Source organism: Tasmannia lanceolata, unplaced genomic scaffold (assembly GCF_043159265.1).
Source record: "Tasmannia lanceolata isolate RefF3 unplaced genomic scaffold, GAP_Taslan_0.1 ptg000011l, whole genome shotgun sequence".
Taxonomy (NCBI): domain Eukaryota; kingdom Viridiplantae; phylum Streptophyta; class Magnoliopsida; order Canellales; family Winteraceae; genus Tasmannia; species Tasmannia lanceolata.
Genome location: NW_027518688.1, coordinates 13,455,887 through 13,516,834, shown reverse-complemented (window position 1 = coordinate 13,516,834; position 60,948 = coordinate 13,455,887). Strand labels below are relative to the sequence as shown.

At 41.2% G+C, this 60,948-nt stretch overlaps 1 protein-coding gene across 1 annotated transcript; it reads right to left on the bottom strand.

Moving 5' to 3' along the window:
- Positions 1 to 499: 499 nt before the first annotated feature.
- On the bottom strand, positions 500 to 60,205 carry LOC143886448 (5'-methylthioadenosine/S-adenosylhomocysteine nucleosidase-like). Its single transcript, XM_077390415.1, has 8 exons — positions 59,977 to 60,205; positions 59,820 to 59,883; positions 54,043 to 54,134; positions 40,117 to 40,223; positions 39,856 to 39,930; positions 33,854 to 33,928; positions 22,358 to 22,450; positions 500 to 852 (listed from the first exon to the last, which is right to left on the bottom strand). The coding sequence occupies exons 1-8, from the start codon at positions 60,053 to 60,055 to the stop codon at positions 655 to 657; spliced, it is 783 nt and encodes a 260-aa protein (XP_077246530.1). The 5' UTR covers positions 60,056 to 60,205; the 3' UTR covers positions 500 to 654.
- Between the last annotated feature and the right edge of the window lie 743 nt (positions 60,206 to 60,948).

Below are 60,948 nucleotides of genomic sequence, written 5' to 3'. Positions count from 1 at the left end.
ACTTCAACCTTATGTCCACTTGGAGACATCGATTTATCATGGAAAAAAAAAATCATAGTCCAAGCCGACCCACCTAAAATCTTTACTGAACTATGACCGGCCATCATATTAGCAAATAAACGTATTCCTGAGCTTAATGCGCGAAAACAATGAGGGATTAGCTCAAGGAGTACTAAAAAAGGTGCTAACGGCAGTGGGACAATATACCCTAAATGTAAATGTAGAGGTACACCAAATCACTTATAATGTCTCTTCACATCATGACGGCTGATAAGAGAATGGTAGATCTCGCCCAACAAAAAATCAGATAGAGAGAGACTATCTAAGGACATATGGAAGTAAAAACTGAACAGCTTGAAGCTCTTAACAACACTATCAGAGAGGATTCTTGAGAAAAATGTTTTAGCTTGAAATCCATAGATGGCTTTTGCAAGGTAGTATTTGGTCCCCTCAAAAGCTTCAATTGGAAACACCCACAGATTTACTTATACACCCATAATAGCAAAAGCCATCATCATAGGATTGAAAAATAGACATTGACAAAGGGGCTCTTATCTTTCAAACAACAAGATATAATCTAATTCACACAGGGAAACCCAAAGTTTGGCTCCCTTCACTGAATAAGAGCAAAATAATACAGCAGACAGGAAATGCTCAAAGTTGAGAGAGGCACTTGCCATTGATGAAATCCACGACTTGGGTGACTGCCTGATCAAGTGCGGCAGTTACTGCCACCAAATTCTGTAAGAACTCCTCTGCGGTTGGCTTATCACCATCAACGATATCAGTCACGGCTTTGACAAAAATTGAAGGGACCGATAAAAGATCTGCCACATACGCCACAGCAGCTCCCTGATATGAACAACACAATGTTGGTTAGAATCTCGGACCGGTGGCATTTTTTTTTTTTTTTTTAATGGTGGAAATTTTCATTAAATAAAAGGAACAACGAGATGCTCCACTCCAATAAAAGAGAACAAGGAGAGAGAACAGTACAAAAGGAGAGAAAAAGAAAATATAATGAGAAAAGTAAGAAGTCTATGAAGGGGGCATAAAATTATTAAACATCTCTAGACCCAATCTTCTAACCCCTTCCCGCGTTAATCCGTCGGACCGGTGGCAAGTTGGCAAAAGTTGATTTGTTTTTTAATTGTAAAAAAAGGAACACGTGGACGTAAACAAAGTTTTACATTCACCTAGAGTCAGTAATGGCGATGTACAGATATGGTATGGGTAGGCTATTTTACTTTTTTTTAATAGGTTCATTGAAGAAGTTCTATTTTACTTATCGCTCCTACAACAACAGTGATGGCATGACAAGTGACAGTGAGGTAGATTAGCTTCCCAACTAGGCATTTGTTCCTCTTTGGATCTGCAAATTGAACACCATTACATAATACTTTCGGACTAGTTGAATATAGAGATCCATAATTCATCTCTATATTCGACGATTGTCAAGCTTATGCCATCTTTTTTTCTTGCAACTATTATGACTAGAAAATAACAAAGTTGTCCGAGGTTTTGAGTCTGAAAATGTTGCTTAAGATTCCTTTTCGCTCCATCTACCCCAACTTTGTCGCTGCTAGAGACGATAATATAATAAGCATATACAATTAGTACAATTATACCTGATGTTCTATGCTAAACAAAGGATAAATAATCGGCATGACTTCGGCAAAATACTAGGGATTCAACTATTGCTGAACTAATCAAACTAGGCCCTAGGAGATTGTTTAGGCCCATAAATAGTTTTCTGCAACTTACATGCCATATCACACTCTACCGAAATAGTTCCCCGCAATTTACATATCATACCACACTCCCCCTGGGCAAGAGACCCTATTTGTTGCTTCATGTATACTTCCTCGTTATGTTCCCCATACTAAAAGGCATTTTTGACCTCAAGTTGAAACAATGTCCAACCACAGTGGACAATAACAAAAAGGAGAACATGATTAAGCCTTGCCATTGGAGAGAGTTTCAAAATAATCCACATTGGATGTTTGAGTATAGCCCTTGGCCCTGTTCGTTTGGGATTGTGGCAGCCGATTGTCGTAGCCTATTGTGATTATTGGACTGAAAAATACATTAATTTTAAGTCCAATAATCACAATTGGCTGCCACAATCAGCTGCCACGATCTCAAACGAACAAGGCCCTTGGCAACCAGTCTAGCCTTCAGCCTTTCAATGCAGACATCAAGGTCGTATTTGATAGAAAACACCCTCTAACAACTAACTACATCCTTTCCATTGGGTAAAGTAGAACGTGTCCAAGTATTACAGAAAAAAGGCACACATTTTTTCATCCATAGCCGCCTTCTTCCACCACAGTTGAATGAGGGCTTCCTGAAATGTGTTAGGAATGGAAACAACAGAAGGGGATAATGCAAAGCAACGATAGAAAGGAGAGAGGCAGCCAAACGAAGCAAACTGACCAATATGATATTGAGTACATGATCTTTTACCTTCATGGATAGCTACGGGAACCTGTAAGGCTATGCAAGGATTCAAGGTGGAGATAGGGTCCATAGGAAAATCTGTTTGTGCTACTTGTTTGGTAAATCTTGTATAAACAAGGAAATATTTCGTACATGGAGGAGAATCACCCAATAAAAAAGAGCATGGAACATATGGAATACGAGAATTAGTAGCACACATTAGAATATTTGAATCTAAGGAAGATCCAATATTAGAAAAAAATATGGCCAAGTGGTTTGTGCTCGAAAATTGGCCAAGTGGTTAGAAAGTTATGCCAGTTTTAGGGGACTGTGTCTGTGGGTTCCCAAAACAGTCAAAGTTAGTGAGTTCTGTTGAGAATGATCGTGTGATACACCTCACATAAGATGGGTATTTCTATCTTTTTATATATTCATATATATATATATATATATATATATATATATATATATATATATATATATATATATATATATATATTTATGCGTGAGAGGGGGATATACATCTCTCTGAACGCATTCTCCATCCCTTTTCTCGCCTATTCTCTCTTCTACTTTGATCTCCATTTAATGCAACATGGTATCAGAGCATAAGGTTGAAGATCAAAAGCATCCACCTTGAAGATTACTCCTTCACCAACCCTAACCCTAACCCTAACCAAAACCCATATCCATTCAAATCTGTCCTAACCCTAACAGTACCCTAACCCTAACCAAAAACCATATCCTATCTTGCGCATCTCCCTCTCCCTGATCATATCCATTCCAATCAACCCTAACCCTAACAGTACTCTAACCCAAACCAAAACCCAAATCCTACCTTGAGCATATCCCTAACCCTAGCTGTTCACACTACGAAACCCAAAACCCATACCTTTTCCATCCTAGACCTAGCCGACACACCTAAACCCTAAATCGCACTCCATACAACAGTTGCACATCGTATTTTCCCTTGTACCTTTTAGGTTGATTCCTTTATGACCTACATCAAGACTATTACCTCTTCCTCTTGTGTTGATGGCCCGGATGAAGATTATCATGGGTTCCCTATTGTTGGAATGCAGTTTATTTGTCATTATGATCTCTCTTTTAATGGGCCTTCTGATGGTCTTCAAGAATATAGATGGTTGCTGATTTTAGGTCGTATGTTGCTGATTTGTTGAGTGTATTTATGTCATTTAATGGTTATTGATTAATCGATTTGATCATAGATGCTGGTAACCCACTGTTGGTTGTTAATGGTGTTAGGTTGAATCGATTTGATGTTGTTTCTGTTGGTGGTTCAGTTGATGTTGTTGGTTGAGGTTGGTGGATCAGTTGATGTGGTTGGTTGATGTTGGTGGATCCGCGTGAGATAATTTAAGTTATTGTGTTGATTAGGTGAGTCGTTGGTGGATCATTGGTGTGTATTTGTGCCATTACCACTTATTGCAGTTCCTTGGTGTCGTGATTTCGTGTAGGTATTCACAACAACAATGACTACTCCCTCCACTTCATTTACTGTTTCTGGCCCATTCCCTGTCACTTCTATGACTTCCATTAAGCTTGATGGATCAAATTACCCTGCATGGAGTCAATCTGTTAAACTTTATCTTCGTGGCCAGGGCAAGTTGAGTTACATAACTTCGGATCCACCATCACCTAAGGACTCCACCAATGACAAGTGGAGCCAGGAGGATGCTCTTCTTCAGTCCCTGTTATGCCAGAGTCTGGACCCCAAGATTGCTAGTCATATGTTGTTGCTGGGGTCTTCAAAAGCTGTTTGGTTACGTGCAGAGGGTAAGCGATCTGTTTCTGAGTTCTACTCAGGAACCAACAATCTCACGGAGATTTGTGATGTTTATTCTAACCTTCTCAAGTCGAAGCGGGGCGAGCGATCTGTTTCTGAGTTCTACTCTGAGTTCATTGGTTTATGTCAGCAGCTTGACTCTTACTTGCCACCCTCTACAGATCCTGTTGTGCTGGCCAAACAGAAAGAGGAGTTACGTGTTGTTCAGTTTCTGGATGGCCTAGGAAGAGAGTTTCTTCCTATTCGACAAATGATAGTTGGTGAGGGCAGCTTACCATCTCTTGATGTGGTTTTCTCTTATGTTCAGCGAGCACTTCGAGTTGATGTTCCTGATGATTCTGTTGGTGAGCGATCTGCTCTAGTTGTTCAGTCTAGTTATAGCCACGGTACCTGTGGTGGTCGTGGTCGTGGTCGCCGTGGATCTGGTCGAGGTTTTGGTCGTGACTCAGGGGTAGACCGTGGTACTGGTGGTCGTGGATTCCGTTATTGTACACACTGTGGCATGGAGGGTCACACTGCCGATTTCTGTTATGATTTGCATCCAAAGTTACGGCCTCCACGGGCTGCACATTATGTTTCTGGGACTCCCACAGTGAGTTCAACTGTTGTCTCTTCCACGCCTGGTTCTTCTGACACACTGGTTGTTTCCTGTACAGAGTACGAGTCTCTACTGCCCCTACAGGAGAAAGGGAAACAACCCACTGACACTCTCGCGACGGAAGGTAGCAACCCATCTTGTTCTCTCCGTTGCTCCAGTTCATGGCTCATTGACTCTGGAGCCTCACATCATATGACTGGTAACAGTAGTCTTCTTAGTCCCTTTAAGCCTACTTCCACTTCTACATCAGTCACTTTGGCTAATGGGGCTAAGTGCCGTATCTCTGGTGTAGCGGACACATCTCTTAGTTCTCATTTGTCTATCTCATCTGTTTTATGTGTTCCTAGTTTCCCTTGTAATCTACATTCTGTTACTCAAATTACTCGTTGCCTTAACTGTTGTGTGAACTTCTTTCCCTCTTATTGTTCTTTTCAGGATCTTGCGACTGGGAGGAGGATTGGAACGGGCCATGAGGTAGATGGACTCTACTACTTTGACGGTGATACTCCGCCCACTGCGTTGCGCACTTTGGTTGATTCGTTCATGTGGCATTGTCGTCGTGGTCATCCCCCTCGTTTGCAGTATTCTTCAGTTGTGTCTAGTCCTGTTAGTCAGTTTCATTGTGAGTCCTGTTAGTATGGAAAACACCATCGTGTTTCCTTTCAGTCATGTTCAGTTAGTCGTGTCTCGAGTCCATTTGAGTTGGTGCATTCTGATATTTGGGGTCCATGTAGAACTCCTTCTATATTTGGATATCGATATGTTATTGTATTTGTGGATGATTATTCAAGGATGTCATGGTTATATACTTATATAGTTATATGTAATAAAAGATCGCTCAGAAGTTTTTTCTGTCTATCGTTCTTTTTATGCTGAGATTACTAACCAGTACTCCTATTCTCTTAAATGCTTGCGTACTGACAATGCATGTGAATATTTCTCTGTTAATAATGGATTTCAAGAGTTTCTATCTAGTCGTGGCATCATTCATCAGTCATCCTGTGCTCATACCTCTCAGCAAAATGGTGTTGCAGAGATGAAACTTAGGTATCTTGTAGACATGGCTAGGACTCTCCTTTATCAGATGCGTGTCCCAAAGTCATATTGGGCTTATGCCATTCTCACATCGTGCTTCTTGGTCAATCGTCTTCCATCATCAGTTCTCCATAATCGTTCACCATTTTTAGTTTTACATCCATCAGGGAATCCCTTTCCATTACTTCCGAGAGTATTTGGTTGCACATGCTTTGTTGATGATCTTACTCCTGGACTCGATAAGTTGGATCCCCTTGCTATCAAATGTGTTTTCTTAGGCTATTCTCGTACTCAGAAGGGCTATAGATGTTATAGTCCTCAACTTCGTCATGTCTATGTGTCCGTCGATGTTTCGTTCTTTGAGGATACCCCTTATTTTACTGAGTCTGTTCCTATAGCAGTTCCTATTTCTCAGGTTTCGCTGCCATTGCCCATTCCAGTTCCGTCTTTGTCACATGTGGAACAATCGAAGCCACTGCAGGTTTATTCTCGACGTTGTCAGCAGTCTTTACTGCCTTCATGTCCAGACAACACCTCATGCCCTCCAGCTCCCCCACAGCTTGCAGGACTCCCCACTGCTCCAGAGGTAATTGTTTCTCCTGATGAGGCTCCTATTTCATCTCGTACACGTTCTCGTTCTACACATCATCCCATTTCTGAAGTGGTTTCTTATGCTCATCTGTCACCTTCTTATAGTTCATTTCTATCATCTGTGTCCTCTGTTTTTGTTCCTCATTCTGTGGTAGATGTTAAGGCTCATCCAAGTTGGCGAGCAGCAATGGATGCAGAGATAGGTGCTATGGAGGCAAATCATACATGGCAGTTGGTCCCTCTTCCTCCAGGGCCCAGGTAGTAGGCTGTGAGTGAGTGTTTACAGTAAAATACCTACCAGATGAGACAGTAGAAAGATTGAAGGCTCGATTAGTTGCAAAGGGAGTATACACAGACTTATGACATTGATTACACGGAAACTTTTTCACCTGTGGCAAAAATCCCTTCAGTACGTGTTTTGATATCCCTTGCAGTGAACATGTCATGGCCTCTCTATCAGCTAGATGTCAAGAATGCCTTCCTGCATGGTGATTTGCAGGAAGAGGTATATATGGAGCAACCTCCTGGATATGTTGTTTAGGGGGAGATGAAGCATGCACTCTGCAAGTTAGAGAAGGCAATATATGGTCTTAAGCAATCCCCTCGTGCCTGGTTGGAAGATTCAGTGAGGCAGTGATACGATTTGGAATGAAACAATGTGTCGAAGACCATTCAGTGTTCAGCTCTCAGGGTAAAGATGGTAGGATCTTCCTAATTGTGTATGTTGATGATATCATAATTACAGGGAGTGACAGTGCAGCTATACAGAGACTGAAGGATTTTCTTCAGAAAGGATTCTATACCAAAGACCTTAGTCATCTACGATACTTTCTAGAGATAGAGGTAGCACATTCACGTAGAGGACTATTTTTATCACAAAGAAAGTACGCATTGGATATATTGGAAGAGACTAGTCTTCTAGGAGCAAAGTCAGCTAAGACACCCATGGACCCAAATATTAAGCTTTCACCTGATCAGGGGGAGTCACTAGAGGATCCAGGCAAATATAAACGTTTAGTTGGGAAGTTGATTTACCTCACGGTCACACGTCCAGATATTTCTTATGCAGTTAGCGTGGTTAGTCAGTATATGAGTGCACCACAGACACCCCACTGGTCGGCAGTTATCTAGATAGTGAAATATCTGAAGACAACTCCTGGTAAAGGTCTCCTCTCCAGAAAACATAGTCACATGAGGATTGAGGGATATTCAGATGCAGATTGGGCAGGATCTCCTGCATATAGGAGGTCTACAAATGGCTATTGTACTTTTGTTGGAGGCAACTTGGTGTCTTGGAAAAGCAAGAAACAAGAGGTATCAAGGTCAAGTGCAGAGTCAGAGTATAGAGCCATGGCATATACAAGCTGTGAGTTGATCTAGTTGAGGTCATTTATGTCAGAGATTGGTTTGCCCTACTTGTCACCTGCTTCGCTCCACTATGACAACAAGTCCGCCATGAATCCAGTGTTTCATGAGAGGACAAAACACATAGAGGTGGATTGTCATTTTATTCGTCATAGGATTCAAAAAGGGGAGTGTTGAGAATGATCGTGTGATGCACCTCACATAGGAGGGGTATTTCTGTCTTTTTATATATTCATATATATAAATATATATTTATGCGTGAAAGGGGGATATACATCTCTCTGAATGCATTCTCCATCCCTTTTCTCACCTATTCTCTCTTCTACTTTGATCTCTATTTAATGCAACAAGTTCCAATGCAATTAATGTTATGTAAGTCCCTAAGTTAGCTAGTGGAGAAGGTTGAACGAATTCTCTTTGGTTTTCTTTTATTTAAAGGGTTGGAAACCATCTTTTGAGGGGATTTTGCATGTTGATAAACTTATGTAATTGATGGAATATCAATTGGGTTGAGCATTGCTCCCATTTTGGTTCTTCTTCTCTTATAGTGTTCTTGAGTTCTAATTTCTTCTTCTTTCCCTCTTAAGCGTCCGCATTAGAATGCAGGAAGTTTATTGTATGATACCAAAACAAAACAATGAGATATCCTTTTGCATGTACATTATTTGATAGTACAGTACAAATATTATTCCAATATATACCTTATTTCTTTATGTAAAGGTTTGAACGCATGGACAAATTCAATACGTTCATTACCTAAAAACACCCAAGTTATCCGTGAGAAATCAACCACGAATATAATAAAATACTAAATCCCAAACAAATTAGACACAAGACAAGGACCTCAAACATAAAAACGGACTAATGAGAAAAGTACTAGACTCATTTTCTCAACAAGAGGATGAAAAAGAGATTGGTGGTGCTTTCCATGTTGCACGACTCACTCAAGAACAGAAATGGGGCAGGGAGAAGGAACCATATGCTGCAATGTTACCAAGGATGGATGCCCAAGACGAGAGTGCCATAGTAGAGATGAAAGCAGAAGACTGGATGAGTGAAGCGACCCATCTAGTTAGCTCAATCAATTACATTCATGCCCTCCACCAATCTTCTTCTTTGATTGTAAATACTGAAAGATACAATGAGTTGGAAAGATGATTACAGAACACTTAAAAGAATGAGTTGACTAACTGAAAGGAAGTTAAGAGGAAATTTTGGAATATATAAAACGAAGGAAAGAGAAATTTTGACTCTTCCGCCATGATTTTTTTCCTTGTATTCTCTTGCTCCAGATGTACTTTGACCACCTCGGTCTTCATCTTTTTTTGTTTTAATTCCATTGGCTATCATTTTAAAAAAAAAAAAAAGGAAAGAGAAAGAGAAAGGGAGGTAGCAAGATGGATCACTCCTTACCCAAAGTCTCTAGAATGAACACATCAACTACTGTAATGCAAGTACTAGATGCCGAATTAAAAACAAAGAAGAGAAAATACTACACTCATCAATTATGTGTGAGGAAGTCCCAAAATCAATGACCCATGAAGAAGAGGGTTGAGAAACTGAAAATGCAAATGTGCCTGCGAGCAAGAGTGACAGCATGCGTAGTGGAAGAAGGAAGTTGGAGAATTTTCTCGTACTCTTCTCGTGAAAGAACAATACCACTGTCCTCAGAGGTAGGCTATGTTGCATTATCAGTGGATTCTGAGTAATCTCCAACCGGTATTGGTTCCTGGCTAGCCCGCTCTGGTTTTCCAACACTTATCCACAATAAGATTTATTCACCAACAATGAACACATCTTCGAATACCTCTCCCTCTACCGCGGCCTCCCCCTGAATCTCAGTCCTTGCCGCGACCAGCATAGTCACACCCATAGCAATAATTAGTAGATACCAAAGCTGAAGATTCACTTGTTGTGGCATAATCCAATGAGGAAGATTGGTAAGTCACTCCAATATCTTGTAGGCGTGAATACACACTATGCATAGATAGAATGGTGTCACTGGCCAGAAGTAGTCATTTTACTGAGCGATAATTAGAATTCAGCCTAGACAAGAATTTAGCTAATTGGAACTCTTCAAGTTGCTTCCTTATAGCTCCAAGTTGGTAGAAAGAGGCAGATATATGTTGAGCTCTTCCCATATGCCATTAAGAGTACTACAATACTCACTCAAGGATTTTTTACCATGTTTCAGCATAAGAATATCTTCGTATAGTTGATAGATCCTGAAAATATTTTTATCTTGAAAATATTGCTCTTCTAAAGCCTCCCACACATACTTAGCAGTGCTACAAATAATAACCATAAAACTAATGGACGGATCCATACTATCGAATAGTCATGTCATAGTCAGATTGTTATCCTTCATTCATTCATCATAGTCTTAGGCCGTAGGAGGAGGATCAGATGTTAAAAATTTTAGCTACCCTTACCACGAATACAGATCAGTAAAGATTGAGCCAACACCAAATGATTTTGTCTGGTCCATTTAATAGAAGAGATTTGTTGGCCTACCAAGTCACCAAACTATTTAACACCAGATTTGGTATCTGCAGCGCTACCCATAACTGAGTAACCAAGATGATCTGAATCCAGATGTGATTGTGATCCCAAGAAGAAATAGTAACAGGTCAGATCACACGAATAGATCTTATGCGCAGAACAACATCCAGATTGGATATATACAGAAGGCATTTCAAATCTCAGAGATGCAGTCAAACCAGGAAATAAACGACGAGAACACCTTCCAGGAATAACACCAGAACTGACCCACACAAACATGCCACGATCAGTAAAAGACAACCACCAGTATGGAGGTTGTTGTCTTCCAAAGAGAAAGTGCAACATTTAATTCCAAACGGAACAAGTACAACAACTGACCATTGTGGACGTTGCACAGTAAAAAAGAGGGAATTTTGGGGTGTGCTCAGATCAGATCTGAAAATGAAACAGATCAGATCTGGTTTGAAGGAGAGAATGGGAAAGGAGAGAAAATAAATAAATAATCAGATGAAGTTGAAGTGGGACTGGTGTAGGGACTGTTCTGAAATGAAAATGGAGTTGCACTATCAGGACGGCATGTTTAAAATTTAGGAATGTAGCAGTTCAATGAGGGTCTGTAATCAAAGAGTTTAATGGATCAAACAATTGGATTTATTAGGGACTGGTCTGGGTAATAGGAGCAGGAATAGAAGGGTTCTTCAATCAATAACAGTGCAAGAAAGGGTTTGGATCGAGGGGTTTGAGGTATTGATCAATGACTGTTCGCAATAAAAGAGAAAAATGGGACATGGCTGTCGGCAGGATGTAGAGGTAGAGGACTAACAGAAAAAAGTACAGGCTAATGGAAGATATGGAGAGACCTCAGAAATGACTTTATTAGGTAACAAAAAAGGGGGACAAGATGTCCCACTATTACAGATCAATTCCCACCACCAAAGGATCCACCGATAACATAAAAATAGAGAAGACCAAGATCAAGAGGGGGAGTCAGAAGGATAGGGATGAATAATCCGGGGTTCTACAAGCCGAGCTCCTTCCTTGGCCAATGCATCCGTGGCAGAATTAGCTGATCGAAGCCTATGAGCTAACTGGGTTTGCAAAACCCGAATCAGGTCTCTAATTGCATCAATTGTTTGGTATAGGCGCCATGGTCCACCACTGCGGCTTGCCGCCCACGCAATAATGTTGGTCGAATCTCCCTCAACCATCAGGAGACCCATGCTGTTCGACAAAGACCATCGCAACCCGAAGAGTAAACTCTTAGCTTCGGCCTTGTTCACGTCGCATATGCCAGCGGGACCCGCATATGACATAAATACATAATAATTCGACCCTCTGAGTCACAGATTACCCCTCCAAATCCCGCAATGCCGGGTTTCCCAAGGAACAACCATCAAAATTCAACTTGAGCAACCCGAAAGGCAGAGAACAACCATCATGACAAGATTCCAGTTTCGCAAATGGTTTCCATGGAATACAGTAAACCCTTTTTTGCCTGAGTCCATGTGATCAATAGAGTTTTTACCTTCAGGGTGATGTGCTGCCACGTCCTCGAGTGGTTTTCAAAGATTCGATTGTTGCACACAATCCAAGTCTTCCAAGCCAAACAAATGGAATCGCCGACCATAGAGGTTGTCCCAGACACCCCGAGTACGCCCCTTTCCAATCCAAAATGATAGTGGAAATTCTTCTCTGGAATACCCATGACATACCAAACGTTCTTATTATTGACATCCAGATATTATGAGCATATGGGCACTGGATAAAAAGGCGGTCAACGGTTTCCTCTGCCTTGTGGCATAAAACGCACCAACTCGCAAATTGAGAACCTCTCCGCTTGAGCTTATCACAAGTATTGATTCCATTCAAAGTGATAGTCCAAATGAGAGCCGCAATTCTAGACGAAGCCACGGAGTTCCATAACCGTGCCCTTCTAGAGGGAGGAAGGTTATCTTCATTCATCTTTTTAAAAAAGGAGCGGACGGAAAACCCCCCTTCCGCGTCGGGAGTCCAGATCCATTCGTCCTCATGATTAGGGGATAAATATATATTTGAGAGCATGGCCATCAACCTACTGAAAGAAGTAATTTCCTCGTCCTTCAAATCCCTCCGCATTCGAATGTCCCAGATCAGATTTGCAAATCCATTCCCACAGAGAGTATACTCCACGATTGACGCCTCGGGGTTCGACGCGACCCTTAATAGCTTGGGGTAATCTTCCACGAGTGCGCGATCACCGCACTATAAATCTTTCCAAAATCTTACCGTGTTGCCAACTCTCACCTTAAATCTAATGGACTCCAAAAAGTTATCCTTTGCAGACCAAATCGATCTCCAAACTCTAGAACCCTTCCCCGCCGGCGAGCCGTTGCAATCCCAATCCCCCCAGTTACACCCGTATGTAGCCTTTATTAACTGTTGCCATAAGGCCTGCTTTTCCACACCAAACCTCCATAACCATTTGCCCAACAATGCTCTATTTCTCAATCGGATTTTGCCGATACCCAGGCCCCCCAACCTTCGAGCTTTGCATACCTTTTCCCACTTCAATAGATGTCTCAACCTCTTACCTTGATCCTTACCTTCTCACAAGAAGTCCCGTTGGATTTTTTCGATTCTCTGTGCAACTTTCGCCGGGATTTTGAATAGAGACATGAAATATACCAGCAAATTACTTAGGGACGTCTGTATGAGGGTAATCCTACCACCAAACGATAGATATTGTTTTTTCCAAGAGCCCAGTTTCCACTCAATCCGTTCGACGACAGAGTCCCACAACGATGCCTTCGGTACACCAAACCCCAACGGTAAGCCAAAATATTTGATTGGTAGTTGTACACTCATGCATCCCATGACCCTTGCGTACCCCGATATACGACTATATTCACAATTGATGCCCGCCACCACACTTTTGGAGAAGTTGATCTTCAATCCGGATATTAATTCAAACCACCAGAATATGCGCATGCAGTTATGGATCGGATCCGAACTATCCTCCAATAAAAAATAATATCATCCGTAAATTTTATTTTATTTTTTTAAATTGACAGATATATATTAAATTCATACGAAGATTACATAGTGGAGGGACAAGGAGTCCCTTAGTAAATACATCGTATGATGACCTAAGAGATAATTCCAGATCCCTGGAAGAACAAAAATCCAAAAACTTTTCCCATTCACGGGTGCCGCCGCTTCCAATTTCCGTTTTCAATGATAAGGTAAAAACTTCACTTCAAGCCCTTTCCCATCCAAATGTCGCTTCAAGCAGCTATGCTTTGTTAAAAAAACGCCTTTTCCCACTAATTCCACCTCTTACAGTAAGGAGACCCTCCTAAACCCAATAATCCTTTCAACTTAGCACTAATAATAATACTAAGATAGTCAGAGAAACTATTAACGCTCCCAAACCCCGAGAAGCAGCCTTACACCCAGCTTCCATCGGGCCAGAAGCAAGGGGGTTTCAAAAGCACCGAATCACCCCAGGGCGACACATGCCCTGGAGATAGATTGGGAAGTATTCAGATTATTAGGATCAAGGAAACAACTCCCAATATAGCTCTCTGAACCTCCAAGACCGGCTCTCTGCTACCACAAAGAGCAGGAAACAAAATCTCGAGACTTGAGAATCATGCTAGAAGGGCGCGCTCCGGTGACCCCTTTTTTGAGAATGCCCAGGGTCTTCTTTGGCTTTGGTTTCTGACCATCAGGACCTTTAGATTTAAATTGTCTAATTCGCTTTGATTCTTGATCAGAAAAAATCTCATCTGCCCGCACGCCCCATTTGGTGCTAATCAGATCCCGCTAATACAGATCCCAAGAGATTATCATCAATCCTTGAGGAATCCATAACCTTTGGAGCCTTGGGACCACCGCCCTTTTTCTTTGACGGGGATTTGAAATTTGAATTTGAATGGTAGGATCCCAAGGACCCAACGGTCTTCCTGCAGAGATTCCTCCACTCAGTCGATAACCCATTTCCCACCGTTGGGATCACCGGCGGCCTTCTACCATGAGATTGGCCCACAAGTGGGTCAGCCACTAGAGCCAGAATCGGCGGTATCAACGGACTCATCGGGTTCGAACTTGTCACTTTATGGGAGGCAGTGTTATACGAAACCGATTGGGGCTCATTCCTTTCTAAGGATTGGGGTATTTCAATTCCAATGGTGAAACAATCACCCAGTATCTGAATCTGTACAGAAGGGTGAGATAACTTCCATCTAGGGGTCAGGAATTTAGCCGACACAAAGCTCATACAATGATCAAGACTTCCTTTCATCCTTACTTCCAAAACCTGGCCAAAACTTTTTCCTAAAGCTTCCACCGTAGAAGTAGCCCAAGCATGTAACGGAATTCCGAAAAAATTAACCCAAATTTCTTCCACTCCCTGCGCAAAGTTCTTATGCCAAGCAGAAAGAGATAGCAGTTAACTTCCAAAATGCCTCAAGGCCTTTTGCCAAAACCCTGGCAACCAAATCCGTGGAATCAAACATGAAAAGAACTTCATCCTTTGCTAGAACACAGGGTTTGGTGAGAGAAGGGATGTTCTAAAAGCTTTTAGCCTATTTCCAAAGTTCATCCAAGGTCCCATTGCTGTCCCTTCTCCTACCAATCAGACGCACCTTTAAAATGTCAATTCGCATTCCATCTCCTTCCCTGAAATGGATAAAGTCGAGGTCCCTTCCTCAACAGATGTCAGGATCTCCCCGGAATCAGGTCACCACTTACTCTCATCCTCAACAGTAGTCGAAGGCTTCTGTGGCCGGTAGACAGGAGTCAATACTTAAAGATGAGCAATTATTTGTTTGCTTTGGTGGCGCCACTGGCATTGATTCCGCCATCTAAAGTTAAGGTCGTCACAGGTTGAGCAAAGCCAATCCCCAGGCCACCCCTCCGATGTTGCCCATTTAGCTGTCTTCCCCATTCTCAAAGAATTGTAGTTTGACATTTTATTTCCCTTTGCCTTCTCATAGACTGGCATCTTCCTTGCAGTTGAGACCTAAGAGAGCTGCCCCAGAAATTTGGTACCAGAGCACGGATGCAAGCGCTAAATTTTCTTCTCCGATTGAGATCTATATGGTGCCTCTCCGATACAAGCCCTAAATTACCTCAATCTTGTTCTCCAACAAGGGAATCTTCCACATGCTCCTCTCCTTCTTGTTGCAATATGAAAGCATACTTTAAGAAGATGTGATATCGAATCTGCATTACGGCACCGTTTCAATCCCTTGATATAGCCTCTCTGCTCGGCTCTAGATATAAGAAGGCTTAAAGCCTCAACTACCAAGCTAAAGAGATATGGGGACAGGGGATCCCCCTGTCTCAATCTGCGGGAAATCTGGAAGAATCCTGCAGGGGATCCATTAATCAGGATGGAGAAAGATGCCAAGGACACACACCCTCTCATCCATCTGCGCCAACGATCTCCGAATCCCATCCGCAATAGGACATAATCGAGAAAGTCCCACTCGACATGATCATAGGCCTTCTCCAAGTCCACCCGAACAATTACGCCACCTTTTCCCGCCCTTTTAATTGAGTCCAATACTTCATTTGCATTGAGTACCCCATCGAGGATCTGTCGGTTATTGACGAAAGCCCCCTGAAACTTCGATACAATTTCCCCCATGACAGTGGATAATCACCTAGCCAACACCTTTGCCAGTAGCTTGTACATACCGTGGATTAGACTGATTGGTCTAAAATCCTTAATTTCTACCACCCCTTCAGATTTCGGAATTAAGGTGATGAAAGTGGTATTTGCATCCTTGTTGATGATCGCTCTCTCGTGGAATTCTTTGATGAAGGCCACCACCTCAGGTTTATCGTTTCCCAGTGCTGACTGTAGAAAGCAATTGGAAATCCGTCAGGCCTGGTGCTTTCTCCTTTTGAAGAGACTTAAGGGCCTCTTCGATTTCGTCGATTGAGATATCACGTTCCATCCAGTCCCTTCTATCCGCAGATAGTGATTTGAAATGTAAACCGCTGATTTTAGGCCTCCAATACCGCGATTTCATGTAAAGTCTCTGATAATGTTCAACAGTAACCTCCTTTAATGCGATTCAGATCCTCCACCTGAAGGCAATTTGTCTAATTAATTCTCCTCTTTGCCCTTGCCATCCAGTGGAAGAATTTGGTGTTATTCTCCACTTCTTCAAGCCACACAACCCGAGACTTCAGCCTCCAGCTGACCTCCTCTCCGTACAATTTCCACAAATTCAGTTTTCAACTCTACCCTTTTTTGTTGCTCCTCATTCAGCACATGCTCCTCTTCCCTTCTTTCCAATTCGTCCAGCATGGACAGAATCTCCACCTTTTTACGCTCCTTATTTTCTCTGTCCACTCTACCCCATTCTCGAATTCTTTCTTTCAACAATTTTAATTTTCTGCTTAGAATAAATCCCTTCCACCCTGTAATATGATTTTCATTCCACCATGTAGCAATCTTTGAGTTGAAGTTGGGTCTTCACAACATGCCATGTCAAATTTGAACAGTTTTGGTCCACCAGAGAAATCCGATAACTACAACATAATCGGATTATGATCCGATATTGGTCTCGGCAAGGCCCACTGTGAGATCAGAGGAAATATTTCATCCCATTCCCTTGAAATTAAAACTCGATCCAACTTACTCATTATCAGCCGGTCCTAATTGTTGACCCAGGTAAATTTTGCGCCTTCAAGTGGAAGATCTATCAATTTATTCTCCAATATAAAGTTTGAGAGATTACGCATACTCGTCGTAATTCTCCCAGGTGGGTTCTTCTCCTCCGGAAATCAAATAGTATTAAAGTCTCCGCCAACAATCCATGGCCCGTTCCAGCGATCACAAATCCCCTGAAGTTCCGGCCATAGTGATCTTCTTTCTCTTGTTCTAGCCGACCTGTACACAACCGTCAGCATCCCTCCAGAGTTCTTCGCTCTATGAATCAAGCAAACGGATACCGTATGCTCCCCCACGATAGTTTCCACCAATTCGAAAGAGCTTTCTCTCCAAATAATTATAATGCCACCGGCGGACCCCCCACTGCTTTCGCCACTCACTGCCTATTGGATCTACCCCACACACAGTTGATGAGTGCCTCAGATACCCCCATTATCTTGGATTCCACGATCGCCATTACATCTGGATGTCTAGTCCTGCCAAAATCTTTCAACGCCAAACGTTTCTGTTCAAACCCCACCCCCCTAATGTTCCAGAATATTAACTTCATCGGAAACAATTGGATTGTTCACCCCCTTGATTGCTCTTCTCAACGCAGCTGCATCAGCTCCCGCCCCCCTTTGCCCGTCCCTTTTCGAGATGTGGGGTTGTGGATTCCCCTTCAACAATCTCCTCGACCAATTTTCTAGTTCTGGGTGCAACTTCCTCATAATCTACCCCCAGATCCTTTCCCATCTTCTCCATAATGATTACTTCCTCTTCGTTGTTTGTTTCACATTTGTATTCATCTGTCACCGGCAGATGATCTTCAGAGCATGTCTCTCTTCTTTCCATACAAGCATTTATATTTTCCTGAAGGTCCCTTTCGAGAGAGTCTTCCGCCGAAGAGGTCATAGATTTGCCATCCTTCTCCCCAGAGTTATTGATGATCTCGATCCCGCGCATAGCCCTTTCATCTACACCACAAGTATCTTCCGCCTCCGGTATTGTAGGATTACCGTCCTTCTCCCCAGGGTTGCATTTGTTCTCGATCTCCTGATTAGCCCCCCACATCTTCACGATCATGCTGTCCCGGCAAGAACGGGGAATTCTCCCCCGAAACATCACAATCTCCCAAGTTCCCTGTTTCCCCATCGATCACCAACCCACCCCCCCCCCCCCCCCCCCCCCCCCTCCTCTCTCCTCTCCCCAGACTTTCCTTCTCCACCAGTTTCACCCAATTTGACATCCCCGATTTCCATGATTCCATCTTCGGATTCATGGCTGCATCCTCATCTATCCCCAGTTTTGGACGGACCTTTTTCCATTTCAGCTCGAGATACTCCCGCTGGATCTCCTCTCTACCAAGATCAAGATCATCATCCGACCGCACCGTCTCTTTACCCATGGGATCGTTATTTGAGGCAGCAATCATCGCCCTTTTGACCAGTTGATTGATCTCCAATTTGAGATATCGGAGTAACCCAGGATTGATTCCCTCCGAGGCCCTTCGTCATCTTTTAGCCGGACTCGGGAAACGAACGGTTCTCCGGTTTAGATAGAAATTTTTCTTCGATTTCACAGCATTCAATTTGGTATTTTTTTCACCCATTTTCCCAAAACCATTCGATACGTGTCTCTTTGCATGACAGACTGGGTCTCCAATATCGGCCTCACCTTCTCCAAATGGCAGTCTCTTACCGAGATGTGACTGGCACCATGGCTACCTTCAGCCACGTTCAAATCACCCTTTTCCCACTCTCTACAGCTGTAGCCCGGCATGACACCCTTAATTTTCGATTGTATTTCTGCCATGTGTCCTTTAGCAGCCTTATCAACTGCTGAGATTTGTCTTCCAACCCTATCCCCTCCTTCCGAGATGAGGACACCAGTCCCCCTTTGCATGTACGAGTGAGGCCACCTGTGCTTCTTATCTATCCCCCAGCAACCTGTGGTTAAGGTCCGGTTAGCCTCCTGTTCCTTGTCTTCTTGAGCATGCTCCACGCGGCAGAGATTATCCAACTTGCAAGTGATCCTATCCCCATCCTTTCCAGTTTTATTTTTAACAAAACATACAACTTCCCGCCCATGGGTCCAATTTGAATGGATGGTCCTGATTTCGTCACATTCAGATTCCATCTCACCGTTGATCACCCCCTTACCTTTACGTGCTTTTTCGGCTATCCAATGAGCATCGACCACTCCCTTGAGATTTTCGTGCGGAAAGACCTTTTTGTCCCTATCTTCTCCAATCGAATTTTTGACACCGATACTCGGTTTTCCGGCATCACACCATTTGCCATTTTCACCCCAGTTTCAGTAGCTTCCACGCCTCCATTGAACGGATACGTCTCTCTTAAACCGGTGAACTCGTCGGCAACAATCTTCAAGTCATCCCCAAGCTCCCCAGCTACTTCAATCGAAAAAAGTCTATTCTCAACCTTCAATCTTACCACCAATCGGAAGAAGGCCCACTCGCACATGAACACCTTGGCTCTTGCATATTCGAGGCTTTGGGGATTTACCACCATCCAGTCTAATTTCCATGACCGTGCCAAAAACCCCATCCAAGGCATTTATAATAGCAAATGTCCAGGCATGCAACGGGACCCCGCAGAATCGAATTCAGATTGCCTTGCCCCTGTTTTATGTGACGGATGCCATGGGCTTAATGATAATAGATGTTCACCAAAGACATTGGCTCCCCTCGCTAATATCGCATTAGCCTGCTTCTCCTGCTGAAAACCAAACAGGACTTCATTTTTGCTGATGATATGCAGTTCAGGTAATTGTGGTATTCCGCAGAACCTTCTCGTCCATTCCCATAATGTTGCTAGCTCCCAATTCGGTTTTTTAACACGCCCAATAAGACAACTTCTGAGCAATTTCGTTCGGTGCAAAACCTAGGCCTGGAGATGTGAACAGTAACCGGATTTCCTTCTCCCATGGTCCATATGTGGGCAGCCTCCGGTATCGACTTCGCTAATTTGGTTCCCTTGTCCGTAAGAGCGCCATTATTCACCTCCGGTCTTGATGGCGTCTTCTCTTAAAGTTATGGTATCCACATCTTTTACATATCCAATCCCCCGGGAGAAACTCGATACTGCTGGCTCTTCCCCCATTTGCGTTGGTATTCTCCTTCTTCAACTCTCGCCTTCCCCCTATACGGGTATCAGTATTCCTTCCACTCTTTCCCCCCATCTCAGTCCGAGTGATGATTCTCCTACAACATCCTCTGTTGATTTCCAGAGAATCCAAAGCCTCCTTACTAGTATATCCTCCATATCTCAAATCCGAGTAAATACCTTTTAATCTGCCTATCTTATACCCCCAGTCACAAACATCTTCATCTACTTCTTCCCCCAGACATAGCACATCTCCAGAGTCATCTTTCTCTACTTTCGCTTTCTCTGTGTCCAAAACTTCTGTTACAACAGCCGCCGGTGTTTGCTCTCTCTCGCTATGTTGACGCCAACGATCCCCCACTTTTCTACGATACTCAGAGCAAAGGATCTTGAAGGGCTTGGGCCCTTTATGCCGAATAATAAGAAGAGGAAACTAGAAGGCTTGGACCCTTGATGCCGAATAATAAGAAGAGGAAACTAGAAGGGCTTGGGCCCTCGAAACCAGGAAAGAACTAACTGGCCGGAGAGCTTATCTCGCCGGAGAGCTTATCTCTTATAGTAGTTATTAGCATGGAAACCAGTACCTTTCTTGATCTGATCTGGAAAGTAGCAACCTGTTTCAGAGTTTCTCTTGACTGATGCTCAGATGGAAGTGTCTTTGTTTCATACCTGCTCTAAATGGATGATGGGATGGAAGGCCCTTTGTTTACCATGTCATATCAGACCTAGCACAGAGGTTCAACGAAAAAGATGGAGAGACAGAGAGGTCGACATTGCGAGAGAGAGAGAGAGAGAGAGAGAGAGAGAGAGAGAGAGAGAGAGAGAGAGAGAGGCAACTTAGTCGACCCAATTAGGAAGACACACATACACACAAATATAATGACTAAAACGCACGCACGAACGCACACGCACACTCATATATATTCTTACTATGTTTGTAAAAGACTAAAATACCCTCTTGGGTACTTAACCCGATACAATACATCACACTTTGACAAGCATTTTTTGGGTGTTTTTCATTGTGTGAAGCTAGAAAATTAACATGAATGGGCCATCAAACCTAGGATCTCGCATATAAGAAAGAGAGATGAGAGGGAGAGAGAAGGGGACCTTTCTTATATGATACCCAAATACTTGTGTAAGCCCAACATATCGTATTTGACACAACACAATACATTACTGATACTCGCACCAGATCCTTCATTGATACTTATGTTGGTTGAAATAACTACTATGTTTCAAACATATGCACCTCTTTGAATTAACTATGATGCTTATAGCCTGTTAGTGCCACATTTTGCAATTGTTATATTAAATTTAGGGAAATGATATCAGCGCTCAAATGTTTGATAAACATGCGCTCCCATGTTTATTGTTTAGTGTTTAAAGGGCTTGTAAGAGCTTTTTGAGAACCGTAATATTCCTCTGACAGCTCTTTAAAGACTACACGACAAACATGGGAGCGCATGTTTCTCAAAACATTGGAGCGCTGAAATCATTTCCTTAAATTTATAAATAATTTCATATTCTATGTAAAATCTAGTTAAGTTCTTTGGGATTTAATTTATACATGTCTTGTATCTCATCTCAAGCTATAGAACACCCGAATCCATAGCCTTATCCTAAACTTTGGAAAATGTCAGGTAGGAAATCCAATCCAGGATATCTATGTCAATATCCATATCGGTATCAGGTATCATAGGGTTTCTTTGCTATTGTCTCTTCCCTACTGAGACTTAGGATTTACCCGATTTCCCTTCGTCTACAACTTTATCTTTATCTTTATCTTGGATCCATTGTTTTGCTGTATTGTTTCTTCTTCTTTTGGTAGTACTTTGCATAAATTAAGAACAAGTCCATCCCTAAATGAAAGTTCAAGAACAGATCAGGCATAGGTTTTCACATTCATATAGAGAACTATGTTTTGGTGAATCCAGGGTTTGTTTATCTCTTTCTAAAACCAAATATTTGAGCCTTTTTCTTATTAGTGAATTTATGATCCAGCAAATAAAAACAACCCAAGGCATTGTAGTCTCTATGGGCAGGGTAACTAGATGAGGCATGTAGGTTTCCTACAACAACAGTAGAGGCCGCATTTCAACAAATAGAAACCAAAAACATGCCCATTTGTTTCCATGAGTAAGGGGACAAGAGGGTTGCATTTTCTCTCCCTCAGCAGTTGTGGCAGCATTTTTCTTTATTTTGATATTTACACCATAATAAAGGTAAGAGAAATTAAAATATTTTACCTCCATATCTTTGATTGTAGCATCATTTGCCACAATTGATGCTTCATCATGTGGTGACATATCTAAAGAATCGCCAGTAGACAATTTGCCCACCTGTACCATGGATATAAATATTAAGAAAGATGCTCATCACTGAGAAAATTCTTGGAAGTAAACTAGCTAATTTACAAAAAGGTGGACATTGGTTCACCATAAAAAAAATGGTTCAACATAAAAAATAAAAAAAACACAATCATGAAGATGCAATTTGCTGAGGGAACTAGAACTTCATGGTAACAATTATACCATCATTTAAACCAGCCTATCCTCGTGAGGATTACTCCAAGTTCAAGATGAACGAAAATTGCTTCCTGTAATGAAAAGGCATTCCATATTTGTAATAGCTTTCACAAGCATCTTATTTTTTGCTAGATCTTTGAACGGATATTTTACACTGTACCAAATGAACTATTTGAAATTAAAGTCCTCCAATATAATCATTCATATGCAAGCTTGCAAACCAAACTTGAGAACATTTTTTTATGACATAGGGTATCCCTACCCATTTAGGTCAGGACCTAAGTTATAAATTCCGTTTCATTCGCCGTTTCGTTTTGGCGACCGGAACGGAACGTTTCGGTGTTTCGTACGTTTCGGTCTGCGTTTCATTCGAAACTTTTCGTTCTGCTACGATGAGGGAAATATTTTTTAATAGTTAAGAATACGAAAAAAATCCAAAAAATAGAAATTGTTAGAAAAATATAAGAAACAATTAAATGAACCAAATATGTAAAAAAGACATCTTTATTAATTAAAAAACAAAGTTTGAAGTGTGTCGTTGAAGCTTAGGGTGGAGAATAGTAAGTAGGAAAGTGTAGTAGTGGAAGTTGTAAGAGAAGGTGAAGGAGAAGTTGGTGGGGAAAAAATGGTTAGAGGAGTATATATAGAGGTGTAAGGGCTGTTGGATGCAAAAAGACGTAAAATACCCTTCCAACGGCTATAAACGGTCATAAAGGGTCATAAAATGAGGGCAAAAGGATTAAAAAGCAATCCCAACAGTTATAATGGCATTTCCGTAATTTTTTTGAAAAGTTTGCGCATTTTCAGTCAATTCCGGGCGAAACAGAGCATTCCGCCTCCGGAATTCCGGTCGGCACCCATTCCGGCCGGAACGGAATGAAATTGATAAGTTAGGTCAGGACTAATCAATACAGATGCACACAATCACCCATAAGCCACGTGCATCGTATAAGCCCGAGGGGATTCGAAACGCGCCTATGGGGAGCAAACCCACGACGCTATTCGACGTGCCAACCTTGTACGGGTTAACCAAAATTGTGAACATAACAGGATGATTACAATAACCATTCGCATGCATGCACACAAACCCTCGGGGACCATATGTATATGGAAGGACACACATATTATCTCTCTCTCTCTCTCTAAATATATATATAGAGAGAGAGAAAGAGAGAGAGGGGTGCTAATATCAACCTTGTGTAGGATTTTGTCCAAAAAAACAATGCTTCTAGTGAACTTTGTGATGAGGAACTAGAGACCCCTGTGATACCAGAGCTCCCAAAGGATTCAGAACGAAGAACGAAGCAGAAGTCGCAGCAGCCAGCAGGGACAGGACTTTAAGGCTACCAGTAAATCAAGAGGTCCCACCTCGAGCCGGGGAGGAGGATAGATGGGAAACAGTCCGTTCAAGAAGAGGAAGGAGGTCAGACAACATGGCGGGCAGCTGAGGCTTGGTGACTAGAAGTGTTCCAGGAGCGCTCCCGTGAACTTCAGAAGAAGGGTGAAGTGCTAGGACTAGGAGGGGTCAAAAGATCTTAGTAGCAGCACGAGATCCTTGGGAGAAGGCAACAGAAGAAACTTGTGAGTGGGAGGAAGAAAAACCCCAAGCCCGAAAGGGGCTGTCCCCGATGTAGCTCCAACAACGATGGAAACAGAGGTTGCGGAGTATGAAGTGAATGAACAGATTGTAGGAGACTGATCGATGCTATCCCTCTCCAGTCAATTCCGGATGCAAAAAGACTCATATGGGGCAAGGTAGCATCCATGGTTTGAAATTTCGGACGAAATTTGAGATTTCAGCCAGGGCCGACATCGAAAGTACATGAAGCCAAAATTTTCGTAAATTTTCCGAAATTTCCACCGAAATCCAAGATTTGCACCACAATTTTAATATTTCCACCGAAATTTCAGCCGAAATCTTGTAAAATGTTGAAATTGTTTTCTGAAATTTTACATGATTTTGGCTGAAACCAAAAAAATTTGTGGCCGAAGCCGACACCGAAACCGACATTTAAAACCTTGGTAGCAGCCAGATGGTTCAGAAAGATAAACCTATTCACTACTTGGTTAGGTAAACGTAGAAGTAGAACCAATGCTCTCTGCAGGGAAATACCCATCTACCAATTGGAGTATTCAAAGTGCTCATTATACCCTTGCTAGAAGAGAATGCAAAAGACCTGAAGAATTTCTGGACGTCGAAAATGGGTTCCCCATTTGATAAATGCATTTGTGGTATAAAAAGTTGTCGAACTTAACGGTTCCATCTTGGTGGGAGATAACCAGAGTCCCAACATGGTGTGAAGAAAACCTCAGAATAATTGGATGAAGAGTTGGGAAGGTATTAGCAACAGAACCATCATGCCAAGAGGGTCTAATCCTCTGCTCACGTCGGGGACGATTAGGTTTTCGGTAACTGTGGACAAGAATCTCCATTGGGTGAAAGTAAAAAAAGATAAACAACCCAATGAAAGGGATTAGGGAAGGAAGTAGAAGGGAAGAGGATTTAAGGGGATTGAGTTCTAATAATCTGTCACCCGAAAGCTCGCAAGGCGACCAGTGAAGGTTGCGGTCAGGAAGAGAAAGCTTCTCGGCTAAACCAAACTCTCAGGCGTCCATGGAAGCAGCAGCGCAGGTTAGCCGTCGAAGGTACCAGGAGATATTTGAATCCATCCCGCTATGGTGTTCCTCTGCACAATAAAACGTACAGAGCCACATGGAGGGAACACCTCCTTCTAGTTGCTGCTAGGGGAGATGGTGGTGGAACCAAGGTGGCAACTCCCTGCCCAAGAAAGCTCTGAAGAGGTGGATGATGGGAGCATGGTTTTAAATTTCGGCCGAAATCCGAAATTTCGGATTTCGGCTTGGGGACCGAAATTTAAAACCGAAACCGAAATTTTAATATTTATACTGAAACTGAAATTGCCACCAAAAACAAAATTTCGGTTGAGGCCGAAAGTGATACCAAAATTCAAACCTTGAATGGGAGCAGGTCACCGGCATTTGAGGGAGCCAGAAACGAGGTCCGGGTACCCAAGAGAGAGGGATTGAGAGGTGGCAAATGATGACTGGAGTCCAGATGAAACCGCATCGGTCAAAGCAGAGGTCGCATATTGTTTTGGAACCAGCCCTGTCCTAGTGGAGGATATGTGGAATGCATGGATAGGCAGTTCGGCGATAGACCGAAGCCTCTTTGGAATTGTTTTGGGCATGGAATCGATGGGCCCCGTGCTAGCAGGGACATGGCTAAATGGGTTATGCGCTGGGATCCAAAGTGGGTGGCTCATGGCTGAGTCAACTCCAATAAACTCACACCAAATCTGAGTCAACTCAGTCATCACAGATTAATTTCTTTCTCTCTAGATCGCGCTACAGACGTATCACAGCTAAGAAGCCAAATCATTCGGATGTCATCTGTATCTGACGTGTCCATCGGCATTCTGGACAGATTATTTTCAGCTTGGATAACAGAGGTCGAAGAAAATCTCTGCATCAATGGAATCCCCACCCAGTAGCGTGAGGGAGATCATTGAAGCGATTGTGCTACCCGAACTCGGCCCTGCAATTTTTTGGAGAATGATGAGCGCGTGGGTTGGTCAAATGTAAGAGGATGAGGCCATTCCGGCAACTTGGCAAATGTAAGACTGGGATCTGCAGGAGTTTCCTGTAAATCATATCATGGAGACTAGCAAGGTCCTGGGTGTAGCTTATGGAGGGCTATAAGAGAACTTAAGGAGATTGTTGCATTAGGCTGAGGAAAGGGAGCTACAGAAGAGACATTAGTCATAGGCATGGTTTTAAATTTCGACCGAAATCCGAATTTCGGATTTTGATGAGGACTGAAACGAAAAGGTACCGAAACTGAAATTCCCGAAATTTACAAAATTTCGGAAATTTCATTCGAGATTTCTATAATTTTGGGAATTTCATCGAAATTTCTATTAAAATAATAATTTTTTATTGCGTTAACTAATTTCAATCGAAATTTTGTCCATAAAATCCGGGATTTTGTGCGTCAATACCAAATTTCGCCCGAAATTTCGGGATTTTGGCTGAAATTTCGGTTTCGAATAACTCCGAAATTTTAGCCGAAACCGAAATTTAAAACCAGGGTCAGAGGTGCCGAGACTAGAGGCCTCGAGGAGAATAAAAGGGAGATGGTGCAGCTCCAATCATTTGTGAATTACAAAGGGACATCTAATAGCAAACCGAGAGGCATGAGCAGAGGTAGGATAGGAAAAATTCCAAAGTCCGAACAGGGGCCCTCACACCATGGTGTTGCTTCATGAAGATCCTCTCTTGGAACGTGAGAGGGCTGGGATCCCTCGAGGAAAAGGCCCAACAGAAGCAACTGGTGTTAAAATAAAAACTAGAGGCACTATGGATCCAGGAGACAAAAATGGAGTGCACAAATCGGGCGACAATTAAAGAGGGGCAAATCAAGCTGGGACTTTCTAACTATTGATGCAGTTGGACTAGCAGGTGGCGTACTCGCCACTTGAGAATCGACGTTATTTGAAATAATTGGCAATTTTACTGGGGGATTCACTATATCCATAGTGCTTAAGAGGTCACAAGACCAAACCGTACGGACTTCCATAGGCGTCTATGATCCAATTCAGAGAGAAGATCACAAACTACTAAGGGAAGAGCTAGATGTAGTCAGAAACTAATGGGCCAACCCGTGGTGCATTGGGAGGGGGGATTTTAATGAGATTAGATGGTTCAAACTTCAAAGAGAGGGCAGGCCACAAGAGAATTAATCGGGGGATGATGGCCTTCTCTGCTTTCATTGGAATCTACGAACTCATAGAACTCCCATTGAGTAGGGTGGGATTCACCTGGGCAAGGAGCTCAAGTAGAAACAAAATTTATCAATTCCTTATTTGCCATCAATGGCTAGATCACCTTCCTGATATATGCCAGTCAGTGCTAACTCATTGTATCTTATCATTGTCCACTCAACCCGAGACTGGAGTAGTGGGACCATATCCCTTTTAGGTTTGAATTTGCTTGGTTGGAAGAGCCCAAGATGGGGATAGAACGGACGGTAACAAGGACCAAAACAGTGAGGATCCTCATGCAAGAGGTGCTCTGGAGAAGGGGGTATAATAGTCTCCGCTGGGAGAACCCCCCAGTGGATAATTTATTGGGTAAGAATACTTGAAGTTGCGGCATCAATCTTGATCGACTGGCCGGATCATTCCTAGAAGCTGTGAGTGTGGGTATTCTGCCCAGGAGGCGTTTCATCGCTCAGATTATTTAACACTTGTTGTCAAAGGTCTTTGATCTTGCTGGGTCAAGGAATTAGCCATTTTGGATCTCATTGGTCTTCTTCCTATTCCCATTTTAGATCCCGGGGGAGTCTAGAGGACAGGATTGCTTCTTTGAGGAGATTTGAAGTTGGACCTAAAGCCAAACGGACTTTACAATCTAAAAATCCTGCCCCCTTGCACCTAAGCGATATCGTCAAGAGGTGTTCGTATTGTAGCTATAAAAGCTTCGGCAAGCGAACCTCATGCAAGAGGTGCTTTGGACTAAAGGAGAAAATTGCAGTGGCAAAGGTCTGGAATCCAAAGATTTGGAAACCCCATCGTCCGGAGAACAAAGATGATTTTCCGGTGATATTGATGCCATCGAATCTGGTGGAGGACCGCAAGAGGATTCTTAACTGTTGACTTGTTGTCATCTTGAAGAACAGCGCAAGACCACTGGAGGAGGTATGGAACTGGGCTAAGTATTGTTGGGCCCTTCTGCAGCTTAAGAAAAAGTTCTCCATCGACCCATCGGCCATTTTGTTTTGCTTCGAATCTGAATCTCAAGCTGCATCCATCTTGAATGGTGGAGGAGAAATCCTGGGTGAGTATCTTTTATCTCTTCATCCCTGGCACCCTGCTTTTAATGCGGGAGCCAGGGTTATTAGATTTAGATTCTATGATATCCCTCTACATGCCTGGTCTATTTCTACTGTGGACGCCCTAGGTCAGCAACTTAGTTAGGTTTTGGAAGTTCAGCTTTCGGGTAACCACGACCACTGTTTAGCTTTTGCATCTGCCAAGGTTCTTACATCACAGTGGAATTCCTTTCCCCCTTTTATCAACATCATGGTAGATTTATGCACATATCTCGTGGGAGTGAAGGCAGTAGACGAGTACAAAATTAGCAAAGAATGCCCAACGGTAAGAGAATTTAGGGCCAAAGAACATTGTGTCTCGCATGAGGGGTCAGTATGTCTTGATCCCGGTGAAAAGTCGCCGGAGGAAAACATTTCCCAGGAAAAAGGAGGAATTCCTAAGGAATCTCTCAGGGACAAAATGGTCAATGGCAGGGAGCCGTTAGAAGGGCCCCCAAAGTGTTTCGAATTTGAAAAGCTGTCCTGGAGTGCTCTGAGCAAAAAGATATCCTTGCGTGGAAAGTCGAGTTGGTGTGGAAAACTGGCAAATCAAGCATTAAAGTGCAAGGCGCTCGGCCCTAAGGGGAAGCCTTTTCCAAAAGAGAATGCTGACAACATTGATTCGCAGTCGGTGACAAGTCGGCGGAAGTCAGGACTCTCAGTTTAAAAAATATACTTAATAATGGGAAGAAAAAGAAAAAAGGAAAATTGAGGAATCTAAAGAGTTGGAGGGTACAAAACCGAGGAAATAGCTGTAATCTTCCTTGGCAGAACAAGCGTCCTTGTGATGGAAAGAGAGGTGACACGCATCTAGTCTCGCAGCTCGAGGCGAAAGTACTGGCCACTAGAGGCGGTCTCTCCTTTAAAAGAAAGCTCCAAGTTCTTTTCTGTAAAGAGGAAAGCCAGAGGAAAAAACCTGCATCTGAAATATACAACTCAAAGGAAGGCTGTGATATCCCATCTAGTCACGACATGTCAGAGGAAGGAGGATGCTCAAGTTCAAAATGGAAGGGTGAGGAAGATTTTCCATCCATAGAAGACGATCTAAAACTGCTGAAGGAACTAGAATATGATGAGAGATTGGCTTCTGAAGAATCTCCCACGCCAAGAGAAATCTCAATGAGATTCTGGAAAAGACAATGGAACCAATTTAAAAAGGACACGAGTGATAATGCAAAAGAGTTTTTCAGGATCACCGGAAAAAAAACTGTCAAGGAATTATTTTTTCCTCTCTATAAACTCTCCCATTTCAAGGAAGCTTTGGCTGAGGAAAGGCGGGTTCGCCGTCTCCGCTGGGAAGAGGAGAAAGTGGCAGGGATAAAGCAGTTGGTAGTGAGTTTGGATCAGGGCTCCATCAACTCTTTAGATTTGAAGGACCTAGAAAATAGCTGATTGATTGGAGAATTTTTGGTAAAGGGAGAAGAAAACAAAGGTAAAGCTGTGGAAGAGTTTTCAAGGGTAGCTACGGAAGAAGGGATCGTTTCTGAAGAGCCTGATGAATTGATGTCAATAGATGATGTTTTGGGGGTAGGGTTTGGGGATGGCAATGGGGCAAAGAATTTTTTGGTGGTGTTAGCTGAAAGAGACTTAAAGGAGAAAAGGGAGAAAGAGAAGGAAAAAGTAAAAGAGAAGCTTGAGGCCTTGCCTTCTGAAATCTAAAGGGTAGGTTGTTTTGGTGTAATTAGCTGTTGTGTAGGTTTTGGTGTTTGACCTTTCTTTTGGGTTTAGTCCTCCTTCTTAGTTGTTGCTTTAGTAGTGTATGCCCCTCCTTCGTGGAGATTTGGGTTTGAAAAAGTTTTTCGGTTTTTAGGAATCATCCTAGAAATCGAGTGTCGTCTTGGAAAGCTAGGCACTGGTAGAGTGCAATCACTATGGTTGTTATGGCTTTTAAAAGGTTCTTTTTTGTGATCTTCATCTTGTTGTGGTTTGCTATGTAGAGCATGGGTTTCTGGCAGTTAGACTCAACATGGTTTGCGATTGGTAGAATGCTAATGCTACATCCAAATGCCCAAGTATGCCTGAGGAACTTTGTTCTTCACTGCTTAGGGAGCTTTTCCCTGGATTCTTTCTCCTATGTTTGAGTCCGTAAAATCGAAAGGTGTGTAAAAGTCTCAATCTAGTTGCCTGATTAAATTCAGGTTTCTTTATCCTTTTCGCCGCATTTTTTAGGTAGTATTTGGGTTTGTGCTATCTTGGTTTAAGCTGGTGGGCAAGATTCCGTCATTTCTTGGTCAAATGTGGCCTAAAAGTATTTCAAGTGTTCGGTGACCGGTAGACTTCATTCTTGCTGAGAGGAACAACTTTGGGAGTCTTAAGGAATTATTTGGGCATTGGAGTGGTTACATTTTGCTGAAAGGAGAATCATTGTAATGCTTAAAGAAGATACTTCTTTCTGTAGTTCTTTTTTTACTGCCCCTTTGGGCTTATCCTGGTTTCTCTTGTCTTGTAATTGCAAGCTGGGACTTCTTGTCCCCAATGTAATTGTTTGATATGAATAGAATTGTCATCTTTCAAAACAAAACATAAAAAAAAGAGCCCAAGATGGAGGAGACACAGGGTGGATGTGGAATGAATCGTCTTTCTCGGTTCTGCTAGAATAAGCATAAATATACACTTATATACCATCACACAAGCAAGACAATCATCCACAATAGTTTAAAACCTCAAACACCAAGTGACATGCAGTGTCGCTCATGTCTGATAATTTAATATATACCAAATTTCAATTCATATAAATAGCGTTGGACTCAAAATTTTACAAAAGAGGCATAATAGTAAAACCCCTTATTAAAGTAAGAAGAGAGAGAAAAGGGTTGGTTACGCACCACGTTATTCCCTAAAGTAAAAGGATAAATATAAAGTTAAAGAAAAAGAAAAAGAAAACAAAAAAGGAACCCACGACTAAAGAAAAAGAAATCCCTAAATTATAGGGAATAAATAAACTCTCGCGAAGGAAAGAGTGAGTCGTCCACTTTTCAAAAGGAAGAAGTTACGTAACTCCCCACAAAAGGGGAAGTGGAGATTGTAAAGATAAGGGGTGAGGTGGCAATTGCCAACCACTTCAAGAGAATTCTATAAATAGAGGAAAGATCCTTTGCAAAGGGATCAGATCTTCGAGGAGGAAAAGCTACGCGAAAGGAGAAACAGAAGAAAAAGAAAAGAGAAAGGTGAGAAAAGATTCGGGCTAACAGTTTCTTTTTTTTTTCTTCTTTCTGTCTTTTGCAGATTTTCTCAGGGGAAGAAGACATTTCTCTTTCATGAGAAGGATGAAAAAAATTCCTTTAGAATCTCTTCCAGAGACTTTCTGAAGTTCCCTTTAGGATCTCTTCCCAGAGACTCCCTAAAGGGAGAAAACCTTTCTCTTCCGGAAGAAAGATGATAAAGACAGCTGTTTCCCCCAAAAGATAAAAATGGTGGTTTCCCCAAAAGAAAGATCTATCTCCTTCGGAGAAAAAAGGAAATCCCTTTAGAATCTCTTTCCAGAGACTTTCGGAAGTTCCCTTTCGGATCTCTTCCCAGAGACTCTCTAAAAGGAGAAGACCTTTCTCTTCCAGGAGAAAGATGATAAAGACGGCAATTTCCCCCTAAAAGATAAAGACGGCGATCCTTCGAGAAGAAGAAGAAAATCCCTTTAGAATCTCTGGAAAGAGATTCTCTAAAGGTCCCTTTAGATTCTCTTCCCAGAGACTCTCTAAAGGGAGAAGACCTTTCTCCACTAGGAGTAAGATGATGAAGATGACGGCTCCCCAAAGGGAAGATAGAAGAAAGTTTTGGAAGATGAAGAAAGTCCCCAGTACAAAGAAATTCCATCATAAAGAAACTGTTAACAAAAATCAGATCTTTCTGAAGTATAATTAATTAAAAGTTGTATTTAGATAGGGAACCTCTTGATGTATAATCATAGGTATTTTCTTTCTTCAAGAAATGTAATTAACGACCAATAAAGCCGGAAGTGTACGATCCCTGCCAAAATTAATAAAACCTCTTCTCGCAAGAGGGAAATTTGATCCCTATGTGTGTGATTCTCTTTTTCATGCTTGTGAAATTTGTTGTGAACAACAGGCACCACATGCAATTCATATAAATATAACTATATAATGCATATTGATATAGTATACCGCTATTACATTTACGATTTTGGCTTATGCATTTTGGTCGTTTTCCTCATGCACTTTATCCACCACCAAGTTTCCAACTCACAACCTGCTGAGCATAAGGAGATGAAAAAACCAGTGGTGCCCCTATGGGCCCTTGCCAAGTGTCTTCAATACCCCTTAACTTTCCAGTTCGCCCATGCCATGCTCCCATCCCCGGGCCTAGTGGCCCTCTACGCACCACAGCACACGCGTATGCCTATCATAGGAAGCCTACCGATTTCCCTGTGTCAGTATCCTGATTCTTCAATACAATGTCAAAGGTAAGCACGGAGTCATATTTTAGTTCGCCTAAATAAAAATCAAACAAAATGTCCTCAGGACTCTGAGTCACATGGCCTAAACTGTTCCAAAATAAATGTAAAGATGATGCTTGGAATTCTAAATCCTTGAGCTTTCTTCTCAGTTTTCCTCTTTCTTTTTTTCCCATCTCTTTTTTTTCCCCACATGTATCGACCATCTCAGTCCTTCTTAATGAAATTTTATATTGGCTACCCTTCAAAAAAAATGAGAATTCTAAATGATGCAAAAATCAATACTAAGTGCATCTTGAGTATGGCTTGCAAGTTACTCCTCTCACACATGATAAGAAATATAACAAAACTTTTTCATCCTCAACAAAGTAAAACAAATTTGCAGACACATTGAACATTCAGAGTATTACAAAATTTGCATGGAGTAGGCTTTGACCAGCTAATCTGGAGCAGGAATCCTCTTTCCTAAAAGACCACAGAAAGCATACAGCTTATGTTTTCCAGACTTCTCATGATTATCCTTCCAAACACGTATTTTCTTTGATAGAAGTGGCAGATTTCAGTATGTATACTATGTCAGATTCCAATCAGTAATCACCAGGATGCTCTTTGAGCAACGAAGAGGAGTTACTTTTTCTTTTTTTTTTGATTTTTTTTTTTGAAGATTAAGAGAACTAGAGGAGTTATTTAACTAACAATTTTGGTTCTACCAATTTTTTCAAAAACATAAGGAGATCATTTGAAATAGAACAAAGGATGACACAAATAAGAGAGCAAGTGCATTAGACATAACTGGGCAGAGTTTACCAACAGAGTGAGTTGTTATTCCAAAAATGTAAGCATCAAGAAAGATGGAAAAGAAGCACATATCTGAGATAAACTTTCAGCACAAGGTGGGGTAATTGATCTTAATAATGACCTTCAGGTTAAGTTCCTTCAAAAGATTTGGCGTAGAGAAGGTCTTCCGAGCTCCAATTCCATATTGATCAAAAACCTGAAGAAGATATAGGAAGCATATGAAGAAATATTGTAAACACAAAGAAATTTTCAAAATATTATATTCACTGAGAAATTTTCACACTTGTTGATTAACTCACCATAAAACATAAAGTTCATAAATCAGCATTCCTGTCTATAATAATTCCATAAGTGTCTAGAATAAATAAATCTTTTTATCCAATAGTCTTATCATGATGGAAAGATGAAGCTTTGAAACCTTTGCTCATATCAAGAAAAATGAGAACAGAAAATGAAAATATAGGGTAACCGTGTTACCCAGGGAGTTTTTATATTGACTGGCAGAGTTTATCCTTCCTACTTCCACATCAGCATTAGTGCTGTCTTGTGCACTCTCCTCCCCAAGGTTGGTGATGTGTGGAGGGAAGAGAAGATTTCATAATAAAAAATGGCTACTGATTTTGGCACTACCATGTTTTGATAATTGCACAAACTCAGCTTATCTTTTATTATTATTTTTTCGAATAGCCTTATCTTTATTATTTAAAAAGCTGTCAAAGGTTATTATTACAGTTCCCAAAAAGCTAAAAAGCTAATTCTGATTAAGGCTACGCCTTTCCATCTTATTCTACTTCTATTTTAGACCTTCTCGGTCTGCTTTTATAAATAAAATCTTTTCGCCATTCAAAAAAAAATATTTAAAATCTCATTTTTTTTCATCAGTATACTTATGCATACATGCGTGACTAAATAAGATTTCGATTTTATCAGTTTACATGTATGCGAATATGGGCCATCAGATAAATCTGAAATTTTTAGCCGGCATATATATATATATATATATAAAGTTGGAAATTCCATGCGTATACCTTAGAATAAGATTTAATTGCGAACTGGTGGAAACTTAGTTGGTGACTATTCACTTTCAGGCCAATTACCTCTCGCTTTCATTTAGAGGCCCCTTCATGCTTCTCTCATGTATCAGGTTTGAATTATGGTATGTGATAGCTTCCTGGACTTGTACTTGTAAATAATGTAGAGTTAGTTCACGTAATATCTGTTTTTTATTGAATATGAAGAATGATAGCACGAACAGGACTCGGGTACAGGCAATAAAATTTGTTGTGTCAGGGAAAGAACTACCAATGAGGATGATAATAGTAACCAAGGAAGAAGGATTCTTCCCTGGGAGTGGGGAACCGCGATTCCCCGGTTCGCGAATCCGAAACGGAAATCTTCTTGAATCCCCAAAAACTGGGAAACCCGGTTCGGATTCGCCGGAAACCCGATTCCCACTTTTGGGAATCACGGTTTATGATTCCCCGGAAACGTAATTCCCACTTTTGAGAACCGCTGTTTAATGTTATGTGAAACGCAATTTTCCAGCGATTCCCCAACGATTCCTCGGAGATTTCTTGGTGATTCCCAACTCCCCAACGATTTCCGGCGACTTCACGATTCCCGCTTCTGACCATTCCGGGAGCCTTCGATTTCCGCTCTGGCAACCTTGATAGTAACAAGAATCAATGCATATAAAGAGCAAAATTCTCTAAAAGCAACAACATAAGGAACCATAGCGAACATCAAAAAATGGCCAACTTAAGTTAATGAAAAATCCTAAGTCTCTGTTCACTTGTTTTCCAGGGAAAGGAAAAGAAAAGGATTCCCGAGAAACTGCTTGCCCATCTTTTTTCACTTGTTTTCGCGGGAAAGCAAATCTCATCAAAATGGTAGGAAATGGTTTCTCACACTTGTGAGAAAAGTAATGCAGATATTAGGATTTATTTCCACATTATTTAGTTTCTAGTATTTTTATTTCCATGTTATTAGTTTCTAGGATTTTATTTTCCATGTTATTTTTAAGAATTCTTATTTTAGTAGGTTTCTATCTTTTAGGATGTTTATTTGCCTATATATAGGCCTCTTTAGAGCTTATTTTGTAACTTTTGATGATTAATAAAGATTGATTGGCTTCTCCCGAAAGGTTTCTTCTCCTCCCTCTAATTTCGTCTCTTCTTTTCTCTCTTCGTCTATTCTCTTCTCTCAATAAATTCGTCTCTTCTTCGGGTTATTTTCATCTTCTTCCCCTATTCTTCTATTTCTCTCTCCTTTCGTCTATTTCTCTCCCCTTTCTTCTATTTCCCTTCGCGGTGCTGCATCAATTTGGCATCAAAGATCTAAGACTCAAAAACATTTGGCCTTCGAAGATCGAGCCTCAATCTCAGAAATTCAGGTTCGTTGTAAACCCTTTTTTTTATTATTATTTTCAGCCAAGATTCTCACCCAAAATCAGTCCCTACTAACCGATCCTAACCCATCCATGGTCTATCTCCTTACTCCCGTCCCTTCTCTGTTTTCACAAAACTACACCACTTCATCTTTCATTCATGAACCCCATCTAATCAGTCCCAAGAAAACCCAGAAATAACCAGTACCCGAGCCTCTGAAGATTGTGAGAAACAATAGACATTGTGTATCTTGCGGATTATTCTTCTGCTTGTTGGTGGATCGAGCCATCGCATAGTGGTTTCCACAAATATTGCAGCACCAATGTATTGGATTGGTACTGGATTGCATATCTGAAGATTTTAGGCTCTGGTAGAAGCCATAAAGCAGCCCAGTTACGTATTGAATTGGTATTCTTTTTTGAAGTGGGTGATATCACCAAAGCCTTAAACTGGTTAGGTAGCCTGCAGGCCATATGAGTCCATGGATGGTAGGGACCACCAGTTCACTTGTTGAAGTAGCCTTCATCAAACCATATATATCTGTTTGGAAGTGCAGTTACGTAAGAAAGGCAAAGGGTGAAATAACGTACACAGAAAGTTAGAAAGTTACTTTTTTCTTGCAGAAGATAAAGTAGCAGATATGGCAAAGTATGTATAAAGTTACTTTATCTTTTCCTTTTTATTTGGGTAAGTTAACAATACAGGGGAAGAGTTTCATTGTGTACGTGTGACTACAAAAAAAAGAAAGGGAGGCTTCCCATGTGGGTCCCAGCAATAAGTTACCATTCTTTATGAGAGAAGAATAGATAGGTTGCTCTACTTGTCATTTAGAAAGTGGGAGTACCAACAGTAACTTGCCTTGCAAGTTACCATCTCCACCACTAAAGAAGGAAAGTAAAAAGAGGCTATTTTCCAGCCCAAGTTTGTCACGTGAGTGAAAGTGAAAAAAAGAAACAGGGCCTATTATTACCACCCCTTCTTCCCCTAGGCACCCCACTTACAATATTTGTGCACTAATTAATTCCCCCCTGTTTTACCCGAGGCACCTCCCCCTCTCCAAAAAAAAAAAGGACAAAAAAAAAAACAGAAATAGATTGTACTTTTTTTCCTCTCTCATCTCTCTACAGTTCTCTCCCTACCCATCGCATTCTGTCCACACCCGAGCCATTTCTGCTCAAAATTGGCCCTCAACCTCAACACGAAAGTTGTTCGTGACAACTTTTAGAGCGCATCCAGCCTATTTTCAGCAGCGGACAGCAGTCTTCAACACAGTTTCAGGAGCCATCTCAGCCGTTGATCGAGCCTCTTCTTCCGATCATTAGCTTTCAGTCATCCGATTTGAGATCCGAGACAAGCGTTGTGTTCCTTTCGACATGCCAAACAAATCAGACGGTTGATTTCAATTTTCGAGGCCGATCCCAATGGCTCCGCCCTATATTCCATATTTTGATGGGTACGACGATCAATATTTCCAAGACCGCACTCCCTATAGTTATTATGAGACTGTATGTCTACGGTGGATCAATGCTTTGGATGGATATCATGAGTACTACGGCTATGATCACCAAGCGACCATTTACCGAGCCAGAGAAACTGTACGACGACAAGCCGAGAGGTTATGGATAAATCGAATCACAGACCGTCATTGCAGTTCTTATTTCCGTCGATGGAAGGATGTTCGTGATGAGTTTATGGGTATGTTCGCAATAAGGGCATATCGGTATGAAAAACCATTGATGCGTGAAGCAGCTGCTCGACGAGAAGAAGCTGCTCGACTTGCACAAGAAGCTGAATTTCAGGCAACCTTGGAAAGGATAGCGCGTAACTTGCATGAGAGTAAATTGTTATGCGAACAAGATGCTGAAGTCTTCGCTCGCTTTGAACGGAACATCGCAGCCCATCATACATGAGAGGCCGAAATTTGCTAACACTATTGGCAAGCCAGACATAGATGATGCTATTGGTCCGACAGATGATCTTGTGGATGAGACCATTATAGTTGTTAAGCCTATGATTATGTCAGATACTGAGTCAGAGATGTCAGATATAGAGCCAGAGAGTCCAGTGATTGTTGAGGCAGACATCGACGAACATGATAATTCGGATATTTCCCCAGCACCACTTGCCGACCATGATGATTCAAATATTTCCCCAGCACCAGTTGCCGAGCATCTGGAGAGACAGCTTACCACTTCAACAGTCGAGGCAGATATTGTGGCGCCTGATGTGATACCAGTAGATGATGACCTTCTTGAGGCTAGTTATGGATTGGTACTGCCCATTGATGTTATGCTGATCCCACCGATCCAGGAGGAGTTCGTTGCCATTTTTCCCACTACATTACTTGTCAGGAGAGGTTTGCGCATTTATGGTTCTACATGGGCGATCTCTTCCCTCTCACTCCGTCGGCATTTCAGACACTTCTCCCAGTTGTTACGAGCATTACACATCATAAGTGTTGTCGAAAGATTACGACTCATGCTGCTTGAGTGGGTCATCTACGTATTTGATACGGGCAGATTAGAACTCGAGGGCGAGTTCTTTTCAAGCGGGGGAGAATGATGCAGATATTAGGATTTATTTCCGCATTATTTAGTTTCTAGTCTTTTTATTTCCATGTTATTAGTTTCTAAGATTTTATTTTCCGTGTTATTTTTAGGAATTCTTATTTTAGTAGGCTTTCTATCTTTTAGGTTGTTTATTTGCCTATATATAGGCCTCTTTAGAGCTTATTTTGTAACTTTTGATGATTAATAAAGATTAATTGGCTTCTCCCAAAAGGTTTCTTCTCCTCCCTCTAATTTGGTCTCTTCTTCTCTCTTCGTCTATTCTCTTCTCTCCCTAAATTCGTCTCTTCTTCGGGTTATTTCCGTCTCTTTTTCCCCTATTCTTCTATTTCTCTCTCCTTTCGTCTATTTCTCTCCCCTTTCTTCTATTTCCCTTCACGGCGCTGCATCAAAAAGACTTTTCCACGTCATTTGTGGGATTTTCCATCTCATTTTTTACATTTTCCACCTAATCCTGTTAGTTTCTCAGGAAAACAAGTGAACACCACTATTTTAGCTTTCTTGGGAAAAAATAGGTGTTTTCCCGAGATTTGATTTCCCGAGAACGCAAGTGAACTGAGCCTAAGGGAATTGTTCGCAACAAATTGCACATGCATGAAAAGACTCAAAAGCATAAAATCGTTCACACGAGTTTCATTTTCACTACATGCCGAGTGATAAGCACATAGTTTAAAATTTCCACTGAAATAGAAACTAAATGACCTAAATGTTTCTATTTCCATCGCTACTAAAACACATACCGAAAATGAAACACATAGCGAAACCAAAACCGTAAGTATATGAATACTTGGGTAATTTTTTTTTTTAATTCAGTTATGATTTTTAACATATATTTGCATAAAAGATCAAATCAAACTTACAGACTAGAACCCACAAACTTCATTTACTAGGGATTGGGCATGCCACAAAAAGTAATAATTGAAATATTTTACATGATGTACAATAATTTTAGTAAGAATAGCGTAAGAAGCAAATTTTCATTAGAGAACATATTTTCATCTAGCGACAACAGATCAAATCAAGATAAATTCCAAGCTGAGATATGTTCTTCTCAGAAATCATCAATTTGTTGCCATAATTAGTTGCCTAAAAGCACTATTGCTGCATCAACATAGTTGGAGTACCAATAACTGACATATGTTGGGCCATTGAGATTTAGGAAAACTCACAGGTATAGGTATCCTTCTATCATGAAAAGCAACATCAGAAGCCAGGAACACATCCCCAATACAAGCTCCTTTCGCCTGAAAAAAGAAAACAAGAATCGAATCATTGGTCTGCATCACAAAATGTTTTTGCTTGCATTAAATAAACTATTAAGGGAAAAAGTTATTATTGATTGAGCAAACAAAACAAACAGCTCTGATACTAAGATTCTACAAACAAATGAAAAAAATAGTTCAGGAAGTACCTGAGAAACATAAACATACCTTAAAGCCACCAGCAGTGCCTGCATTTATAATAAGGTCTGGCTTTAATGCTTGGATAGAGGCATAGGTCACAAGAGATGCCGAAATTGTGCCTACACTATCAACTCCTGGGGAAAAGCAATATTCCAATAGTGGATAAGTGAAATAGAATCTTTATAAAAATAAAAAACTTGAATGGGGAAGAATCTTTACAAATTAGTAAGATGATTGTTAAGAGATTTTGTTCATATGAAAAAAAGGAGCATATGCTTACTGCTGGAGGGAATCAATAAAGACACACCTATTAAATATGGTCAGAGAACTAATTGCCGCAAATTATAGGGAAGATGTGTTAAATAGGTCAGTTCATGCTATTACTTATAAGCAATGGCATGAAAATAATGGTACCTGAGTCCTTTATACTCTGATTCTTTATACTCATTCGTGCCATAATGAACATAGGGACTGGTGTAGTTTCGGAACCAAGGACATCTAGCAATTGATCTTTGACCGATCCAAGTAATTTCCATCTTACACAATCCAAAAATAGATAGTTTGAAGGAACAAGAAAATGAAGCCTATGCAAGGCACAAGGTGAAAGGAAGCTTGCATTCGACAAGATGAAAATAGAAGTAATGAAAAAGAACAATGCTGAAAAGTTATGCAATTCAATACCCTTCTAGAGAAACAAGAACAACACAGGAAGAAGAAACGTCCGCTCCAAGCCCAGCTCCAAGATTGATATTCATTGACTACCCAAGCAATGGGGAAGACGGGCTTTATATATTAGCCCTTAAAACTGTCCAGATTATTTTCAACAGACAAACAGAACTAATTGTACATGATATCTTCTAACCAAGGAAGCAGGAAACGCCCCTTAGAAATTGGAATTGTGTTTCTTCGAGACACGTTTCCGAAGCGGGAATTGGCTCGATTCCCCAATCTTTGGGAAACGCGTATCGGATTCGTGGGAAGCGCGTTTCATGAAAATGGGAATCACATTTTGAAATTACCGGGAATCGCGTTCTACGATATTGGGAAGCGCATGTCTTGTCGGTTTTCTTCTCTTCCTCTTCTTAGTACTTAAATGTCTTTACTACTTTTATTGTCCACTTACTTAAGATTTACGCGTAAATAAGGGAATGATCCCCATTTGAATCTATTAAAAATAGTTTCAAGACCCAAATCTAAAAGGATAAAAAGTCAAATTTTCCAGTTGTAGTAAAAATTCGAAAAAAAAATGGGTCGGGTCAAAATCTTAACAAACGATGGAGTATTTTTTCAATTTTAAAAATTCATAAATTCTATCATGTCCAAACATTACTAAATCCCAAAGTCAGGTAAAAAAATTCTCATAATTTGGTCTAAAAATTTTTCATCTTGTCAGGCACGGATCAAGGCATTGGTCAACACGCTGGTCAACACGGGTATTTGAGCTTATAGTGATTTTCCTTTAAGTAAATGTTGGATCTTTTAATAAAGTTTTTTTTTTAATATTTGGTTCATATAGTTATTTCTTATATTTTTTTAGTAATTTTTTTTTTTTAAATAAATTTTTAACTATTAAAAAAATTCTCCGACCCTTCACGCTTCCCACTTCCCACCATCCTCGAGAGCCTTCGCTTCCCCCGTGGCAACCTTGCTTCTAACAGACCCTTAAAACTGCCAATATACTTTATAACAGAGTATAACAGAAATAACTGTCCAAGATACCTTCTAACGGATCCTTACAACTGTGTAAGATATTTTCTAACAGTTTATAACAGAAGTAACTGTCCAAGATCATCAACTTTCTTCAAAGAGCAACCATTTAACAGAACAAATTCAACAAGATTCCCAGCATTCTTCAAAGAGCAACAATTTACACCTATAAACAGATTTGTAAGAGTTTATCACAATCTTCTGCATTACCGGTAAATGAATGGGCAAACCCAGCAGTAAACCATTCCGTATTTTTGAAAAAAAAAATGTTGTAGAAATCTTCAGCAGAAGCATGCATGTGCAGAAACATAGGTAGTTTTACAGCCTCTGCTAATTCAAACTGCTTCTAAAAATACTCACTCTGAATCCCAAATGGGCAAAAGTGAAGCCTATTATAGTCTAATCCACATTCATCAATCCGAGCCTCCGTGATCTCCTCAAGGCCTTCGAATGGTACCTCTTCCTTTGGTATTCGTCTGCGAGTTCCTCAAATCTCAATGATGTCAGATGCTCCTTGCATCATCATCCCCTCATTGAATAAAACTTGACCATTAGTTCTCTTCATTTTCAGCATGAAAAGGGTAAAAGTGCCAAACATTAAACACGTGTCCAACTGTCCAGCCTTCAGGCAACACTACCCTGTATGCATTGTCATATCTTCTTTCCAGCCTTCAGGCAATCAGCTGGTGCAAGTTTTCGTTGATTTTAGCAGTTTGTTTTTCCTGCCTTATCATGGCAGCGATGGTGGCCTCTATCAATTTGTTCACTACTTATTACAATATTGTAGAATCCGACATGAATAGATTCTCTTAATTGCGCCAAACCTTCCGCAGAGGTGGCTTGGGCATCATTGGTGGGTGGGGTGTGCACCCCATAGTTTAATGATTCCTTGTGGAGTTGGTGATGAACGGTCACCTCCCTCGGCCAGTGGTGTGTGTGCACAGTTGTGCCAGAATTGATCGCAGTTCAAATGACGAAGAAAATACTTGGGGTACCTTAACCGTTGGGTAACAACGAAAGTAAATAGACTGGTGCAAGGAAATATAAATGACCGAAAATGTAAATGCCAGGAAATGTATATCCTCGAGGTTGCCGAGAGGTACATGGAAAGGTAAAAAGATATAATAAAGTGATTGTCATATCAAGTGTTGATCGGAGGATCAAAGCCTTTGAGTGCCCTGGTATTTTTAAACTTTCCTAGGAAACACATCATGCCCCATAACTCCGCCTCTTCGTACTCCGTGGAGTAGTTTATAAGTAGTGGCATCGTGCATCGTGCGACAGAAGGGGCGCAGTCATTGCCAGCAACCTTCGGCTTATGTGCCAGCCCATCATTCAGAAGCTTCGCGTATCTATCCTTGTCGTTAACTGCACACGTCTCCTCCACGCGGCACTTCCCTCCAAACAACTACTGAAAGGTCATTTTGGGTCAGACGACTAGGACTAAAATGTGTCCATCTCCAATCACCACTATACACGCCATTCAGAACTTCCATCTGAGTAGCATTGATGGACCACAATCAAGAAATCCAAAATGGTTCTACCTGCTCAATAATTGATTTTTTGCACGTCTTGTGAACCTTTAACCATTTCTGATTTTAGCATTCAGTTTGAAGGCCCCCAATAGAAATCCAATGTTGTCATATCGGTGTATATTTTGATGGATGGGCTGAATAATGAACCATACAATCTGAGTAGCTGAATAATGGGTCATGTGTACACTTGTGATGGAAATCGAACCCATCTCAATCTGAGTAGCGGGACCCAAAACAACCACTTTTCTCCTATTTATTCACTACAGCGGATTGAAAAAAAATATATATCAATAATTGCTGAATGACTGAAATGACCAAAGGCCCTTCTAACTGACCAAAGCCCTCTTTCCATGTGAAACACTCATGCTAGTCAATGGTCAACAATAATGAGAACACGATTATCTTAGAAAGAATAGACGGTATTCCAAGCTCTATAGGATCCAGCATGTACTTCAGCATCAGCATGCGTCTTAACTTAGATTATTAGTGAAAACTATCAAGTATCAAGCATGTTTTGGATTAAATAATACCAAGACAAAATAACATCAAACCCTACAGTACAAACAAAATTATTTGGAATTTTATTAGAATAGTAATTAATTCCAAACATCATACTAGCTACAAAGTTGAAAAGCGGTTAAGCTAAAAATAATTATAAAAAATTTTATATATAGATAACAAACAAAACATGCTTCCGAAAGATACAAGTGCAAGAACGAAAACGATTGAAATGGTTATGTAATATTAATATTTGTGTAGAAGAATTAACGTGTATTTAACTACAGTGTAAAAATGTCGTTAGATGTTTTATAACAAGAAGGTAACTAATGTGTGTTAGAAGCCACCAAAGAGGGAGAAAGAAAGAGGAAGAAGAGAAAGAGTGAGTTAGAGAGTCTCCCCCGCACTTATGTATTTATATATATAATGAGAGAGATACAAAAGACCAATATGCCCATAGGCATATACATACACTAACACTCCCCCTCAAGCTGGAATGTATATGTCAAACATTCCTAGCTTGCTACAATTATCACTCAATTTGGCTTTGTTCAATGCTTGGTAAACATATCCGCTAATTGGTCCACCAACCTAGTGAACACTGTGCATATTTCTCCTTTTTTATTCTGATGCCGGATGAAGTGGCAATCAACCTCGATATGTTTAGTTCTCTCATTAAAGACTGGATTTGTGGCAATGTGAATCGCTGCCTTGTTGTCACAATATAACTGAGAAGGAGATGATAGGGAGAAGCCGAACTCTGACAAGAGAGAGCATAACCAAATGAGCTCTCCACTTGTGTGTGTCATAGCTCTATACTCCACATCTGCACTAGATTTGGAGATAACGTCCTGTTTCTTACCTCGCCATGACACAAGGTTACCTCCCACAAATGTGCAGTATCCTGTGGTAGATCTCCCATCAGCTGGAGATCCTGCCTAATCTGCATCTGTGTACACTTCTATCTTCTGATGTCCGTGTTTCTTGAATAGCAACCCTCTACCTAGAGCATTTTTCAAATACCGAAGAATCTGAAGAACTGCTGCCCAGTGTGAAGTACGAGGTGAACTCATATGTTGCCTGATAGTACCAACAGCAAAGGAGATATCTGGGCGTGTGACTGTAAGGTAGATAAGTTTACCAACCAGCCTCCTGTATCTGCCTGGGTCATCTAACAAGTCTTCCTCTTCAAGTAGTAACTTCACATTTGAGTCCATGGGAACTGAGGCAAGTTTCACTCCAAGATAATCTGTCTCCTCAAGCAAGTCTAAGACATATTTTCTCTGTGAGAGAGATCCCCTTTGTCGAATATGCAACTTCAATACCCAAGAAGTATCTAAAACGACCCAAATCTTTGGTAGAGAACTCATTTTGCAAGAAGGTCTTCAATTTCTGGATCCCAGTTGTATCACTGCCAGTGATGATGATGTCATCGACAAAGACTATCAAGAGTACACACCCAACTGTAGACTGACAACTGAAGACAGAATGATCAACTGCACACTGCTTCATACCAAAGCGCATAATGGCATCACTGATCCTTCCAAACCATGCTCTAGGAAACTGCTTGAGACCGTAAATGGATTTCTTTAATCGACACACAGAGGATGACATCTCCCCCTGAGCAACATACCTAGGAGGTTGCTCCATGTAAACTTCCTCTATGAGCTCACCATGAAGAAAAGCATTTTTGGCATCCAACTAATGTAGAGGCCAGCCCTGATTAACAGCAAGAGAAAGTAGAGCACGCACTGAAGGAATCTTCGCAACAAGAGAAAATGTCTCACCATAGTCCACCCTAAACGTCTGAGTGTACCCTTTGGCAACCAAGGCGCCTTAAGGCGCTCAATAGAGCCATCAGGCAAATACTTCACCGTATAAACCCAACAGGGCGCACCAGGGGGCAGAGGAACTAAATCCCAAGCCTGATTGGCCTGAAGGGCATCCATCTAAAGGTCCATAGCAACGCGCCACCCCGGGTAATCAAGTGCAGCAGCCAAGGACTCTGGCAAAGAAACAGAAGATAGAGAGGAAACAAAACTATGGAAAGCAGGTGTGAGAGCATCATATGAAACAACAAACGAAATAGGATGAGCAGCACTCTGAAAACGAGTGCGGGAGGCAATAGGAGAGTCAATAGATACATCGGATGTGGAAGGAGGGAGCTCCTGATGGGCTGGCGATGGCGCTGCCGGAGATGGATGAGCTGCAGAGGAGGCCGAGCAGGTACCTGTAAGGGAAGAGAGGTCTCTGGAAGAGTAACCACAGAAGGGGAAGGTAAGAGAGACGATGGATATGGACAGACTACCGGGTCAGGAAGAACGGGAATCAGTAGAGGAAGATCTGAAGAATGAGAGAGGGGTTGTATCCGGAGAGCTCAGAAAGAAGGGCTCAGTCTCGAAGAAGGTAACATCTGCCTAGACATAGGATCGACGCAACCGAGGGCTATAACAGCGATAACCCTTCTAGGTGTGAGTTGCCGAGAAAAAGGCATCGTTCAGATTTAGGATCTAATTTATCCAAACTAGGCCCAAGGTTGTGGACAAAGCAAACACATCCGAATACCCGAGGAGTAAGAGGAAATGGCTCATAATGAGGATGTAAAATTGGAAAGGTGATGAATCACCTAGAACCGAAGAAGGAAGCCGATTGGCCAGACAATTAGCAATGAGAACTGCACCACCTCAATAAGACTTGGGAACTCGCATCTGGAAGAGAAGAGTGCGAGCTCCATCCAATAATGATCGCATTTTCCGTTCGGCAACACCATTATGTTGAGAGGTGTGAGCGCAGCAAGATTGATGTAGGATACCACGAGTGGAAAGAAATTCCTCAAAACCATTAGATTTTGAGAAATATTCCCTGGCATTATCAGTGCAAAGGCATTTAAGAGTGCAATTAAATTCGTTAGTAACTTCTGAATGAAAAGTACAGAAAACAGAGAACACATCTGAGCGATCTTTCAGTAAATAAAGCCAACACATACGTGAATAATCATCAATAAAAATGACAAAATAAAGATGTCCAAAAACAGAGGTAGTCATGCACTAAATCAAAAGGGTGTGAGGCCCGACTAATAGGCCTAGACGAGAAGGACACCCTATGGTGTTTCCCAAGTTCACAGGCCTCGCACGAAAAAGGGGTAACAGAAGAAGAAACGATAGATGTCCGCCGCAAACGATCAAGGCAGGGATGTCCAAGACGACAGTGCCACTGATATGCGTCGCTGGAGCTGTGTAAAATGGTACGAGGCGGACTACAGTCCAGACCATAAAGCTCATCAATCTCACGGCCCGAGTCAATCATCCTCCCAGTCAAGAGATCCTAAAACAAGCAATAAGAGGGATAACATGAGACAGAACAGTTGAGATTTTTAGTAATCTGACTAACTGAGAATAAACTAAAGGAGGACTTTCGCACACATAGAACTGAGGACAATGTAAGTCCAACACGAGGAGAAATCTCACCAACACCAGAGAAAGGAGTGGAGCTCCCATCAGCAAGTGTGATGGACTGATCAGAAATACGACGAAATGAACTCAGTGAGGAAGAAGTACCTGTCATATGATTGGAGGCTCCAAAATCAATGATCCAAGAGCTGGAGCTAGTAAGAAGAGATGTAGGGGAGCTACCTGGCTGAGCAAAAGTCGCAGTCGGGGGATGGCTGGTAGACTTGAGACGCTGTAACTCATCAAAGTCGGCAAGAGACATAAAGACCCCATCAGCCTGAGGCCCAGTGCTGGGCTGAACGGAAGTAGAGGATGGCTCGGAAGAATCTGGTGCAACAAGATGTGCGAAGCGGCCAAAACGAGCCTCAGAGGAAGGACGAAGCTCAGGGTGCAATACATAGCAAGTTTCCATATAGTGTCCCTCACGACGACAATGCGAGCAATATGGACGTGGTCGGCCACCACGCCCTGCAAGAAGATCACGTCCACTGCCACGACCAGCGTCACGACCACGGCCACAGCCAAAGGTGCCCCCACCACGTGTAGCACAATCACCTACGTCATAAGCAGCAGTGGCAGTAATATCGACCGAAGAAGCCGACACAGAGTCACCAAGAGCACACTGTTGGGCACGCAAGTAAACCTCCTGAATAGAGGGCATCGTGCCAGATCCAAATATCTGCTGACGGAGATGCAGAAACTCATGACCCAAAGTCTCGAGAAACTGAACGACACGTATCTGATCACGCTGCTGAGCGGCCGTAGTCAAGTCAGTGGTAAGAGGCATAAGAACATCCAACTGCTGGCAATGGGAAACAAACTGACTGCAGTAGGTCGAGAGAGGAGTGTCTCCGCGGCGAAGGTTCATCCACTGAGAATAGGTGGCACAGATTCGAGATAGGTTCCCTTTCCCGGAGAAGGCAGTAGCGATATGATCCCAAACCTGGCGAGCAGTGGGAAGGTGTATCATGGTCCCAGAAATCTCAGATGACATACTCTGCCAGAGGAGAGTACGGATAAGGGCATCATCCTTCTCCCACTTATCATAAGTGGGATCACTGGAAGGAGGGGGGTCACAACGAAGAATAGAGATCTTCCCTCGAGCAATTAGATAAGTCTCCACAGCCACTTTCCAATTCAGGTAATTGGAACCATCTAGCCTCACTGCGGTCATGGGAGGAAAAGAACCATCCATCGAAGAGGACAAGGGAATATAGGAGGAAGATGATGGGCGAGCGGGAGGAGCAGAAGCCACAGAAGGCTGCACGCGAGCAGGATCCTCAATCACTGGGCTATCCATGAGTAAATGATCGAAGAGAGAAAATCAACTGGCGAAAAGGTATGATGCCTCGCGTAGATCAGAGAAATCAATAATGGAGATCGCGGCTCCGGAGAGACAGAAATGATAAATAGGGCATGAGAGAAACCCTTGATGACATGAAGAAGACAACGGATATAAAGCTTTGAGATCGGAGCCGCGGAGAGAAAATAAAGAAAATATTGTTAGAGATTTAGGCCATTTGGGAAGGGAAGGAGATTAGGGTTGTCAAGAAATAAACAAATAGGTTAAAAAAAAGGTTAAAAGAAACAAAAAGAGATATGAGATGGGGATCTGTGGAGGAGGAGGTACTGTCGGGGGTACTGTAGCGGTTACTGTAGCGGGTACTATAGCGGTTAGTGTAAAGGGTCACTGTAGCAGGTTACTGTAGCAGGGAGTGGAGGAGAGGAGAGGAAAGGAGGAAGGGGGCTTGCAAGAAGCCACCAAAGAGGGAGAAAGAAAGAGGAAGAAGAGAAAGAGTGAGTTGGAGAGTCTCCCTGATGCAGTATTAGGATTTATTCCTCATTATTTAGTTTCTAGTATTTTTATTTCCATGTTATTAGTTTCTAGGATTTTATTTTCCATGTTATTTTTAGGAATTCTTATTTTAGTAGGTTTCTATCTTTTAGGTTGTTAATTGCCTATTTATAGGCCTCTTTACAGCTTTATTGTTAACTTTGAATGATTATTGAATAAAGATTGATTTTCCCCTCTACAGGTTTCTTCTTCTCCGTCCCCTGTTTTCTTCGTCTCCTCTTCTCATATTCTTCTGTTCTCCCCTAATTTCGTCTCTTCTTCTCTTCTTATTCTTCTTCTATTCTTCTTCTTCTTCCCCTGTTCTTCTTCTATTCTTCTCCTTCTATTCTCTTCTTCTTCTAATTCTATCTCCTTTCGTCTATTTCTCTCCCCTTTTCTCAATTTCTCTTCACAGTGCTGCATCAATTTGGTATCAGAGCGAAAGATCCAAGAGCAAAAGGTCCAAAGATTCTCATGTTTTGCCAAAAATCTGCAAAGAAAATCTGCGAAGGTGTTTTTCGTGCTGCTGAGTTGACTCACCCAGTCAACTCAGTTGTCTTCAACCTCTTGAAACCCTAACCTTCATCTCTTTAACCCAATACCCAAACCTAACCCTTTCTTCCACCCTCACATCCAAACCCTTTCCATCCACATCCTCCATCATCAACACCTTTTTCAACCAGGAATTCCTTTGTAAACAGCCCCGAAGGCCCATCTTCAAGTTCAAACCAATATCTCTTTTACACCCACCACAGCAAAGCCCTAACCTAAGATTCCCCATCTTCTTCCCAACCTTATACCCCCAAGCCCACATTAACAGTCCTCAAGTTTCGACAATAAAGCCACCCCAAATCAGTCCCATAAAAGCTTCAGCCGTCCACCTCATCTCCTTGTATTTTTGCCCAACAGCCACATCACAAAGCCTATCTTCCTGCGCGTTTCCTGGCCGGATATTCTTTTTCTACCATTCTCAGCGTCGGTGAAAACCGAAAAGTTGTTGTCGTGTGAGAAAAGTAAAGGACGTCATCCTTCTCATGGGAGTAACAGATACGGCTAATACGGATAGGTAAGTTTAAAGAAAGCAACAAATAGACTTTAAGCAACAAATAGAGGCAACTTACCTGTACAAGTTAATCGTCGTGGGTTACCTTACCCGCTACGTTTCCTTTTATGCTTGTACATGTCAGCCGGAAAGAAAGGAAGAATAAGGTAAGTTAGTCTTTCATATTTGAGGAAAGTGTCTCTAGTCTCTCTCCTAGATAAGCTTATCTACTCCTCCCTTTAAAAAAACACAGTGGGCCCACGCTGTTTGGATGATCCAAAGCATTCATTTGATAGGTCCTAACATAGATAGGGTGTGCCCAAAAAATCAGCACCAAAGGGTCATCCTAGAACTTCGTTTTGTGGTGCCTTGTGGTACCCAGAATGGACACATATGATGTTTATATGCGTCCATTTTGGACACGGTGTGCCCCACAAAACGAAGTTCTAGGATGACCCTTTGGTGCTGATTTTTTGGGCACACCCTATCTATGTTAGGACCTATCAAATAAATGTTTTGGATCATCCAAACAGCGTGGGCCCACTGTGTTTTTTTAAAGGGAGGAGTAGATAAGCTTATCTAGGGGAGAGACTAGAGACACTTTCCTTTTCATATTTATCTACTTGCTTTATTCTACCTGTTAACCTGAAATAATAGGTTACAGGTAACGTAAGTAAAAAGAATAAATAGAGGCAACTTCTCTTTACCTGTAGAAACCGCCAAACCGGTCAGTCCATTAAGCAGGCCAGTAAATAAAAAGAAAGAAAGAAAGGTTCGTACTTCATTGTTACCTTACATAGTGTAAGGTAATTAATACCCCCCCTTTTTCTTTCCTTGCAAACCCCCTTCCATTAACAAATACCTATTTAGCAACCCCATTTTCTTCTTGGACACCCCCACTAACTTTAAGCCTCATATGACTTAAGTTAGAGAAAAAAAGAAAGACTTATGACCACACCCCACTTTCTTCCTTTGGGCACCCCCCGCATATTAGTACTACTAGACTTAACCCCTTTTTTTTCCTTCAGGCACCCCCCAACAAAAAAAAATCAAAAAGAAAAAACAGAGAAAAATAAAATCTTTTCTTCTCTCTCTAGTGTCTCTCTCCTCTTTCCAACTATTTTCTCTCTTCATTCGGATTATTTCCGCTCAAAATTGGTTCGCGACCTCAACACGAAAGTTGTTTCGTGCGATTAGAGCACGACCATCTCAGTTTCAGCACTCGACAGTGACTTTCAGCCCAATTCAGGAGCAATCTCGACTGTTGATTGTGCCCCTTCTTCCGATCATCAACTTTCACTCATCCGATTTCAGATCCACGACAGACAGTGTGTTTCTTTCGACATGCCATACAGATCAGGCAGTTGATTTCAGTTTTCGTCATCAATCTCTATGACTCCACCATTTATTCCCTTTTTTTATGGGTACGACGAAAGCTATTGGAATGGCCGCACTCACTTTCGCTATTATGAGGATGCATGTTTACGTTGGATTAATGCTCTAGACGCATATCATGAGTACAATGGCCATGATCCCCAACGACTATCTACTGGGCTAAAGAAACTGTGCGACGACAAGCCCGATGCTCATGGGACCACATGGAAACGTACCGTCGTGGAAGAAGCGAGCCGCCTCCAATCAATCGTTGGAAGGATGTTCGTGATTTTTTTATGACTCTTTATACGCTCCACTATCTACGGAGATTGAAGCGTGAAGAAGCCGCTTGACGAGAAGAAACAGCTCGCCGTGAACAAGAAGCAGCAGCCCGTTGTGCACGCGAAGCTAAAATTGAAGCTTGGAATTTATAGCGTCGTATACATGAGTCAGATTTGCAGAGCCAGCTTCACACTTCTAAAGCAGATATTGTGGCAGATCCACGTGAGGCTTTTCCCTTGACAGAGTTGATCGAGCATCATCCTGAGTCAGAGCCGAGTGACATGATTGTTGAGCCATTACCTGAGACAGATGATCGGGAGCATATTACAGAGGATTGCCCTATATTTGCGCCGATTGATCAGATTGTCGAGACTTGTGCCGACACAGATGATCCTGTTCCGCAGATTGATTATGAGGTCCATCAGCCTAACATCACTACGCCAGCTTCAGTCCTAGACACTGATTTTATCATTGATTCTACTGAGCCTGATGAGATAACAGCGGATGATTTTCATGTTGATTCTCCTGCGCCTACTGAGCTACCAGTTGATGTTGATTATGTGGAGCTAGGAAGCACGGGTACTCTCCCGGGGCTCCCGCACCCTCACCCGACACGTATGGGGTGCGGGTACGTCCGGGGTGCGTACCCCATTTGTTTTTTTAAAAAAAAACTAGTTTTTGTGGTTGGGTGCGTGTCGGGTGCACACCACGCGTACCCGACACGTCCTGCTACTTCTCTTTCCTCTCCTGTACTTCTCTCTACTTTCCTGTACTCGGTACTTACATGTAAACCAATTAAGTAAATGTCTTTACTATTTTATTGTCCATTTACTTAAGATTTACATGTAAATAACGGAATACCCCCCTTTTGGATTTATTAAAAATAGTTTCAACACCCAAATCTAAAAGGAAAAAAAGTCAACTCTCCAGTTCTAGTACAAAATTCAAAGAAAAAGGGTCGGGTCAAAATTTTAACTTCCAAACGGTGGGGTATTTTCAAATTTTAAAAATTCATAAAATCTATCGTGTCCAAACATTATTAAATCCCAAAAGTCCGGTAAAAAAAATATCATAATTTGGTCTCTAAAAATTATTCATCTTGTCAGGCACTGGTCAACACACTGGTGACAGACTTTTTTTTTCTAATGAATGATGTATTGATGCCTCATGTTATGAAATATGGAACTTAATCACTTATGGAATGAAGAGTAATATTAGAATTTTCCATTTTGGTGATGTTATTGTTATTTAATTGCTCTACAATTTTTTTTTAATTTTTATAAATATATAATAAAATATTAAAATATATTATTATATTTGGCGTACCCGAACCCGGTTTTTTTGGCAAATCACGTACCCGTGTCGTGTCGTACCCGCACCCCGCACCCGTACCCGTGCTTCATAGATGTGGAGGATGTTCCCCGATTGGTACCACCCATAGCTGTTTTGCCGATCACGCTGATCCAGGACGAGTACGTTGCCATCTTCCCAGCTTCCCTGATTCTCACGAAAGACTTGTATTTTGATGATTTTGCATGGATGCTTTCTACCATATTCCGCCGCCAGCCTTTCAGATCACTTTCATTGCTGTCTCGAGTATTAGCCATCAGGATTGCTTCAGACGGATTGTGCCTCATTCTACTTCGTTGGATTATTTTCATATTCGACCGAAATCCGAAATTTCGAGTTTCGGTTGAGACCGAGACCGAAACCGAAATTCGGTGAAGTCAAAACGTTACAAAATTTTGACCGAAATTTCAGGCCGAAATTTAAGGAATATCTCCAAAAAATTCTGAATTTTCTTTTTCCGTGACATTTATGGCCGAAATTTAAGGAATATCTCCAAAAAATCTTGCTTTAATTCATTATTTAATATTATTCCGAAATTACGGAAATTATATCCCTTAAAAATAGCCGTTAGTCAGATTTCGCGCCGAAATTTCAGTTTCGGTGAGGACCGAAACGCATTCCGAAACCGAAATTTAAAACCTTGTTAAAATACAAGTAGATTTGTATATATACAGAAGCTAAAGAACATGTATTTCTTGGATTTACAAGTCACCAATTGTATTGAAATAGGTGTATCTCCGGTACTCGAGTTTTCAAAGGTGGTGCATACAAAACAATACCTCGTAAATATAATAATCCATGGGCATGTGATGTAACTTAAAGCATGTGTTTGTCGATTTGAAGTAGTATAAGGTAAACCAACTGAAAGAACCAAACACTTACCTAGAAGTATATCTTTCCCTGGCCAGATTATATTAACATGCAAATCTTTGTAAATACCATGATATCTAACCCATGGAACCCCTTTAGGAAACCTGTAAAATGATCAAATTATGAAACTTGTCAAAACTATACAACAAATAGGAACACAGATAAATTCACAATACAGCAAATACTTAAGTACCAAAGATTAGCTACAGTAAAATCTCCATAATTCAATATTCATAGACCAGCCTTGAGTCATTAACTTAGGTATATAATAAATTACAGGGAGATGATGTCAATATTCAATTGTTCTGATCATAGCACTCCATTTTTTATTTTACTCTTTTCTCATTGGCTGATATAATTCCCAACAAGCTATCAAAGCCAATTTGAAAATTTACAATAAAGAAAGGGGTATAGATATCAAAACCAGGAAGTGTGGGCACATGTCCCTAAATTACACAGATATTAAATTAGAAACCAAATATTATACGTTGTTGGGTTAATGATGTTTAGGTTTATAAAGCTAAGATAAATATTTAAATTGCAATAACCATATAAGTATCTATATGTGACATATACCTTTGAAAAGATAAGAACGTGTGAAAATATATAGGAAAAGTTCAACTACAAGCCAAAAGTAGAAGTTTGAACCGCATTGTCCTTTCCCCTCCCCCCTCCATGGATTCATCTTTACTCTTTTCTCATACAATAACATATACTTGGCATTCTCTCATTTCTCTATATTATCTTAGATAAAAAAAACAATCTAGATAGATACACTGCATGATTCACTTTTGTGAAAACACCTGTAAATGTGTTGTATAGGGGAATAATTAATTAAAAGTTTATTTAGAATAAATAGCTTTAGAGTCAAAATTATTTAACAATAAGATATCCATGTTAGTGTACAGAAATGCCTAATGCTGGGACAGAAACTTTCTAACATTTTTGATAGGTTACTAGCTTATGAAGGATTAGTTTATAAAGGTTCTACTATATTAGCTCCAGTTCTTGACAAAGGAAAAAAAAAGGGCGGCCCAGTGCCAAGGCTCCCGCCATTGCGGGGTCTGGGGAGGGCTAGATGTACGCAGCCTTACCCCTGCTTTGCAGAGAGGCTGTTTCTGTGACTCGAACCTGTGACCACCAAGTCACAATGGAGCAACCTTACCGTTGTGCCAAGGCTCGCCCTCTTAGTTCTTGGCAAAGGAAGTATCCCAAAAATAGAGAAGAAACACTATGCATGGAAAATTCATGTTCAATGAATTGGATATGTTATACCATGATTATTCAACATCTAAGATATTCTCACAAGATACCAATCCCCAAACAAATGGCATGGGTACAAGTGCAGCAATAAGGATGCGTACTTTTATAATAGTAGAGTAGAGCACTACAAAAGAGTGCTCAGATTTATTTGAAAACACTACATGAAATACTACAAATTCAATGATAATCGGATTATTTTTTTCAAACAAGTAACTAAAAGCTAAAATATTCTTTTTTATCCAATACGCATCTATACTGGTGGGAGTGATATAATTTGATTGTATTGAGGCTCACAAAAAATTGCAAGTGCAATCATTCAAGTGTATCAGCTGATACGACAAATAAGCAACGTGTATCAGCCAAAACAACTAATATGGGGTGAAAAATGACTCATATGGTGCTGATACAGAGTCACACCCGGCCATGTTCAAATGAGTAGCATGAGGTTAAATTTTTTTCAAATTCTTTTAATCATTTTTAAAGGGGGTTTTATTCATTTAAGGTTGTATAACCTATATCACGATAGATCTACTAGATTCAACCATAAAAAAAATAGTTGAAGCATGCATCGATGGATCAAAGTCGGATTTATAAATTTTAGGAGATTTTCTTTTGAGGTAAAATCCCTATTTCCTCATTATTTTTCATTTTATTTTTTATGGATTCGTCGTAGTACATCAAAGACGTGCATGATTCATTAGATGCATGTTTGCAACAAGATTTATTTGTAATGTATTGTTTGATTATTTTATATATTTATTGGAATACATCACTATCAACTTATGCAAGCTTTTGGATTTTCTTCATTTTATTTACTTTTTTATCATTGATTTTAAAATAATTTTCCATTTTAATTAGTATATGCTATTTTCAATGGTTGTAGAGCTAGATCCATATGATATGAGCACGATCCACATATGTATCAGTCTATGCCTCCATTGTTTATGAAATATTTTGACTTTTTCAGTTTTTGGGTACATTTTAGTGATTTTTTAACTTTTTAATAATTGAAATTCGTTTTTGTTTGGCATTTTAGAAATTTTGACCTAGATATGTGTAGCCTTATTCATGTTTATTTTACATTTTTATGGTCTTTAAGTATGAGACCTGTTAATACTTAGTACCTGTGCAGTTATATAATTGTTTTATCTACTGCAAATTGTTTATTAGGCCATTTTTTTAATGATAAGGAATTTTATTCAAAGAAGAAATGAGGGGGAACCCCAGGGACCAACACAGACAATACATAAAGAAATAAAATAGAACGAAAATACAAAGAATACTAGAACATAAAGCCCCTCAAGGGGGAAGGAAATCATAAATCGCTAGCCCTTCCTTTGCGACCCCGGCCCTGGCTAATCTATCAATGTCTCCATTAGCCAATAAGATAGAGATGAGCCCTCCACTCGATCATGTATCTCGTCAAACCAATGCGCAACGGCGGAGGATGACTCCCCTTCAACCACCTAATAGCATTAAGGGAGTCAACCTCTTATTAGACAGTCTAAGAGGGTGCTCTATAATCCTCAAGCCCTGAAGCACTGCTCTAACATCCGCCTCGCTAGAGTCTGCTACAACAATAGGACATAAGAAAGCCCGCCTTGTGCGACCTTTCTCGTCTCTTAACAGTCCCCCCACGCTTGCGGGCCTAGGATTTCCTAGACTAGAACCGTCAAGATTAAGCTTCAATTTTCGATGGTCTAGTACTCTAGTGACTCCCATTTGATGGACGGGGCCATCACCCGGTCGTTGCTGAAGCAAATAACTCTCCAGCCCTTCCAAAGATTAAAGGCTGACACAAACCTGAAACTTGGAAGAATTTTACCTACGCTATGGACAAGGCTATAATCTTATTGTACAAATTGAGAGAATTTCACCAAACCCTTGAATACCCTTGCATTTCTTTCTTTCCACAATACCCATAGCGTGGATACTAGGGCTACATTCCAAAGAGCCTTTCCCTTCGAAAACCATGGCAAAAACGACCAACACTCTATTAGATCTGCCAACCTCAATGGGAAAACCCATACCATACCGTCTTGCTCCAAACCTCTCTTGCCAGTCTGCAATGCATGAACATATATGATCCATTGACCCGCCTGACACCACACAGAGTGCACAATGGTCCACTATCAGCATCTGATGGTTGCGGAGATGGTCTACTATTAATATCTTGTCTAGGAAGGACGACCATCTGAATGCCCGAACTCTAGGTGGCGTCGAGATATCCCATACTCTTGCAAGAGGTGAGATTCCAGGGCAGGGGGGCAACTAATTGTAGAATTGACTTCACACTGAAGATCCCAGAAGAGCACCAGGTCCAAACCCTTTCATCTTCGTCTGCCCTTCTAATGAAGCATGCTCTAGAATATCTAATAATCTAGCTATCTGCTCAAGTTCTCAGTCAAAGAAGTTTCTTCTGAAATCCAGCTTCCAGCTTAGCAGCCCATCCACTCACTCAAAAACAATTCTAAGCGAACGCTTCCTTGTCTCTCACCACAGAGAACTGGTATGGGAATATCTCCTTTAAGGGGAGATCTTGACACCATTTATAGTGCCAAAATCTGATCTTATCACCCACATAAACTCTATATATGATCCCCTCATTGAATTTGAACTTTCGATCAAAATGCCCCTCCAAACCGTCAATCCATTGTGCCTCAACCTGTCCTCTGATAACCAATGCCCCAGCTCACATCTGTACTTACTATTACCTTCATCCAAAGATGATTACTCTCCTCCCCAAATCTCCACAACCACTGCCCTAACAAGGCCTGGTTAGCACGTTTCAATCTTATAATTCCCAAACCCCCTGCTTTTAGAGGTCTACATATCTGATTCCAACTAACCAAGTGAAACTTCCTCTTCTCCTCCAACCCTCCCCACAAGAACCTTCATTGGATCTGTTCTATCCTTTTTATGATACTCATAAGGCTTTTTTGGTTAAAATAATTGTTTTCAAACTTTAACTTCAAGTAGTAACGAAAAAAACTTGACAGACCATACGCTCATCAGTACATTCCAATCTAAAAATCATCTTAAAATTATCAAATCATAATTTTTAGTAAAAGTAAATATGCAAAATAAAATAAAGACATTAAACATGACTAAAATATTGCATATCACTCTGTTTTTTTTTTTTTGAATCATGAGTATCCGTATCACCCAATTCAAAGGCATATTGCCGATACCTATCGCTGATACGGCCAATACGATCATTTCAACCTTCGATCCATATACTGACCAATTCTGATGTTTTGAACCTTGAGCATACATAGCCAACAAAGACACACACGTAAAAATGAATTATATCTACAACCTAATGTTGAATATCATCCATACCCATTCACATGTTCAATTCAATCGTGCTACCACAAGGTTCTCTCCAAATGACTCGGACACTAACTTGCTGAAGACATTCTTTCTAACACATCATTCATACTCTTACCAATCAAGGCCGATCTGCTAATATAGGATGCAGTCTGAAAGATTTTGAGCCAGCTAAGTTCCCAAAGACCTTCCTAGTCCTGTATCAAGAATGACATACTCCTTGCAATAGAAACAAACTAGCCAATCACTCATGAAGAAATGAATCAAAATTCTCCACATAGAGTAACTAGAGAGGATAATACTATTAAGATCAGAATGAAGTGGGTATTGGATCAGAAAAATACTATTAATAAAGCGCCATCCACATGATTTATTAGAAATAAACGATTACAACAGAAGAGGAAAAGGGTTTTCCTTCCATCCCTTGCACCGTGAAAACCGGGGAGGAGTTCTGAACTTCTGAATAATGTCTCTGCTTTCAGAATGTTGTTACGTACCTAGATGGTCCCACTTGGGTGGAATAAATTAGTCTAGATTTGTGTAGCTTGTGAGTTTGCAATCTAGTCGTTTGATGTGGGTAGAGATAAGGGGTACAGTATCTAGATTGGTTTGAGTACGAGTTTTAGAGGAAATGGTAAGTGGCTGCGAATTGGGTTTTCGATTTAACATGTAAGTAGTCTTTTTTAAAATCAATGAAGAACTTAATTTGGGAAAGTGTGTTTAGGCGCACAGAGGATGTTAGGATTAGATTTTTGTATTAGTTTTTAGATTTAGTAGTACTCTTTCGATAAAAGTTAGTGGTTATATCTTTAAGAGTTCTATAGGATTAGGTCTCTTGCTTGTTAGTGGTATAAATGATTTGTACTCAGCTATTTTCAAATTAATAAAGAAACTTGTTCTAAGACATGTCTTTGTACACAGAGGACTGATCCTTCCCTCGAAGTGGATCAAGAGGCTGATCTTCCCTTTAAGAAGATCAATCACGTTACGAACCGATCTGGGAATCACGTTACGAACCGATCTGGGTTCGTAAGGACTGAACCTTCCCTCGAAGTGGATCGAGAGGCTGATCTTCCCTCTAAGAAGATCAATCAAGTTGCGAACTAATTTTTGTTTGTAACGCGGAAATCTAAAAGCAAAACACTAAAGCAAAGGGGACCATATTAAGAGAGAGAGAGAGAGAGAGAGAGACTCACAAAGAATCCGTGTCCTTAGAGAGCTGGAACTTGGTGACGAGAGGGAGAGCTTCAGTCTGCATCGCTGGAATTTCAAATTCCAGAAAAAGAAATCGTAAGAAAGAGAGAAAAAAATCCGCAGCAAAAAATCATAGAAGAGGGGGAGATGAAGGGGTACCGATGATGATGAGGATGGTAGAGATGGGCTTTTGTTCCGATCCCATGGCCTCCTCTGTGCTTTCTTCCTGAGGGGCCATGGCCTCTCTCTCTCTCTCTCTGGAACTTTCTCTGTGTTTTCGGATTTGCAGTAGGGGTGTGTTTATTAATAAGAGTGGGGAGGAAGAGAAGCACGCTTCCCGTTATTGATTTGCTGGCTCGCTGCTGAGTGCTGACTGGGATTGTCTCAAGTAAAAGAGGGAGGGGGGAGAGTTTCTTTCATTTTTGGGTGATGATAAATTCGCACCTTTGTAGGATGATTCAGCCCCCTCTAACGTCAATTGATGTCAAAAAGAGCTAAAGTCTGACGCTTTTTTTACGTCAATTCACTTCACAGGGGCGTGAATCATCCTCCAGGGGGTGCGAATTTATCAGTTCCGAAATTTTTGCTTCTTCTTTCTTCTCCATATACAGCGTGGGGCCATGTTGGGTGTCTTCTTCCTGGAAGAAAAGTCCCGGTCCACGGTGTTGAAGAAAAGGGTAGATATTAGGAATGCTAAAGGGGTGGAATTATCATTTACAAAGGTAAAAAATTAGAAATAATAGGAATGCTAAAGTGAAGGGTGCCCTTTTAAACCAGCCGCAATGGCCATTGGATCCATCGCATCGAGGTGCATTTATTATTCGTTAACTTTTACATTTTTCAATGGGGAAATGATATCAGCACAACCATATTTTAATAACTGCACAAAATCAGCTTGTCTTTTCTTTTCTAATTGGCTTGTGAGAGCTTTTTTTGGGAGTTGGAATAACCTTTGGCTTGGCAGCTCTTTAAATACTGGTGTATTGTCCCTTGGTAACTCGAGTGAGGAACCTGTTACTTAGAGGAAATTGAAAGTCTAAAAGTTCACATCTTTAGATGGAAAGCATGTCGGAGGAAATAAACTCCATTATGAAAAATGAAGTTTGGGAATTTGTTGAACCTCTTCTAAAT

Excerpts from the sequence above, each read along its gene's own strand:
- LOC143886448 (XM_077390415.1), bottom strand. The coding sequence starts at position 60,055 with ATGGCCCCTCAGGAAGAAAGCACAGAGGAGGCCATGGGATCGGAACAA. Across the intron at positions 59,884-59,976 it reads TACCATCCTCATCATCATCG|CGATGCAGACTGAAGCTCTC; the intron begins GTACCCCTTCAT and ends TTGAAATTCCAG. Across the intron at positions 39,931-40,116 it reads GCACTGCTGGTGGCTTTAAG|GCGAAAGGAGCTTGTATTGG; the intron begins GTATGTTTATGT and ends TTCTTTTTTCAG.